General features: G+C 42.7%; 2 protein-coding genes across 11 annotated transcripts in view; both read right to left on the reverse strand.

The window, feature by feature from the left end:
* Positions 1-14,461: 14,461 nt before the first annotated feature.
* On the reverse strand, positions 14,462-52,101 carry ASB11 (ankyrin repeat and SOCS box containing 11). 2 transcript variants are annotated; one of them, XM_077807176.1, is made up of 7 exons: positions 51,924-52,101; positions 48,395-48,474; positions 39,462-39,518; positions 36,301-36,451; positions 35,913-36,047; positions 34,852-35,043; positions 14,462-14,586 (listed from the first exon to the last, which is right to left on the reverse strand). In XM_077807176.1, the coding sequence occupies exons 1-7, from the start codon at positions 52,099-52,101 to the stop codon at positions 14,462-14,464; spliced, it is 918 nt and encodes a 305-aa protein (XP_077663302.1). The 2 variants fall into 2 exon arrangements, with proteins under 2 accessions (XP_077663302.1, XP_077663301.1); XM_077807175.1 differs by having other exon boundaries at positions 39,462-39,569.
* A 9,833-nt stretch (positions 52,102-61,934) lies between these two features.
* Positions 61,935-72,089, reverse strand: part of PIGA (phosphatidylinositol glycan anchor biosynthesis class A) — an 18,314-nt gene continuing 8,159 nt past the window's right edge. For 8 of the 9 annotated variants that reach the window (XM_077816075.1, XM_077816066.1, XM_077816094.1 and 5 more), the window contains 3 exons: positions 67,962-68,094; positions 66,213-66,419; positions 61,935-63,839 (listed from right to left, as the gene is read on the reverse strand). In XM_077816075.1, coding sequence (XP_077672201.1) covers positions 63,576-63,839; positions 66,213-66,419; positions 67,962-68,094 — 604 coding nt within the window. In that variant the 3' untranslated portion in view covers positions 61,935-63,575. Of the gene's footprint in view, positions 63,840-66,212; positions 67,412-67,961; positions 68,095-72,089 lie in introns of those variants that run through there. The other variant, XM_077816111.1, reaches the window with a different exon arrangement.

Consider the following 72,089-nt stretch of genomic DNA (forward strand, 5'->3'; position numbering starts at 1 on the left):
TATAATTTTTACAGTGAAAATATTTGTAATAAAAATAATATAAAGTGAGCACTGTATACTTTGTATTCTGTGTTGTAATTGAAATTGATGTATTTGAAAATGTAGAAAAACACCCAAAAATATGTAATACATTTCAATTGGTATTCTATTGTTTAACAGTGCGATTAATTTTTTTAATCAGTTAATTTTTTTTAGTTAATTGCAATTAACTCATGCGATTAAACAACAGCCCTAATCAAAATATTTTGATGGAAAAATGTTGGCCAGCCCATACTTATGAGACATGCACACAAACACAATGGAGCAAACCTCAACGTACTGCAAGCAAATACACATCCACTGAGGTCAATGGAGCCAGCTTTGCCAAGTGTCACTCACCTCCCCGTGGGTCTTGACCCACATGTATTCCCACAGCTCAACCTGTGAGTCACACCACGCAGCAGAGCTTCCCAAACAGGAAGCTTTGGGCTGTGGTGGATCCTCTACATCACCAGAGACTGCTGTGGTACCTCCTGAGCCAGGCAGCCTCTCTGTCTCCCCTCTGGTTGCTGCTTTCTAGTCCCCCTGCCAGTTAGCAGTCTGCCTGCATGGAGGCCAGTGTGGAGGGAAGGAGGTGGTGGTGATGGTGGTTGCAGCTGTGGAGGGGCTGATGGGCAGAAGGGAGGCCACAGAAGCTAATGAGGTGACAGTGTCTAATAAAGGGGCAGGGTGGGGGGAAAGGACCAAGTTTGACTGGCTGAGTAGGGGAGACTAATGGAAAGCAAACTGGGGGAAGTTCCTGCAACAGAGAGAAGCAATTCAGGCCAGGAACTATCTATATTCTGTGTAAGGAAACAAGAAAAGTACACTGTTGGAAATCAAATAATAATGAGGTATTTGTGGCCCCAGTGCTTGATAAATGGTCTCTTTACCAGTCTACAGTGCAGCCTGGGTTTCAACTTACATTAGACTCCATAATCCATTCTGAAAACAGTTTGTGAATCCTGCCTCCACAACATCCATACTGCTAAAGTACATGTCTTATGGTATATTGAATAGTAACAAAAATAATTCCCACCACATCATACATTTGCTTGGCATTTTCCATACAGTTTGAGACATTTCCTACCCCCAAACGATTATACTCTGAGTGTAATGATGAGTATACAGGCCTTTAATGAGGAGAATCCTCCTGGGGAAGTACCACCCATTCCCAGGTTTGCCTAGAAGAACATCTATATGTCAAGGCAGGAAGATGGCGTGACTGAGGAGAAGGAAGTGGTCTTGGGAAATTGACATAAGGTGATGCAAGACTGCCTGATCTACTGACCTACAGCAGAGGGCCCAAGGCCAAAGCTCCATGAACATGGTCAGCTGGAACTAGAGTGACCAGATGTCCCGATTTTAGAGGGACAATCCTGATATTTGGGGCTTTCTTTTAATATGGGCTCCTATTACCCCACCCCCTGTCCTGATTTTTCACAGTGGCTCTCTGGTCACCCTAGCTGGAACTCACCTCTCACTCAGTGGTGGGAGACAATACTGATTCTTGGTAGCCTTTGGGCTTTGTCTCACTGATACCCAGGAGAGCAGGGCAGAATGGGAACTGTAATCTATGTGACACACAGTTGTAGTCCTAGCTTCTGGCAAGGCATGGTGGGAAGTATTTTTACACACACACACACACACACACTTCTCTCCTAAAAAAAAAAATACCAGGAAAGACCTAAGTTCGACGGACTGTAGTGTATTGTGATACTCTCTCTTTAAAGTTAGTCATGTGCAATCACCAGAGCACTCCCATTGTGAGGGGTCTCTGACACATGAGGTAGACTGTAAACGGTGCACCACCACCCACAGTGCTGCCTACTGGTCAGGAAGGGGGTGGCAGGTCACCTTCCCATTTGAATTCAGGCCAGGCCAACAGTGCCCCCACCCCAGGGGCTTCCTGTCCTCCACAGGGGTAGTAGGGACTGGGACTTCAAATAATCAAGGCCCATTCCAGCAGGCCTCTCTCAAGGCCCCTGGTGTTGTGTTATCTTCTGAGAGGGGATAGAAGAGCCTGGGCTCACCTTCTCCACTAAGCTCCAATCCAGAGCCCAACAGTGGGGAGCTTATTCAGCCCCTTGGGGTGCTAAACCACCACCCTTCCTGGACCACTTCCTACCCCTGTCCCTGTTAGTTGCACCAGAGTAAGTCACTTCTCTCCAGTCTCGGACTGCAGGCTCAGTCACTCATCTCTCCTTCATAGGGTCTTCACTGGTCCATGAAGCGAGGCCTCAGGCAAGGAGTTCCTGTGCAGTACTTTTCCCCCTCAGAGTTCAGGGCAGCTGTCTGTTCCCTTCCACTGCCTGCACCTTCTGAGCTGCTCTGCTCCTCTTTTTAAAACCCCGTTTAGGTACTCTCCAGGTGTGGCTGGATGGGGCCGGCTGGGCCCAGAGCTGTCCCTTAACCCCTTGCTCACCAGTGTGGGATTTATAAACCTCATCACACAGACACACACACACACTGAGTCAGGTTCTGCATGCTCAAAGCCTGTAGGAGTCATCTTGGTACATATTGCATAAAGAGAGTTGTGGTTCAAACTGTACATCCCTGGTCTCATGCTAGGTTTCTGAAGTACTGAGGCTCAGCCCACTCACAGGTAGGGTGACCAGATAGCAAGTGTGAAAAATCAGGACAGGGGGTGTAGAGTAATAGGCACCTATATAAGAAAAGCCCTGGATATCAGGATTGTCCCTATAAAATCAGGGCATCTGGTCACTCTCCTCACAGGGAAGTCAGTCTTGGCTGCCTGACCATGCTACAAAATGCAACATTGTCAGAGAAGTTTCTGGAATAGGTACTGGAAGGAGTAGGCACTGGAAGGAGTAGACAAGTAAACCAAGGGGCCTAAATTTTCAGTGTCCAATTATAGACTTCTTAAAGGGGTTTGTTCTTCAGAAGTGCTAAGCACTAACTCCCTGAAAAGCAAGTCCCTGTAAAGCACCTCTAGCTAGGGGCATAAAAACATCATTACTTGCCTTTGAAAGTGCAGCTACTTTCTGCATTAAACTCTTCATTAATGGCAGCTGAGCAGCCAGTTCCTTAAACACTATGGAGGAAATTAGACATTCCTACCAATGTCTGCCAGCTCTGAGCAGATGGAACAAAGTAGAATCCATTTATATGAAGCAAGAAAGAGAATCTGCATCAGTATCAGAGCGGAATTTCTTGCCCTGTCTACATGGACTCCAATTATTCACCTGCTAGGTATTATTCCGTTGAGAACAAACTGATATATTACTTACTGGGATTTTTTATAGAAAACTTTCCATTGAATGACTTGCCAAACCCTTGATGCAAAAATATGATTAACAAATATCAGGCATTAACCAGGTGCAATTATTTGAGACCCCATGTTAAGTGTATTGTCAGTTCTGAATCTGTAATGATGTTAAGAATGGCAGTAATAAATCAGAATGATCTCACTCACTAATTAGGAGCCAGTCTGGGTATTTGGGGTTGATTATTCTGTGACAGGTATTCACTGATGAAAGGCACAAAGCTTCGGAGACAAACTTAAGACAGTGTATCTTTATACACATCTCAGGCTGCAGACAACAGGAGACTAACCTTTAGAAACTGCTAAAAACAGACATCTCTGCAGAATAATGAGATACAAATAGAAAGCAAAGAAATATGCCTGCTGGGCCAGTGACCTGAAAAATATTCCATCTTACATTGAGTACGACTGAGAGATCATGAAAACGTACCGTAGCTCCTCTGATTTTATAGTGTTTTAGGGTGATCTTCATGCAGTAGCAACTGATTCATGAAGATCAGTCTGAATATTAGGTACATTCTATTACAACTAAATTGGAACACTCGTGCCCCAAACATAGCAACTGATCATTCTTTTTTCATTAAAGTTTTGGATGTTTTCATCACTGCATCTTCTCCGTCTTCTGTTCCAAGGCCTGATCTTAACCAATATTATAATATTAACAATAATTTATATAGTACTCCAGTCCCGGTTGCTGTAACCTGATAGTACCTTCATATATTAATCCTTCGAACATGAGGAAAAATTAACTGCTATCATGATACTCTGGTGCTAATAACTGCTCTAACAGAAAGCTTCTGATTTACACTGAGAGGAGAACAAGGTGCAAGGTTACTGTTTGAGTCAGCTTGCTTAACTGCTCAGTCAGACTAAATTGAAGTGAGCCTTTAGTGTATAATTAATACAGAAACTGTAACTAAGTGCAATTTTCAATACTCCAGCCCATTAGTAAACTAATTTGCAGCAGGTTAAGTGACAGTTAATAAAGAGAGGCCCATGGCTGACACAGCAGCAGCATTGCAGGTCACAACTGAGCAATGTGACTTGGCAGAGCAGCGTACAGAAGCTTGGACACTGACAACCTTTGTTATACTCAGGCCAGAGTTATTAAGTCCTTTGAACACTGAATTCACTCAATTTTTTTTAAATGGCTGTCTCACAGATTTCTCTGGCCTCTGTTTTGTTCATAAGAACACTTCTCTCAGAGGATTGCTTCTCTCTTAGACCTTCTGGTGACCCAAACCTGTAGAACATAATTCCTCAGCCTGGGGTGATAGATGAGAGAATCTACTTTTCTGAGCACCTTTGCATCGTGGATGGCACTCCCCCCAGCTGCAGTGAAGGAAAAATGCAGAGGCTGACTAAAAATGTGATTCTATAGAAATTTCACTGATAAATATTTCATCAATGAAAATCTCCATGTACACCAAACCTTACCGAGTGTTAGCACACGGACATGTTATTCATACTAGTTTAAAATGGTAACAAAAATCCTCTCTGCCTCCCTGAATTTTATTATAATTATTGAATTTCTAAGTAACATTTCCTTCCCCTCCCCAAATCATTCTGGATGTCATTCATTCAAGAAATTTTCAATTGCTAAATTATAATATTAATATAATTTCCTTCCCTCCCACCACCAAGTTTGATTCATGAATTTCTACAAGGGTTGAGAAGGATAAAGGTGTTTTCCAGAAATAAAAATAAAAACCAGACAAACAGTTCTTTGTGGAATAAACTCTATTAGATATTACACATCTATTGCAGAACATTTTAAAAAATTCACAATGAGGAGCAACAGGTTTGTGCAAAGAAAAAAAACCCTATTTTCAGAAGAAAAAACCACAAAGACATCATAAACTGTTAGCCGGATAGATGGGTCAGTTGCCTTTTCAGACGGTCACCTAAAAGTTTGCTTATAAATTAATTTTATTATGAGGCTTTGCAATCTTGGCATGCTGCCACATGGTGATGCAGCATCGCACCATAGATATTGGGAGTCTTTCAACGGCCCTGTCAGATACCGGACTGCCCATTGAAAACTGGGATAACACAGCTTCTGTGGTGGATGGACCAGATTCATCCACCGTGGTGCACATAGGTGAAAATTATTCCTCTCCATGGCAGCTGATCCCTCTGTGCCCCAACAAGATTCTCCCCAGTGGAGGCCAGTAGTGACACTCTCCCTTAGGGTTTGTACTGGTGGGGAACGGCAGTAATTGTGGCAGTGGCTCCATAAAAGCATTTCCAGTGGCCGCTCTGAAGGTGATGCACTGAGTCAGCATGTGCCCTAGATGTCTAGGCCATGCTTGCTTTTGGGCAATCACCATCCATTTTCTGGAGTATGCTAGCAATTTACACAGAGGAAGGATATGGAGAAGGAGGAGAAGACAGAGGGACTTTCCCCTTCCCATACCCTTCCACGGTAGACTTTTTTGCAGCCAGGCCCTGTACTTTGTTTTTTCACAGTGGAAGCCAGTGTAAATCCCAGGTGAATCCAATCCTATATGAACATTCAGAAAGAAAGAACCATATAATGGTGAACAGTTGAATAAACAGATATCAACTTAATTTTACATAAACAGGAAGACTAGTCAACCTGAGAAGGGAATGCTGATCACTGCGTATGAATCCAACATGCAATATATACTGCCATATTTACGCGTGGAATGTCTTCCAAGGAAATACCTGACAGCCTCTCAATTATACCCACACATTTCAGGAGTATACCAGTTTTTCCCTTTTAAACAAACATTCATATAGCGAGTTTTACTTCCTGATCCAGAAAAAGATCATGTTTGCCACTGACAAGCCAATCAGAAAGCAGGAATTTGTATATTTGAATTAAGTAGCTCAGAGGTAAGCAAGTTTTCCTTGTACTCACTCATAGCCAACTGGGGCACACTTATTTGCATATGAGATCTGATTTGTTAACATAGTAGCAGATGTCAATATTGTTCATCTCCGAGAAAACAAATAAACAATAGAAACTGGCTAATTTACCACATAGCTATTTTTAATAGGTGGGCGCAAGATGTGGGAAGTAATATCTTTTATTGGACCAACTTCAACTGAAGACAAGCTCTGTGTATAAACTTAACAGCCTGTCTCTCCCACCAACAGATGTTGGTCCAATAAAAGATATGACCTCATCCACTTTGTCCCTCCCCGCAAAAAATTATCAGATCATTATATGGAAAATGAAGAACTTTCACAATTCCACTTCATGCTACAAACCATAAGGCAAATACTGACTACCTGTGATTAGAAGGAAACTTTCCCTAGGGGCAAGAGATTACATAATTGTCCATTATGGGATTTGTTGCACGTTTCCCTGAAGCAGCTGGTGTTGGCCACTATCGGAAAAAAGGATATCAGACTAGATGGACCACTAGATGTTACGGCACAGCAATTCCTATGTTCCTGTGAAAAAGACGATTCACCCAAAAAGCTGATTTGGGTAGATGATATAAAGGATATTGGAGAGAGAGAAAATGAAAGACCACCTCCTGCCATGTCATAAACAATACTTCTGTAAATTGTCACAAAGCAAAATACAGTCAACAAAAAACACTTGTGGCATTTTTAGGCGAGGCAATGGGCTTAGAGCAAAAAAAAATTGGACAACATATCAAGTGAACTTCTAATACAATTTCAAGACACTGTAACTTTAAATCTTGTTTTCTGATTTTTTTTAAATCAAACTTCTCAAAAGCCTCTACCCAGAAATAAGATGTGCCATGTGAAATTTCTGGAAGAACAGTGTTTTGGAGGAAAGTTGAGATGAGGGTGGAAAACTGAGCTGATGATGGGAAGCTAGGTTCAACTATAATTATGGAGCAGCTACTACAACTCCAGAATACATACCTTCTAGAGTTGCTGCATGGGATTTGCGTTCCTTTAAGGTAGGGATCGGCAACCTCTGGCACGCGGCCTGCCATGGAAATCCACTGGCGGGCCGGGACATGGTTTGTTTACCTGCAGCGTCCGCAGGTTCAGCCATTCGCAGCTCCTGCTCACCACGGTTCACTGTTCCAGGCTAATGGGGACTGCAGGGAGCGGCAGCCAGCACATCCCTCGGCCCATGCTGCTTCCATTGGCCTGGAATGGCGAACCGCAGCCAGTGGGAGCTGCAATTCAGCCAAACCTGAGGACACTGCAGGTAAACAAAGCGTCCCAGCCTGCCAGCAGATTTCCCTGACGGTCCGCATGCCAAAGGTTGCCGATCCCTGCTTTAAAGAATATAAATTCTTCTAAATTTAAAATCCCATGTAAATTACATATTGTATTAATTGTTGCGAGTATAAGGAAAACAATTGTATAATATACACTCTGGAGCAGATCCTCAGCTCAGGTAGATTGTCTTAGTTCACCTGATTTCAATGGACATTTTATATCAGCTGATTGTCTGCCTCTCTGTTTAGATACCAGATGTCACCTAGACACTATGACTGATGCTCTAAAATATGGCAGATTAGATAAAGATAAGGATAATGACGCTGAGTGCCAGAAAATGAACACAATCTTTTCAGGTTTTGGTAGGTTCCTGAGATTTTGAGGATACAAAGTTCCAAATGTTAATCCAACTCTCAGAATGCTCTGGCATACGTCCTGTACCATATGAGGAAATGCTTATATTCAATGAAAACTTTGCTTCCCCTTTAGAATGGTTCTTGCTATTAATGGCAATGGAAAGAACATCCAACCTGTGCAAACACAGGCTATTTTCAGAGGCAGGAAAATGCATTTAACTTCAGTTGTGACATCACTGGTCTGTTCTGCTTGATCCCTGAGGGAAATAGTGATACCTAGCACTTTTCATCTTCCAGATGCTGAACTGTCATAACAATGTGAGGGAGAACAATTTCTCCCATTTTACTGATAGCAAAACTGTAGCTGAAAGGTTAAGTGACTAGCCCAAAGCCAGGGACATTGTTGCTGTCATAGCAAGGGTTAGAGCTCAGAAGTTCCTGGCTTTCAGTCCTACATTCACACTAGACCATGCCTATTTCTCAAGTTCTTTCTTTTTATCTTCCTTCGGGGCTTATATTGAAAACTGTTCATTCACAGATTGAAAATGTATTTGTTCCTCAAACCCTTAAGAGGTCAGGATAATAAAATGAAGCTGGAATCCTTTTCAGCTTTGTTGAATCTAAATGAGCCATCACTACCCCCCTGCTTATGGCAAAACTGTACCAAAAGCCTGGGACTGAAGAAACCACTCCTTCCATTAACCAACCAACCTCTGGAAAAAACAAAACAAACCTTGAAGTATACCATCATACTATTAATCCCAGGATCTCCACTTGCTATATTCTAATAGCTCTGGCTCTTTATGACCTTCTGTTCACTCTACTAGTTCATAGGTTTTTCAACTAATAATGGAAAGGCTAAAGCCATAATAAAGTTTCAGAGTCCTTTCACAAAGCCAAATAGTGTGGGAATGAGAGAAGGAAGGAACCTACCACCCCACCCCCACCCCATGTTTCCACAGACACTGTCAACAAGGGGCTCCATTCCCCTTTGATATTTTCATTTGAGGATTTATTTCATGAAATCTCAAAAGTTCAGGACTCGTGCAGACTTTTTGCTGCACTTGAAAGGAAAGAGAGGAGAAAATGAGTTATTTCTTTTGGCTTAATTTAAACTTCTCTAGCATCAGACTTCTATACAGTAGCTAAAAGAAAAGGAGTCCTTGTGGCACCTTAGAGACTAACCAATTTATTTGAGCATGAGCTTTCGTGAGCTACAGCTCACTTCATCAGATGCATACCGTGGAAACTGCAGCAGACTTTATATATACACAGAGAATATGAAACAATACCTCCTCCCACCCCACTGTCCTGCTGGTAATAGCTTATCTAAAGTGAGCATCAGGTTAGGCCATTTCCAGCACAAATCCAGGTTTTCTCACCCTCCACCCCCCCACACAAATTCACTCTCCTGCTGGTGATAGCCCATCCAAAGTGACAACTCTTTACACAATGTGCATGATAATGAAGTTAGGCCATTTCCTGCACAAATCCAGGTTCTCTCACTCCCTCACCCCCCTCCAAAAACCCACCCCCATACACACACAGACTCACTCTCCTGCTGGTAATAGCTCATCCAAACTGACCACTCTCCAAGTTTAAAACCAAGTTAAACCAGAACATCTGGGGGGGGGGTAGGAAAAAACAAGAGGAAATAGGCTACCTTGCATAATGACTTAGCCACTCCCAGTCTCTATTTAAGCCTAAATTAATAGTATTCAATTTGCAAATGAATTCCAATTCAGCAGTTTCTCGCTGGAGTCTGGATTTGAAGTTTCTTTGTTTTAAGATAGCGACCTTCATGTCTGTGATTGCGTGACCAGAGAGATTGAAGTGTTCTCCGACTGGTTTATGAATGTTATAATTCTTGACATCTGATTTGTGTCCATTTATTCTTTTACGTAGAGACTGTCCAGTTTGACCAATGTACATGGCAGAGGGGCATTGCTGGCACATGATGGCATAAATCACATTGGTGGATGTGCAGGTGAACGAGCCTCTGATAGTGTGGCTGATGTTATTAGGCCCTGTGATGGTGTCCCCTGAATAGATATGTGGGCACAATTGGCAACGGGCTTTGTTGCAAGGATAAGTTCCTGGGTTAGTGGTTCTGTTGTGTGGTATGTGGTTGTTGGTGAGTATTTGCTTCAGGTTGCGGGGCTGTCTGTAGGCAAGGACTGGCCTGTCTCCCAAGATTTGTGAGAGTGTTGGGTCATCCTTTAGGATAGGTTGTAGATCCTTAATAATGCGTTGGAGGGGTTTTAGTTGGGGGCTGAAGGTGACGGCTAGTGGCGTTCTGTTATTTTCTTTGTTAGGCCTGTCCTGTAGTAGGTAACTTCTGGGAACTCTTCTGGCTCTATCAATCTGTTTCTTTACTTCCGCAGGTGGGTATTGTAGTTGTAAGAAAGCTTGACAGAGATCTTGTAGGTGTTTGTCTCTGTCTGAGGGGTTGGAGCAAATGCGGTTGTATCGCAGAGCTTGGCTGTAGACGATGGATCGTGTGGTGTGGTCAGGGTGAAAGCTGGAGGCATGCAGGTAGGAATAGCGGTCAGTAGGTTTCCGGTATAGGGTGGTGTTTATGTGACCATTGTTTATTAGCACTGTAGTGTCCAGGAAGTGGATCTCTTGTGTGGACTGGACCAGGCTGAGGTTGGTGGTGGGTTGGAAATTGTTGAAATCATGGTGGAATTCTTCAAGGGCTTCTTTTCCATGGGTCCAGATGATGAAGATGTCATCAATATAGCGCAAGTAGAGTAGGGGCTTTAGGGGACGAGAGCTGAGGAAGCGTTGTTCTAAATCAGCCATAAAAATGTTGGCATACTGTGGGGCCATGCGGGTACCCATAGCAGTGCCGCTGATCTGAAGGTATACATTGTCCCCAAATGTGAAATAGTTATGGGTAAGGACAAAGTCACAAAGTTCAGCCGCCAGGTTAGCCGTGACATTATCGGGGATAGTGTTCCTGACGGCTTGTAGTCCATCTTTGTGTGGAATGTTGGTGTAGAGGGCTTCTACATCCATAGTGGCCAGGATGGTGTTATCAGGAAGATCACCGATGGATTGAAGTTTCCTCAGGAAGTCAGTGGTGTCTCGAAGGTAGCTGGGAGTGCTGGGAGTGCTGGTAGCATAGGGTCTGAGGAGGGAGTCTACATAGCCAGACAATCCTGCTGTCAGGGTGCCAATGCCTGAGATGATGGGGCGCCCAGGATTTCCAGGTTTATGGATCTTGGGTAGTAGATAGAATATCCCAGGTCGGGGTTCCAGGGGTGTGTCTGTGCGGATTTGATCTTGTGCTTTTTCAGGAAGTTTCTTGAGCAAATGCTGTAGTTGCTTTTGGTAACTCTCAGTGGGATCATAGGGTAATGGCTTGTAGAAACTCGTGTTGGAGAGCTGCCGAGCAGCCTCTTGTTCATATTCCGACCTATTCATGATGACAACAGCACCTCCTTTGTCAGCCTTTTTGATTATGATGTCAGAGTTGTTTCTGAGGCTGTGGATGGCATTGCATTCCGCATGGCTGAGGTTATGGGGCAAGTGATGCTGCTTTTCCACAATTTCAGCTCGTGCACATCGGCGGAAGCACTCTATGTAGAAGTCCAGTCTGCTGTTTCGACCTGTTTCGTAATATATCAGTTTGTTCTCAACGGAATAATACCTAACAGGTCGAAACAGCAGACTGGACTTCTACATAGAGTGCTTCCGCCGATGTGCACGAGCTGAAATTGTGGAAAAGCAGCATCACTTGCCCCATAACCTCAGCCATGCGGAATGCAATGCCATCCACAGCCTCAGAAACAACTCTGACATCATAATCAAAAAGGCTGACAAAGGAGGTGCTGTTGTCATCATGAATAGGTCGGAATATGAACAAGAGGCTGCTCGGCAGCTCTCCAACACGAGTTTCTACAAGCCATTACCCTATGATCCCACTGAGAGTTACCAAAAGCAACTACAGCATTTGCTCAAGAAACTTCCTGAAAAAGCACAAGATCAAATCCACACAGACACACCCCTGGAACCCCGACCTGGGATATTCTATCTACTACCCAAGATCCATAAACCTGGAAATCCTGGGCGCCCCATCATCTCAGGCATTGGCACCCTGACAGCAGGATTGTCTGGCTATGTAGACTCCCTCCTCAGACCCTATGCTACCAGCACTCCCAGCACTCCCAGCTACCTTCGAGACACCACTGACTTCCTGAGGAAACTTCAATCCATCGGTGATCTTCCTGATAACACCATCCTGGCCACTATGGATGTAGAAGCCCTCTACACCAACATTCCACACAAAGATGGACTACAAGCCGTCAGGAACACTATCCCCGATAATGTCACGGCTAACCTGGCGGCTGAACTTTGTGACTTTGTCCTTACCCATAACTATTTCACATTTGGGGACAATGTATACCTTCAGATCAGCGGCACTGCTATGGGTACCCGCATGGCCCCACAGTATGCCAACATTTTTATGGCTGATTTAGAACAACGCTTCCTCAGCTCTCGTCCCCTAAAGCCCCTACTCTACTTGCGCTATATTGATGACATCTTCATCATCTGGACCCATGGAAAAGAAGCCCTTGAAGAATTCCACCATGATTTCAACAATTTCCAACCCACCACCAACCTCAGCCTGGTCCAGTCCACACAAGAGATCCACTTCCTGGACACTACAGTGCTAATAAACAATGGTCACATAAACACCACCCTATACCGGAAACCTACTGACCGCTATTCCTACCTGCATGCCTCCAGCTTTCACCCTGACCACACCACACGATCCATCGTCTACAGCCAAGCTCTGCGATACAACCGCATTTGCTCCAACCCCTCAGACAGAGACAAACACCTACAAGATCTCTGTCAAGCTTTCTTACAACTACAATACCCACCTGCGGAAGTAAAGAAACAGATTGATAGAGCCAGAAGAGTTCCCAGAAGTTACCTACTACAGGACAGGCCTAACAAAGAAAATAACAGAACGCCACTAGCCGTCACCTTCAGCCCCCAACTAAAACCCCTCCAACGCATTATTAAGGATCTACAACCTATCCTAAAGGATGACCCAACACTCTCACAAATCTTGGGAGACAGGCCAGTCCTTGCCTACAGACAGCCCCGCAACCTGAAGCAAATACTCACCAACAACCACATACCACACAACAGAACCACTAACCCAGGAACTTATCCTTGCAACAAAGCCCGTTGCCAATTGTGCCCACATATCTATTCAGGGGACACCATCACAGGGCCTAATAACATCAGCCACACTATCAGAGGCTCGTTCACCTGCACATCCACCAATGTGATTTATGCCATCATGTGCCAGCAATGCCCCTCTGCCATGTACATTGGTCAAACTGGACAGTCTCTACGTAAAAGAATAAATGGACACAAATCAGATGTCAAGAATTATAACATTCATAAACCAGTCGGAGAACACTTCAATCTCTCTGGTCACGCAATCACAGACATGAAGGTCGCTATCTTAAAACAAAGAAACTTCAAATCCAGACTCCAGCGAGAAACTGCTGAATTGGAATTCATTTGCAAATTGAATACTATTAATTTAGGCTTAAATAGAGACTGGGAGTGGCTAAGTCATTATGCAAGGTAGCCTATTTCCTCTTGTTTTTTCCTACCCCCCCCCCCAGATGTTCTGGTTTAACTTGGTTTTAAACTTGGAGAGTGGTCAGTTTGGATGAGCTATTACCAGCAGGAGAGTGAGTCTGTGTGTGTATGGGGGTGGGTTTTTGGAGGGGGGTGAGGGAGTGAGAGAACCTGGATTTGTGCAGGAAATGGCCTAACTTCATTATCATGCACATTGTGTAAAGAGTTGTCACTTTGGATGGGCTATCACCAGCAGGAGAGTGAATTTGTGTGGGGGGGTGGAGGGTGAGAAAACCTGGATTTGTGCTGGAAATGGCCTAACCTGATGCTCACTTTAGATAAGCTATTACCAGCAGGACAGTGGGGTGGGAGGAGGTATTGTTTCATATTCTCTGTGTATATATAAAGTCTGCTGCAGTTTCCACGGTATGCATCTGATGAAGTGAGCTGTAGCTCACGAAAGCTCATGCTCAAATAAATTGGTTAGTCTCTAAGGTGCCACAAGGACTCCTTTTCTGTTTGCGAATACAGACTAACACGGCTGTTACTCTGAAACCTATACAGTAGCTGACTTCATTAAATCATACTTAAGGTGGCTTGTATACCACACGTACATATACCTGCACAATCAGTTGTTTGTGCATAACTCCCACCACCCCCCCATCCACCCACCACACATGCCCCTGCACAATCGGCTGTTTGGGTGTATACCCACACACAGCGATACAATCTGCTGTTTGCATATTTCAGCCTCTTATCTAACATCAGTGGATTCAACACTAAAGTGTGAGGATATAATTTCCATGGTAACATGCACTGTGCTACAAAGCAGTTTCCAGTGGCTTCAACATATAGAGTATTGTGTCAGGGAGTATTGTTATGTCAGCAGCTAAGTAGTTTGGTACCTATAATAAGCAGTAAATGGTGTCTTTGTCTTTCACCTTGGTTTAATATCTTTGTAGTAAACAGCCATTTTGTTCCTCTCTTGGCAATCATCTTATAGACAATCATAGAGCTATCGATATAAGAGGAACTTCTCAAGTGGCTCAGGAAGATTCAGCTTGTGGACTACATAAAGACATGAGCGACCCAGACACTTCCTGATGCACAGCCGACACAGCTGGGACAGGCTGGCAGGACCTGGAAAAGAGGGGAAAACAAACAAACAAAACCCGTAAACATGAATTTAAAAACTAAGAATAGAATACAAGCGAAGCTTTAAAACAGTTCAAACCCATTGGCCTGCTAAACCCAGGGTTGTGAGTTCAATCCTTGAAGGAGCCATTTAGGAATCTGGGCCAAAAATTGGGGATTGGTCCTGCTTTGAGCAGGGGGTTGGACTAGATGATCTCCTGAGGTCCTTTCCAACCCTGATATTCTATGATTTAAGAATTTTGGGGAAATCCTTCACTATGATGTCTCTGCAAATTTACATTTTCCCTTCTATTGTTTTTTTGTTTGTTTGTTTGCTATACATTTCAAGGGTCCTTCTCAAAGTTGAAATACTAATAGTATGGTGCCTGCTAGGTAGGTACATAAGAACATAAGAATGGCCATACTCGGTCAGAACAAAGGTCCATCCAGCCCAGTATCCTGTCTGCCGACAGTGGCCAATGCCAGGTGCCCCAGAGGGAGTGAACCTAACAGGTGATGATCAAGTGGTCTCTCTCCTGCCATCCATCTCCACCCTCTGACAAACAGAGGCTAGGGACACCATTCCTTACCCATCCTGGCTAATAGCCGTTAATGGACTTAACCTCCATGAATTTATCCAGTTCTCCAGTAGGTTAGCAGTTTGAATACATGACTAAAAATTAGAGCACATAATACATTTTAGCCCTGTGGGGAGTTGGGGAACATATGGGTCCCATTCACATAGGATGAAGAAAAGGTAAGCCAAGTACACTTCTGACTTTGGAAATAAAAAGCAAAAGAGCAGCATTTATAGTGACACAGTCAGCCTGTTAAGGATCCAGAATGTGCCTGACATGAAGAAATGTTAATCCCATGCAGCATTCATCTAAGGTGATCTTCAAGAGACATACTTAAAAATATAATAGTAGAAATGATAGCAACCTGTATAGTTAAGGAGCCAGATGCTCAGTTGTTGTAAATCAGCATAGGTTTATTGATTGCAATGGTACTATGTCAATGTATACCAGCTGAGGATCTGATCCAAGGCTGGAATGCAACGCTTCGTATAAACTCTTTTGAAGTTGCTCATAACTTTCTCAAATAAATTCCCTGTAGGAGGAAGTTTTCTAAGCTGTGTGATCATCCAGGGACTTCAATTTGAGTGACATATGCTGGAGGTCTCATGCTGCCAGTACTAAAACATCCTTGGGATTCATAAATAGTATAAATGACGGTTTCCTAACTCAAAAAGTGTTGCATCCAACATAGGGAAATTCTATTTTAGATCTCATTTTGACAGATACAGATCACAGAACTAAAAATTAATGGTAACTTAGTTATAGGTGACCATGACTTGATCGCATTTATAATTTGCAAACAATAAAGTCCACACCAGTGATATTTATAACTGGTGCTTTGAAAAGGCCAATTTCTCAAAGCTGAAAACAATTAGAAGCCAAATCAACTGGGAGGAAGAATTTAATAAAAAAATGTGAATCATAACTGGGAATTGTTTAAGAATACTTTACGAGCTGTTCAGGAAGCCACACATGAGGAAGAAGGCCATATCAGTTAAAAATAATGACCTAGTTTAGTGGTGAAGTAAAGGAAGCTAAAAAATAAAATAAATAATAAATAATAATAATATATAACAAATGGAAGAAAAGGGAAGCTGATAGTAATTACTATAAATCAAAAGTTGGGAATTGTAGAAAATACATAAGGGAAGCAAAGGGTCACAGAAGAAATCTATGACCACCAGAGTTAAGGACAATACAAAGGAGTTTTTAAAGTAGATTAGGAACAAAAAGAATCCTAACAATGGTAATGGTCCATTACTAGATGGTAGAATTATCACAGTTAGATTGCAGAAAAGGCATATATGCTTGATAAATATTTCTGTTCTGTATTTGGGGAAAAACAGATAATATAGTCAGAGCATGTGATATCATTCTTTCCATTCCACTAGTATCTCAGGAGGATGTTAAACAGTAGCTAATAAACACAGACATTTTTAAATCAGCAGGTCCAGATAACTTGCATCCAAGATTTTTAAAAGAGCTGGCTAAGGAGCTTGTTGGACAATTAATACTGATTTTCAGTAAATCTTGGAACATCATAGAGTTCCAGAAGACTGGAAGAAAGCTATTGTTGTGCCAATATTTAAAAACTGTAAACTGGATGACCCAGATAGTTATAGGACTGTCAGTCTGACATTACTCCTGGGCAAGATAATGGAATTAAAGAATTAAAGGAGGGTAGTATAGTTAATGCCAATCAATATGGGATTATGGAAAATATATCCTGTCAAACTAACTTTTGATATCTTTTTATGAGTTTACAAGTAATAGTCTTAATATACTAGATTTCTGTAAGGCATTTGACTTCGTATCATATGACATTTTGATTAAAAAACTAGAAAGATACAAAATTAACATGGCACACATTAAATGGATTAAAAAGCTGACTAATGGAGAGGTCTCAAAATGTAATTGTAAATGGAGAATCATCATCCAATGGGTGTATTTCTAGTGGAGTCCCACAGGGATCGGTTCTTGGCCCTATGCAATTTACATTTTTATTAATGACTTGGAAAAAAAACATAAAATCATCTCTGATAACATTTTCAGATGACACAAAAACTGGGGGAGTGGTTAATAATGCAGAGGATAAGTCACTGATACAGAGCAATCTGGATTTCTTGGTAGGCTGGGCACAAGCAAACAATGTGTATTTTAATAGATATACATCTATGAACAAATAATGTAGCCATACTTTACATGCTGGGAGACTCTATCCCGGGAAGCAGTGACTGAAAAAGATTTGAGAACTGTGGTAGATAATCAGCTGAACAAGAACTCCCAGTGTGATGCTGTGGCCAAAATGGCCAATGTGATCCTTGAATGCAGAGGAATCTATTTGGCACTGGTGTGACCGCTGCTGGAACACTGTGTTCAGTTCTGGGGTCCATAATTCAAGAAAGATGCTGATAAATTGGAGAGGGTTCAGAGAAAAGCCACAAGAATGATTAAAGGATTAGAAAACATGCTTTATAATGATAATATCAAGGAGTTCAATATAGTAAGCCTAACAAAGGGAAGGTTAAGGGGTGATTTCATCACAGTCTATAAGTACGTACATGGGGAACAAATATTTAATAACGGGCTCTTCAATTTAGCAGAGAAAGGTAAAACACACTTCAGTGGATGGAAGTTGAAGCTAGACAAATTCAGACTGGAAATAAGGCATACATTTTTAACCGTGAGTGTAATTAACCCTTGGAACAACTTACCAAGGGCCATGGTGGTTTCTCCATCAATGGCAATATTTAAATCAAGATTAGATGTTTTTCCAAAAGATCTGCTCTAGGAATTATTTTGGGGAAGTTCAATGGCCCACAGGAGATCAGACTAAATGATCACAACGGTCCCTGCTGGTCTAGGAATCTACTAAATGTTTGTGCAAACTTCATTCAGATATTTTTGAGCTGTGGTCATAACAAAACAAAAAACTTGCATTATCATATTAGAAATGTTGCCCATGGCTAATTCATAGAATCATAGAATATCAGGGTTGGAAGGGACCTCAGGAGGTCATCTAGTCCAACCCTCTGCTCAAAGCAGGACCAATCCCCAACTAAATCATCCCAGCCAGGGCTTTGTCAAGCCGGACCTTAAAAACTTCTAAGGAAGGAGATTCCACCACCTCCCTAGGTAACGCATTCCAGTGTTTCACCACCCTCCGAGGGAAAAAGTTTTTCCTAATATCCAACCTAAACCTCCCCCACTGCAACTTGAGACCATTACTCCTTGTTCTGTCATCAGCTACCACAGAGAACAGTCTAGATCCATCCTCTTTGGAACCCCCTTTTAGGTAGTTGAAAGCAGCTATCAAATCCCCCCTCATTCTTCTCTTCCGCAGACTAAACAATCCCAGTTCTCTCAGCCTCCCCTCATAAGTCATGTGTTCTAGTCCCCTAATCATTTTTGTTGCCCTCCGCTGGACTCTTTCCAATTTTTCCACATCCTTCTTGTAGTATGGGGCCCAAAACTGGACACAGTACTCCAGATGAGGCCTCACCAATGTCCAATAGAGGGGAACAATCACGTCCCCCGATCTGCTGGCAATGCCCCTACCTATACATCCCAAAATGCCATTGGCCTTCTTGGCAACAAGGGCACACTGTTGACTCATATCCAGCTTCTCGTCCACTGTAACCCCTAGGTCCTTTTCTGCAGAACTGCTGCCAAGCCATTGGGTCCCTAGTCGGTAGAGGTGCACAGGATTCTTCCGTCCTAAGTGCAGGACTCTGCACTTGTCCTTGTTGAATCTCATCAGATTTCTTTTGGCCCAATCCTCTAATTTGTCTAGGTCCCTCTGGATCCTATCCCTTCCCTCCAGCGTATCTACCACTCCTCCCAGTTTAGTGTTATCTGCAAACTTGCTGAGGGTGCAATCCACACCATCCTCCAGATCATCTATGGAGATATTGAACAAAACTGGCCCCAGGACCAACCCTTGGGGCACTCCACTTGATACCAGCTGCCAACTAGACATGGAGCCATTGATCACTACCCGTTGAGCCAGACAATCTAGCCAGCGTTCTATCCACCTTATAGTCCATTCATCCAGCCCATACTTCTTTAACTTGCTGGCAAGAATACTGTGGGAGACCATGTCAAAAGCTTTCCTAAAGTCAAGGAATAACACGTCTACTGCTTTCCCCTCATCCACAGAGGCAGTTATCTCGTCATAGAAGGCAATTAGATTAGTCAGGCATGACTTGCCCTTGGTGAATCCATGCTGACTGTTCCTTATCACTTTCCTCTCCTCTAAGTGCTTCAGAATTGATTCCTTGAGGACCTACTCCATGATTTTTCCAGGGACTGAGGTGAGGCTGACTGGCCTGTAGTTCCCCGGATCCTCCTCCTTCCCTTTTTTAAAGATGGGCACTACATTAGCCTTTTTCCAGTCGTCCGGGACCTCCCCCGATCTCCATGAGTTTTCAAAGATAACGGCCAATGGCTCTGCAATCACATCCGCCAACTCTTTTAGCACTCTCAGATGGAGTGCATCCCACCCCATGGACTTGTGCTCATCCAGCTTTTCTAAATAGTCCTGAACCACTTCTTTCTCCACAGAGGGCTAATGTATTCTAAATGAATATATTATAGGAATGTAACTCTATTGACCAGAGGCATTGTTCACATTTCCCTGGCAAACAATTAGGATTTTTCCCCAGAATTCTTGAATATAATATACCCAATAAAACAAAATGGACTTGGAACCATTTTGATTTACAGGTAAATAATAGCTGCTTTTAAAAAAGTTTAAATAAGAATCAAACCTAAATATTGGAAGAAGGGCTGGACTCTGCAGGACATAATATAGGACCTTAATAAACACATACCATATATACTTATTGTACCACCTCTTGGGATGTATTTTACAACCTTTTTCAAAAAAGCTAACAGAGAAATTAATTTTCAGACACATTTTGCTACTTCTTAAGGTTTTGACCCACAAATATAAAGCAAAATCCGGCCCCATGGACTTGTGCTCGTCCAGCTTTTCTAAATAGTCCCGAACCACTTCTTTCTCCACAGAGGGCTGGTCACCTCCTCCCCATGCTGTGCTGTCCAGTGCAGTAGTCTGGGAGCTGACCTTGTTCGTGAAGACAGAGGCAAAAAAAGCTTTGAGTACATTAGCTTTTTCCACATCCTCTGTCACTAGGTTGCCTCCCTCATTCAGTAAGGGGCCCACACTTTCCTTGACTTTCTTCTTTTTGAAGAAACCCTTCCTGTTACTCTTACCTTACCTGAAGAAACCCTGAAGAAATACCTGAAGAAACCCTTCTTGTTACTCTTAACATCTCTTGCTAGCTGCAACTCCAGGTGTGATTTGGCCTTCCTGATTTCACTCCTGCATACCTGAGCAATCTTTTTATACTCTTCCCTGGTCATTTGTCCAATCTTCCACTTCTTGTAAGCTTCTTTTTTGTGTTTAAGATCAGCAAGGATTTCACAGTTAAGCCAAGCTGGTCGCCTGCCATATTTACTATTCTTTCTACACATCGGGATGGTTTGTCCCTGTAACCTCAATAAGGATTCTTTAAAATACAGCCAGCTCTCCTGGACTCCTTTCCTCCTTATGTTATTCTCCCAGGGGATCCTGCCCATCAGTTCCCTCAGGGAGTCAAAGTCTGCTTTTCTGAAGTCCAGTGTCCGTTTTCTGCTGCTCTCTTTTCTTCCCTGTGTCAGGATCCTGAACTCAACCATCTCATGGTCACTGCCTCCCAGGTTCCCATCCACTTTATCTTCCCCTACTAATTCTTCCCGGTTTGTGAGCAGCAGGTCAAGAAGAGCTCTGCCTCTAGTTGGTTCCTCCAGCACTTGCACCAGGAATTGTCCCCTACACTTTCCAAAAACTTCCTGGATTGTCTGTCCACCACTGTATTGCTCTCCCAGCAGATATCAGGGTGATTGAAGTCTCCCATGAGAACCAGGGCCTGTGATCTAGTAACTTCTATTAGTTGCCGGAAGAAAGCCTCATCCACCTCATCCCCCTGGTCCACCTCATCCCCATTCAATAATGCTTGAATGGATTTTGTTCAAACTTGACTTGTTTTATGGAAACTGGTTCAGAAATTCTGAAGCTATGAGTGCTAAAAGCATTTTCATGTGTGCACAATAAGGCTTTTTCTGATTCTTTGTTTGACCTAAATCTTAGAACCATGAAGGTGTGCATGAGTATTAGATTTTTAGCTAATATGGTCATAGAATCATAGAATCATAGAATATCAGAGTTGGAAGGGACCTCTGGAGGTCATCTAGTCCAACCCCCTGCCCACAGCAGGACCAATCCCCAACTAAATCATCCCAGCCAGGGCTTTGTCAAGCTGGACATTAAAAACTTCTAAGGAAGGGGATTCCACCACCTCCCTAGGTAATGCATTCCAGTGTTTCACCACCCTCCTAGTGAAAAAGTTTTTCGTAATATCCAACCTAAATCTCCTCCACTGCAACTTGAGACCATTACTCCTTGTCCTGTCATCTGCTATCACTGAGAATAATCTAGATCCATCCTCTTTTTATCCACCTTTCAGGTAGTTAAAAGCAGCTATCAAATCCCCCCTCATTCTTCTCTTCTGTAGACTAAATGATCCCAGTTCCCTCAGCCTCTCCTCATAAGTCACGTGTTCCAGACCCCTAATCATTTTTGTTGCCCTTCGCTGGACTCTCTCCAATTTTTCCACATCCTTCTTCTAGTGTGGGGCCCAAAACTGGACACAGTACTCCAGATGAGGCCTCACCAATGTCGAATAGAGGGGAACGATCACGTCCCTCAATCTGCTGGCAATGCCCCTACTTATACATCCCAAAATGCCATTGGCCTTCTTGGCAACAAGGGCACACTGTTGACTCATATCCAGCTTCTCGTCCAGTGTCACCCCTAGGTCCTTCTCTGCAGAACTGCTGCCGAGCCATTCGGTCCCTAGTCTGTAGCGGTGCATGGGATTCTTCCGTCCTAAGTGCAGGACTCTGCACTTGTCCTTGTTGAACCTCATCAGATTTCTTTTGGCCCAATCCTCCAATTTGTCTAGGTCTCTCTGTATCCTATCCCTACCCTGGTCATGTGCTTTGCTTAGCTAATAGCAGAACGCAAAGCAGTATGGTGAGAATAGATGTAATAAGGAGTGCTTGGAGCTCAGATGTCATAGTAATGTGGGCTGTACTTAGTCAGGTGTTTGCATGTACAACACATGTACACAATTGCATGTTCAAATATATATGTGTGTGCCCAAACACCCATATGCACACAATACCTGTTTTTGTGGGTATGCAAATGTAACCTTCTATTGAGTGTGTGTTATAGGTCCTGCTCTCTGCCTGATCGCAGAGTATATGAGTGTTACAGCCCCAGCTAGATAGCGTTGCCTCTTTAGGTCAAAGTGTAGTAGCTTACGCTTTTAGCTCTGGAGATCCCTGGAGCGTTAACCAAGGTGGTGGCTGTCACATAAATGTTTTGCAAGCACAACTTAGACACCCCTGTTTAATAATATGGCTCCAAATCTCCAAAGGTGCTTCATGGAATGAAATAATTCTAAAGGTAAATTTGTGGTCCTAAACAAGCTGACAGTTTTCCATTAAAAAAATTAACACGGAGAAAAGCAGGGAACAAACATGTAGGAAAAAACAGCTCATATAAATGGCACTTGAGATGAAGCGGGAAACAGCTCTGTAGGCAAACAAGAAAGCAAGAAAGAAAATCTCTCACATTAAAAATAGTCATTACATAATGGCAAGGAAGGAAAAAAGGGTAAAGGAAAATATCTACATATACACAGCAGAAAACTTAGGAAGTAGAAATAAGGTTGCTCAAAAGAAGTATTTTTGGTGCCTGCATTTGAAAAGAGGATTATAGGGAAAATGTTTGGGTGGAGAAGTAAAGATGCAATGAAGTGTTTGAAAGCAAAAGAGATAGGACATTTGGATTTTTTCCAGGTCTGGAATTTATTCATCTTTCAAAAGTGGAGAGCCAAGACTAAATTAATTAAAATGTTCTATAGACCACACAATTGTAAGGAAGAACAGAATGAATAGCTGATAGTGGAACTCAAAAGGATTTGTGGGAAAACTAATAGCAATGAGAGACCTTTCTACCCAGACATAAACTGTGATAGATTTAATGGAAAAGACAAATTGAGCAGTAGATTTATGAACATTGTACTTGTTCATGCAGCCTATAAATCAAGCCACATAGATAACTCTTGAGTTAGCTCAGAGAAACTCAGATGTTATGACAAAAGATATAAATATGGCAAACCATATATGTAAAAGTGCTGTGACCAGATTTATAGTCAGATTTAAACCGCGATGGTTTTGAATGACTAATAGAAGCTCTGGGTGAAAACCAATCCAATAATGGAATGGGAGGGAAGGATATTAAGAGGGAAATTACATTTCATGAGTGGGTTAAAGTCACTTCTGTGCAGAGAGCCAGCACAAAGCCCAAGCACTTAAGTGGTCAAAATTGGACTTCAGTGGGACTTAAGCAATGGATAAGCCTTTTGCTGGCCCTCTGAATACAGTGAATTTCATCCAGTCTGAGTAAGGTGGATGTATTTGTTTATTGATAATAAATGCATTAAGGGCTGGAATCACTTGTGGAGTTACACTGGCATGAGCCAGAATAGACCCTGACATGGGTCCCATCGTTGGAAAGCCTGCCAAGGAAGAGACCGAAGCAGTGCAAAAGAGCCACAGCCTGAGTTTCACTGTGTTGGAAGAGGTTGGAAGGGGCCAGCAGGGTCCCAAAAGTAGACAGTGCTAGCTAAGCAAAATGCATAAAAAGCTCTTGTAAACACCACTTCCCTTCCCTTGAGGTGAATCTCCCACGTGATACTGTAGGCCTAGCTAGTGAAGGGAGGTGTATTTTACACTTCCCTGCATGAGCACTAGTGAGAGTAGAGAGAGAAAACAATGTGGATACAGAGAAGAGTGCAAAAATCAATCTAAGAGAATAAAAGGGGCTTTGAGTGGCTTGTAACATGAGCTACTAGGGAGAATGGGAAAATGTGCTGGATGGACCTACAGAGGCATAAAAAATAAATGGCAGGAAAGATGAGTGAGGTAAAGACATGGCTTACAACAACACTGCATACCAATGACAAGAAAGGCAGAGCAGAGCATGAAGAGTGCACAGGAATGAAAGAAAACTGCTTTTCAATTGCATAAAGAAAAGGAGTACTTGTGGCACCTTAGAGACTAACCAATTTATTTCAGCATAAGCTTTCGTGAGCTGCAGCTCACTTCATCGGATGCATACTGTGGAAAATACAGAAGATGTTTGTTTTTATACACACAAATCATGAAAAAATGGGTGTTTATCACTACAAAAGGTTTTCTCTCCCCCAACCCCACTCTCCTGCTGGTAATAGCTTATCTAAAGTGATCACTCTCCTTACAATGTGTATGATAATCAAGGTGGGCCATTTCCAGCACAAATCCAGGGTTTAACAAGAATGTCTGAGGATGGGGGAGGAAGGGGGGTAAGAAAAACAAGGGGAAATAGGTTACCCTGCATAATGACTTAGGCACTCCCAGTCTCTATTCAAGCCTAAGTTAATTATATCCAATTTGCAAATGAATTCCAATTCAGCAGTCTCTCGCTGGAGTCTGGATTTGAAGTTTTTCTGTTGTAATATTGCAACTTTCATGCCTGTAATCGCGTGACCAGAGAGATTGAAGTGTTCTCCGACTGGTTTATGAATGTTATAATTCTTGACATCTGATTTGTGTCCATTTATTCTTTTACGTAGAGACTGTCCAGTTTGACCAATGTACATGGCAGAGGGGCATTGCTGGCACATGATGGCATATATCACATTGGTAGATGTGCAGGTGAACGAGCCTCTGATAGTGTGACTGATGTTATTAGGCCCTGTGATGGTGTCCTCTGAATAGATATGTGGGCACAGTTGGCAACGGGCTTTGTTGCAAGGATAGGTTCCTGGGTTAGTGGTTCTGTTGTGTGGTGTGTGGTTGCTGGTGAGTATTCACTTCAGGTTGGGGGGCTGTCTGTAGGCAAGGACTGGCCTGTCTCCCAAGATTTGTGAGAGTGTTGGGTCATCCTTCAGGATAAGTTGTAGATCCTTGATAATGCGTTGGAGGGGTTTTAGTTGGAGGCTGAAGGTGACGGCTAGTGGCGTTCTGTTATTTTCTTTGTTAGGCCTGTCCTGTAGTAGGTGACATCTGGGAACTTTTCTGGCTCTGTCAATCTGTTTCTTCACTTCAGCAGGTGGGTACTGTAGTTGTGAGAATACTTGATAGAGATCTTGTAGGTGTTTGTCATGTCTGAGGGGTTGGAGCAAATGCGGTTGTATCGCAGAGCTTGGCTGTAGACAATGGATCGTGTGGTGTGGTCAGGGTGAAAGCTGGAGGCATGTAGGTAGGCATAGCGGTCAGTAGGTTTCCGGTATAGGGTGGTGTTTATGTGACTATCGTTTATTAGCACCGTAGTGTCCAGGAAGTGGATCTCTTGTGTGGACTGGACCAGGCTGAGGTTGATGGTGGGATGGAAATTGTTGAAATCCTGGTGGAATTCCTCAAGGGCTTCTTTTCCATGGGTCCAGATGATGAAGATGTCATCAATATAGCGCAAGTAGAGTAGGGGCGATAGGGGACGAGAACTGAGGAAGCGTTGTTCTAAGTCAGCCATAAAAATGTTGGCATACTGTGGGGCCATGCGGGTACCCATAGCAGTGCCGCTGATTTGAAGGTATACATTGTCCCCAAATGTAAAATAGTTATGGGTAAGGACAAAGTCACAAAGTTCAGCCACCAGGTTAGCCGTGACATTATCGGGGATAGTGTTCTTGATGGCTTGTAGTCCATCTTTGTGTGGAATGTTGGTGTAGAGGGCTTCTACATCCATAGTGGCCAGGATGGTGTTATCAGGAAGATCACCAATGGATTGTAGTTTCCTCAGAAAGTCAGTGGTGTCTCGAAGGTAGCTGGGAGTGCTGGTAGCGTAGGGCCTGAGGAGGGAGTCTACATAGCCAGACATCCTGTTGTCAGGGTGCCAATGCCTGAGATGATGGGGCGCCCAGGATTTCCAGGTTTATGGATCTTGGGTAGTAGATAGAATATCCCAGGAGGAGGTGCTGTTGTCATCATGAATAGGTTGGAATATGAACAAGAGGCTGCTCGGCAGCTCTCCAACACCACTTTCTACAAGCCATTACCCTCTGATCCCACTGAGAGTTACCAAAAGAAACTACAGCATTTGCTCAAGAAACTCCCTGAAAAAGCACAAGATCAAATCCGCACAGACACACCCCTGGAACCCCGACCTGGGATATTCTATCTACTACCCCCCCCTTCCTCAGACATTCTTGTTAAACCCTGGATTTGTGCTGGAAATGGCCCACCTTGATGATCATACACATTGTAAGGAGAGTGATCACTTTACATAAGCTATTACCAGCAGGAGAGTGGGGTGGGGGGAGAGAAAACCTTTTGTAGTGATAAACACCCATTTTTTCATGATTTGTGTGTATAAAAACAAATATCTTCTGTATTTTCCACAGTATGCATCCGATGAAGTGAGCTGTAGCTCATGAAAGCTTATGCTCAAATAAATTGGTTAGTCTCTAAGGTGCCACAAGTACTCCTTTTCTTTTTGTGAATACAGACTAACACGGCTGTTACTCTGAAACCTGTCAATTGCATAAGGAGCCCAAGGTTGTTAAATCCTCTAAGATACTTAATATAGTGACAGGAGTGATACTATTGGGATAAGCACATCTCTGAACTTTCACATTAGTTTCTAAATGATGTGATCTTTACCCATTGAAATCAATAGAAATTAGGTTCCTCATTCACAAAAAAGTCACTTTGTTACAGGATGAAATGCCGTAGAGATACAGAAGGATGACAATGCTCTACTCTTATTGATTCTTAAAGGACCGAATTCTCATTGACACTAAGCCTTTTATACCAGTGGTTCTCAACCAGGCATATGTGTTCCCCTGGGGGCATGCAGAGGTCTTCGCGGGGGTACATCAACTCATCTAGATATTTGCCTAGTTTTCCAACAGGCCACACAAAAAGCACTAGTGAAGTCAGTACAAACTAAAATTTCATACTAGCAATGACTTGTTTATACTGCTCTATATACACAGTAACATAACTTGTGTATATGAACTGTATTAGACGTGCATTTTATGTCATTTACTGAAGCGTGCAAGCATGTTAATGAGGTTGAAGTTGTCATGGTGTGTATGCAGTTGCCATGTAAAAATGAGGAGCTGGAAGTAGCACTAGTGGCAAAATGGTAAGAAATTGAAAATAACTGAATAAAAATCATCCGTTCTGCAAGGAATATATTGCTTTTGGATTCACATCTACAAATAGCGATCCACCTCAAGCTTTCTGTTTCCTTTGAGGAGAAACTCTATCAAAGAACAGTATGAAGCTGGCACATTTGCAACAACATGTGAAGACAAAACAAGGGGAAGCCAGTAGGATGCTTTCAAAGAAAGCTCTGAGTTCCAGACTTGCCAGCTTAAAACGAAAAAAGCTTCAACTATTTCTACAAGAGCACTCAGAGCTTCATATGCGGTCTCCTTTCTCGTAGCAAAATCAAGGGCGCTGTACAGAATTGCAGGAGACCTGATTCTGCCTGCAGCTGTGGCACTTGCAGAAAACATACTTCATAAAAAGCGGCAGCCGATATGCTCAAGAAAGTACCCTTATCAAATGGCCCAGCGTTGCAGAATTGAAGAAATGGCTGAGGATATTGTGTCTCAACTTGCAGAGAAACTTAAAAGAGCAAAAACATTCGCCCTTCAGCTTGATGAGTCTATGGATATTAGCGGAGAAGCTCAGCTGATTGCGTATGTTTGATACCCTGAAACGACTGATATCAATGAGCACATACCGTTTTTCAGAAGTATAAAGGCAAACTCAACCGCAGAGGACATTTTACACTAACTGATTTTTTTTTCTGAACACAATTTGAGTTGGAATTTATGCAAATTCGTCTGCACTGACGGGGCCGGTGCAACAACTGGGAGCGTGAACGGACCTGTAGCTAGGATCAGCAAAGAAAGTCTTTCCTTGCAGTGGGTGCACTGTATCATACACAGAGAGGCACTTGCTTCAAAAAAAGGTGAGTTCTGAACTTCAAGAAGTTTTAAATGAGTCTGTCACAATTGTCAACTTAATCAAGTCCAGGCCACTCAGTGCTCACCTGTTTTGCATTCTTTGTGAAGAGATGGGGTCAGAACATCAGCAACTGTTGCTTCACACAGGTTCACTGGCTTTCAAGAGGGGAAAGTACTTGACAGATTGTTTGAATTACACACAGAAGTTCACACATTTCTTTCTGATTATTCATCTCTTCTTAACCCCTGTGTTTGACAATACTGTGTAGTTAGCTCAACTTGCCTACCTTGCAGATATATTTAGCAAGCTGAATGATCTAACTTTGTCCATGCAAGGCCATGACACCAATGTTCTGAATCTCTATGATAAAGTGAATACTTTTATCAAGAAAACTGAATTTTGGAAGTCCAAATGTGGAGACAAAGACTTCACCTGTTTTCCACTGCTTTTTCACATGTATGTCACTGATATCTGTACTAGGGAAGTTGTGCAGAGCAAACTTAAAGAAATAATGGATCATTTAGCCCATGTGATGGGGTACCTGCCTCACACTGGGCTCTAAGGAGTTAATAAATCCCTAGGGAGACTGCGCAGGAGGCAGCCAATCAGAGAAGGGCTGAAGGGAACAACCAAGCAGGGCCAAGTAGGCCCATATAAAAAGGGAGTTGATGGGCAAAGGAAGGCAGTTCTCTGCTGGGAGCCCAGGGAGGAAGGACTGTGTCTCTGGAGGGCTGAAAGAACTGCCAGCACCCTGGACAGAGCAGTGCTGCTAGCAGGGACCGTGGGAGTGAGAGAAAGCTCCTGGCTGGCTGCTGGGGTTTGCAGGCTGAGGCTCTGAGGCAAGGGCAAAGAGGATGCTGGGGCCATACGGACTTGGTAGTAGTCACTAAGGGAAGTGGCTGAACAACAGATTGCAGGTCCCCCAGAAGAGGGGGGCACAGTGTGAGGTCTGGCCGGAGGACTGTGTTGCTGAAGAGGATGCTGCAGTCCTTGGAGAGACACGGGTGCTATAGCAGGAGTAATGGCGGCGAGGCACCACCCAAAGAAGGCACACTACCATGCAGAGCTAATTTCCAAGACAACCAGCAGGAAGCACCACAGTGGTGAGTGACCCCATTACAGCCCACTTGACATCTGAATTCAAGTCATATTTCCCCAACATTCAACACAACTCAGCTCAGTAAGAAACCCATTCATTTTGTCAGATGTTAGCAGCAGTAACCTCTCTGCCAGTGAGCAAGAAAATCTTCTTTAGCTGTCATCAGAGTGTGGCCTACAAATGAAATGTAATGTCTCCACAATAACCCAATTTTGGTGTTTAGTACAGAAATTACACTGACCTTGGGAACCAGGCTTTGGATGATCTGAGACCTTTTGGGTCAAAATATCTTTGTGAAGTCTCATTTTCTGCTATGACTGCCATCAAGACAAAGGGTAGGAATAGACTCAATGTGGAGAAAAACTTAATTGTTGCTGTCTCTTCCCTGCCTCCCAGAATGACAAGGCTCACAAGTGAAAAATAGGCTTAAGTCAAATATTTATATTCCAATCAATTTATGTGATAATTATATGGTAAAAATGAGAAAGTTGGCAGTTCTCAGTAATAGCATGCTTTGACACTTGTATTTTTATGTCTGATTTTATAAGCAAGTAGTTTTTAAGGGAGGTAAAACTTGGGAGTATGCAAGACAAATCAGACTCCTGAAAGGGGTACAGTAGTCTGGAAAGTTTAAAAAGTATGGATCGGATGAATGGACCATAAGGTGGATAGAAAGCTGGCTAGATTGTCAGAATCAACGGGTAGGGATCAACAGCTTCATGTCTAGTTGGCAGCTAGTATCAAGCGGAGTGCCCCAGGGGTCGGTCCTAGGGCTGGTTTTGTTCAACATCTTTATTAATGATCTGGATGATGAGATTAATTGCACTCTTAGCAAGTTCGCAGATGACACTAAGCTGTGGGGAGAGGTAGATATGCTGGAGGGTAGAGATAGGGTCCAGAGTGACCTAGACAAATTGGAGGATTGGGCCAAAAGAAATCTGGTGAGGTTCAACAAGGAGAAGTGCAGAGCCTTGCACTTAGGAAGGAAGAATCCCATGCACCACTACAGGCTGGGGACCGACTGTCTAAGCAGCAGTTTTGCAGAAAGGGACCAGGGGGTTACAGTGGACGAGAAGCTGGATATGAGTCAGCAGTGTGCCTTTATTGCCAAGAAGGCCAACAGCATATTGGGCTGCATTAGTAGGAGCACTGCCAGCAGATCGAGGGAAGTGATTATTCCCCTCTGTCCGGCACTGGTGAGGCCACACCTGGAGTGTTGCGTCCAGTTTTGGTCCCCCCACTATGGAAGGGATGTGGACAAATTGGAGAGAGTCCAGTGGAGGGCAATGAAAGTGATGAGGGGGCTGGGGCACATGACTTACGAGGAGAGGCTGAGGGAACTGGGACTATTTAGTCTGCAGCAGAGAAGAGTGATGGGGGATTTGATAGCAGCCGTCAACTACCTGAAGGGGGGTTCCAAAGAGGATGGAGCTAGGATGTTCTCAGTGGTAGCAGATGACAGAACAAGGAGCAATGGTCTCAAGTTGCAGTGGGGGAGGTCTAGGTTGGATATTAGGCAGAGGTGAAAGTAAGCCGGTACGCCCCAGTGCACCGTACCAGGGCGGCCCGGCTTCCCCGCTGCTGGAGCCCTGGGTTAGTGGTAGTAGGGCTCCAGGGGCTATTTAAAGGGCCGGGGCTCCCTCTGCTTCTACTGCCCTAGGTCCTTTAAATAGCACCTGGAGCCCTACTACCAGGCAGCAGCGGCAACCAGGGGCTCTGGCAACAGTTTAAAGGGCCTGGGGTGGTAGCTGCACCCGAGCCCTGGGCCCTTTCATAGAATCACAGGGTTGGAAGGGACCTCAGGAGGTCATCTAGTCCAACTCCCTGCTCAAAGCAGGACCAATCCCCAATTTTTGCCCCAGATTCCTAAATGGCCCCCCTCAAGGATTGAACTCACAACCCTCGGTTTAGCAGGCCAATGCTCAAACCACTGAGCTATCCCTCAGCTGCCACTGCTACCCTGGCCAGGAAGGGGAAGGGGAAGGGGGAGGGCACTTACTTGTACAGGGCTGGCCAGGGCTGGTTCTGATCCCCCTCCATCCCAGCCCCTTCCGCACGAGGCCCTGCCCCTTCCAGGGGCCAGAGCAGACCCCAACCCAGCCCCGTACCAGTAAGTCCCAATTTCTACTTTCACCCCTGATATGAGGAAACACTATTTCACTAGTTTCAGAGTAGCAGCCGTGTTAGTCTGTATTCGCAAAAAGAAAAGGCGTACTAGTGGCACCTTAGAGACTAACCAATTTATTTGAGCATAAGCTTTTGTGAGCTACAGCTCATTTCATCGGATGCATTCAGTGGAAAATACAGTGAGGAGATTTATATACACACAGAACATGAAAAAATGGGTGTTATCATACACACTGTAAGGAGAGTGATCACTTAAGATAAGCTATTACCAGCAGGAGAGTGGAGGGGAGGGGGGGGAAGAAAAGCTTTTGTAGTGATAATCAAGGTGGGCCATTTCCAGCAGTTAACAAGAATGTCTGAGGAACAGTGGGGCGGGGGGGGGGGGGAATAAACATGGGGAAATAGTTTTTAAGGCCCGGCTTGACAAAGCCCTGGCTGGGATGATTTAGTTGGTGTTGGTCCTGCTTTGAGCAGGGGGTTGGACTAGATGATCTCCGGAAGTCCCTTCCAACCCTGATATTCTATGATTCTATGAAAGGTTGAGAACCTTTATATGCTTCACAAATGGTGTGTAATGGAATGGAATGCTAACTGTATTATACTGTCCAGCCACTAGGTGGTGGAATACTGTTAGATAAATGAAGAACTAAAGCAAAACCTTGTTTGAGAAAAGCCATGTGGGGCAGAAATGTTGGGGATTTGGCTGTATGTGTCCCAGTCAACAGTCTTAAGTAAAGGACTTGTTCCTTTAGCTGTTGATGTAGCTATTCGTGAATGCAATCTGTCCTCCTGTAAGCTTCAGGCATTTTGTATTCCAATTGTTTTGATTCCTGTACCTCTTTCTTTTGTCCTTTTTTCGGGCAAGCTGGAGGTGCAAAAATTGTTGTTGGACTTTTGTTACACTAAACACCCCTCTGCTCATAACCTATATGCGACTGCAATGATCTGTGTACAAAATATGCCGAGGTACCATTTGAAAACGAACCATTAACTGATCATTAATATTCATGCACGATATATGTATGCAGAGGCTATTAAAAGTTATGGCTATATGCTGGAATTATGACTAACGTGTGCTTAAACTAGGGAAATCAGGGGGTGTTGGTAAATAGGTTGCTTTAGACAAAGGCATGTGTATCTGATTCGCTGACCAGTGGAATCTTCCCACAAAGACAATGAAGGTCCATTTTTACATATTGGACAAGCTATTAAGCTAACAAGTGGGGGAAGAAAAAGCATGGAGCTTCCTTCACCACAAGACTGCTGGAATGAACTTTACATTGAGAGGGAACCCTCAGAAGAATCAATTTCAAATGTTTACTGGTCTATAAAGACAGGGGAGCTGAACCTCAAGTGATAAGCAATTGAATCAACTGTATATGATGTTACTGTATTCTGAGAGTGAGATTTTTTTCTGAAAGCTAATACACAATGGTGATTAATATCACTGTGAAATGTACTTATTAACACTACATGAGGAAATCTGGATACTTAATGGTATTATCTTTTAAAGTCTCCGGAAAAACAGGTTCCACCCTGGACAGGAGAAAAAGCAGCTATTACCTGTCTGCTATGTAAATTAAGCCTGGTGGAATCAAAACAATGGAAGCTATGTATCCTTTACACACAAGGGGATAACAGGACCACAGATCATCCTGTCTCTTGAAACAAGTTCACTGAACTTTGGAAGCTATAAGCAAGGACAGAAGCCATCTTTGGCATCCATCACTAGGCAGACATAAGGGAATAGAGCTCTTGAAAGCTGAGAAAGATGGGTCCTTCACCAAAGGAGGGGCTAAAGTCTCTGGAAAATGAATATAGGTGAGAAACCTGCTTAGGCAAAGATTGTACCTTGCTAGAGTTTGCTTTAGACTTTTAAATGGGTGTTCTCACTTGTGTTTTACTTGTAACCCTCTCTAACTGTATTCCTTTTACTTGGCATTACTTAAGCTGTGTCCTATTGTTAATAAATTTGTTTTATTTTCTTAGTTGGTTTATAGTGCGTGCTGTGTTTAAATGGGAGAGGGTATTCACCCCAGTTAAGTTAATAAGTTGTGATGTGCTTTTGTCTCTTTAGAGGAACAAACAACCCCTGTTAGTTCTCTGAACTGTCCAGGAGAGGGCTGGACATTGCAGATTACACAGTTTTGGAAAAATTTGGGACTGGGAGTGTGTTGGGGTCACATTTCTGGTTGTAACCAAGGCTGGTGGAAGCCAGTGTGGGTCTACAGGGCTATGTACAGGCTGCTGGGGCCACAGCAGCTGAACCACAGATGTCTAGCACGCAGACACTCAGGGTGTAACCTGCACGTTATACAGAGCCTTAGCTGGGCATTTCACTTTACAAAACAAATCGAGGTGGAGTTTCTACCCTCCAGAGTTAGATGTACATATGAAGGTAAACAGCATGGCAAAAATTCTACATGAGAAGAAGGTGCAAGATGAGATGGCTAAAATGTTGGCACATCTCTAGTACAAAGTTTCTTCCAAACAGATTTTTAAATGGTACTAGAAATACTCTCAGAAAGGCTAAGGGTAAATTACGAAGGTTCGTTGATCTAGCAGAATGCTTCCTGAAGCTTCATGTAATGGTAGTAATATGAGACGCTAAGTAGCCAACTGGGCTTAAGTTCCACTTTCTCACTGTAACCAAGTTAAACACATTCATGGAGCTGTTTATGCAGGGATTTGCACAATGAGACTCTGTAACATCCAAGTTGATGTATACCAGGGTTCTCAAACTGGGGGTCGGGACCCCTCAAGGGGTCACAAGATTATTACAGGGGGGGTCACGAGCTGTCAGCTCCATCCCAAACCCCGCTTTGCCGCCAGCTTTTATAATGGTGTTAAATATATAAAAAAGTGTTTTTAATTTATTAGGGGAGATCGCACTCAGAGGCTTGCTATGTGAAAGGGGTCACCAGTACAAAGGTTTGAGAACCACTGATGTATACATTTCATTGGGGATTACTGGTTTGTATGCAAAATAGTTGTTAGCGTGCTGTCTCAAATATGGTTGATACTAACAGTAATAAATACAAATACTTAGCACTTATATATAGCACTTCTCATTCATAGCTTTCCAAGCACTTTACAAAGGCAGATAAGCGCTATCCTTATTCAACAGATGGGACACTGAGGCACATAAAAATTGCACGACTTGCCTGCCATCACATGGGCAGTCAGGGGCAAAGCTAGGAACAGAACTGAGATCTCTTGACTCTCATTCTTGTGCCCTGTCTTGAAACATCCTGGGGAATCTCAGAGAATTAACAGAGGGAGCAGTAGTATGTGGAAAAGCAAGATGAACATGAAAAAATACTTATGAAAAGGAAATAAAAATGGTCCAAATTTAAAAAAAGAAAGAGCCATTACCTTCCCGAAGCAAGAGGGCCTGTCCCACTTTGCTGTTGGGGGCTGCCAGATCAAGGGCACATTTGAATTCAGCATTTCTGCATGTCAAGCTAGCGCCATAGTCCATTAACAAGTTGACTGCTTCTGTGCTGGATTTCCTAACTGCAGCATGGAGTGGGGTGTCTAATCGTTTACCCAAGTCAACACTGGCTCCTTAAAAGAACACACACAGAGATAAGAATAGACCAGGGTTAGCATAAGGAGGAAGCAGGGAAATACCTGACTGGCTGAGTCTAAGATTTATATCACACATCATTAGCATCAATAAATTAAGTGCACCTGATGGCACACAGGACTTGCCATCTTCTCTTGACTATACCAACGCTTTATATCCAGAAGTCACATGGCTACTATATTAGCATCAAGAGTAGCAGTAAGATGAGGAGGATGGAGAATCAACAGGAATTGAGCCAATGCTGAACTTTTTGACGACCAAATGAGTGGGTGTTTAAAATCTATAGTTGCTTCCAATCTGATTAATTCAAATGACCAGAAAAGCATGTTTTTAACATTTAATTAAAATAACTTTGGAAGGTCCAGGAGTAAAATGCTTATCCTGGGCTGAGAGTAGTACCCAAATTGGGCCAGAGCCTTAGCTGGTGTCAATCTGCATTGGCTAAAACAAGCCACACCACCTGAGGTGCTGCCCTGCTGTGCGTGGGATCTTCATGATCACTAAAGGGATTATTCTTTTGAGTGGTTGGTTAGCTGATCTGCTCCCTCTGCACGTGGGGAGCAGTGGATGAGTGAATGCTTAGCGTGCTTGGCTATTTATTTTATAATAATCAAAAGGAGTTGATGCGGGTCACAGAGCAAACAATATACCAAGACAGTTTTTTGTTGCTCCTCTCATCATCTTCGAATGACAGAATCCCTTTTTTTATCCCAATCTCAAAATTCTTGGTCCTCCAAGGAGTCATGAGGAATTAAATGCTAATATCAGGGGTGGGGAGGGATTAAGGAGAAACAATAGGGGGTGGCTTCAAATATGTTCAGCTTCCCCTCCTCTGCCCCCAGAGCACCTAGTTCGAGAAGCTTCTTGACACAGTCTGTCCTCTGATACATGCAGGCCACATAAAGGGGTGTCCCGTGCTGCGAATCTTCTTGGTCAATGTCAACGTCATTGGCCACAAGAATTTCCATACATTCCCTGTGACCTGGATAACACAGAAGAGAGGTCATCTCGCTTCAGTGCCTCTCGGCAGGATGCCCAACAAACACACCCTAGTCACATAGCATTAGAACCCAATACACAGAACTCTATATAGAAGAGTATGGAATAAACCAAACACACATTTATCCCTCTGGCCCAGATACTTCAGGTGCAGATTAATTTCCCACAATTATTTAGGGAGGGAAAACAAAGCCAGATCTTTTTATCGTTAGCTGTACTCAGAGCCTTCTCATTACCTCTCTTTACTGTTTCATGAACAGGTGAAGCAAGGTGATTCTCTAGCTGGGGGGTGGCTCCGGATTCAAGCAGCGTGTTCACACAAGCTACACTGCCACTACAGCAGGCATTAAAGAGAGGAGTGATGCCATCGGTGCTGACTGCATTGACCTGAAACAGCAGGACAAACGGACAGTGCCCTGTTTCAAAAGGGCTGCGCTTCCGCAGGAAGCCACGCGCATCTCAACGCTAACTACAGCGTAAGAAGAAGACGACACTGATCTTACGTAACGTCAGAGCCCAGAGGAGCCACCAAATTCAGAGTGACATGCCGTAGAAGAGCCCGATACCCAGCAAGGGCCGCGCCCTGTTTCTCAGGGCAGCCTCAGCAACAGGACTCTGACGCGGAAAATTGTACAAGCTCCTACGTAGAGCGGGCTGGAAAACAGGGATTTTTCCCACGGAAAATTGAGACTTTTCATGTAATCCCCCCAAATCGTTTTCAGACACCCCACCGCAACACAGCTGCAGTTTTCTGACCAAATCAAAACCTTGGAAGGAAAGCAAATACTTTGTGAACAGTTTTATTTAGTCAAACAGACCACCTAGCCCCGTCTGTTTCCTGCTCTCTCCAGTCTGGAAGCCACGCAGATGATCAGATTTCACTATCAGCGCTGTTGCATGATTCCCAGTTTCTCACGGAGATAAGGGCAGCTCTGCTGAAGAAACTGCCTGGGAGGGACTTGTTGCATAATGTGGATCTAGTCACTAGTGTGCTGTACATGGGGGCCTTCACTACAGCTTGCTACAGAATGGGAACTGGAGACCCCAGCTGGCCTTATGGAATAGGATGAACAGTTTTATTGCCCTCCCCTTATAATAGAGCAGCCAGATTCACAATGACCCCTGTTTCCAACTCGGTCTCCTTTCAAGCTGTAGTTCTACAGTGGAATTAGGGCTGCCTAAAATTTTTCTTTGGAAGGTTTTCTTTTACTAATGGAAAATTGCATTTTTTTGACAAAAAAAAAAACTTAATAGGAGTCTTCTAGGAGAAGCTGTGTCCTACTTTATTGCCTTTTTGCAGTGCTGTGATCTTTTTAATTTCCTTCCCTACTGAGCCATGAATTCTGGAACAACCTTCCCAACATCCTTTCTTCTGTTACCAGACAAGTGAGTACCCACTGGAGAGGAGAAGCAGAGGGGCTGCTTCTTTGCTAGTGTTTTTGCTGGCATTTTGATGCCTGATTGGCTGAGTTGGCAGTCCCGTATGAAACGCTACCAATCAATTCCCAGTTGCTGGAGCAGCTTCAACAATGTCTACATGAGGAGATTATGCAGCTGTACGACTGGGCGCACAGTTTAGCTTTTTTCCAAGATGCTGAATATAGTTGTTTGAACTGCATATATTTTAATAATAAAAAGGCCATTTTCCAACTCTCTTCCAGACTGCCCACCTCCTATTTTGGAAACAGTACAGAATGGCGCTTTGTTTGGCTTCTGGGGAAAGGAAGGGCCTGGCGAAAGATGAGGGCCAAAAGGAACACAAGCACAGTCTTGAAGGGAACAGTATATCTGAAGGAAGAGACGACCATCATCTTGAATTCCTAAGCCCCAACAAACTGGTTCCCTATATGTGGTGCAGGGATATTTGCCCAGAGTGGTAAAATGAAGTCTAATGTGTTTTGAATGGCACTTCACCCAGCTGCAGAGCTCTACACCCAGGGAATAGGCTCAATGGCAGGGCCACGTCTACAATGGGGAAAAATCATCGTGTTAGAAAACGTTGTTAACTACCATGATGTTAAACATGACTTAGCACTTAATGTAAATCAGGACAAGTCATGTTTAAACACCTGTTAAAATCATAGACCAGCTAATATGTGTTCAGCATAACTGTCCATGTCCACACTAAGGGCAAAGTCGTACTGCAAGTTAAAAAGAGTTAGTGACTGCATTTCTAACATGATGCTTTCCCCCAGCCTAGACAAAGCCTTGCTGTGCAGCTCCTAAATGTTGATGGGCAGCCAATTTGTCTTGCAAAAACGCTAGCAAAACCTCTCCACTGGGTACTGACTTATCTGGTAATAGAGGAAGGAATTCTGGGAAGGTTGTTCCAGAGTAAATGGCTTTCTAGTGAAGAAAATGAAAAAGATCACAGTGCTGAAGAAAGGAAAGAGAAAGGGACACAGCTTCTTGTGTCCGTGACTATTAATTTATGTAAAGGAAAAGCCACTGACTAACTGAGACTGTATATAGCAATGAAGAATGGGAAAAGTTGAACAATAAGGATTACTTACTGACAGTGACAATTGATAGTTCAGATTTATGACTTTCTAGGAGCTAAAAAGATGTGTGATCAATACACTTCAATTTTTTTTAAACTGGGTAATTTCGAAAACAACCTGAAACTGAGTAATATGAAGATCAAGGTTTGTTTTTCCTGTCTAGGGGCTTAAAAGTTATTAAAAGTATAGTTATTCTATAATCATATTCTTCTCTGCTAATGAATACATCAACTGTTGGACTGCTCTTGTTTGATGTCTTGCCACTCCACATGTAAATTGTTCAGCATAGTAATCAGGGGAACCTGTAAGCAGACCCAATGTAATAAATTCCCATAGATTTCATTATATTCCCATATTTCATTTTTAAATATATTTTATATTAGGTCCAATGTGGAGAAAAGTTGCTCTTTTATTAGACAAAATGTTTCATTTCTTAAGGCCCTGTATGTGTAAATCCCAAACTATCTCAGAAAACTTGGAGCAATTCCAGCGACCATTCTGGAACGCAAAGCATAACTCAGCATCATAACAGTTAGCTTGGTCTAATTTTCCCGCACTGATCACAGTGAAGTTTCAGAGAAGAAAAACAAAGGAATATGTCTGCGATCAAAACAGCCACCAAGCTGTAAAAAGGTGGGGCCCTTAAGGAGAAAAGCTACCACTACAGAAATGTAAGTAATTTATTATTAGTGAAAGCAAAATATTGTTCCCTTTTGTGTCCAGAATTTCTCTCTCTCTCTCTCTCTCTCTCTCTCTCACACACACACACACACACAGAGTGAGAAGCATTCAATACATGTATATCTCTTGGGAATCCCTGCTAATGCCAGTTGTGTCACCACAGTACCGATCACGTCACAGGGAAGTGTTGGCCTCGTTTATATGCGCGTACTCACTTGAGCACCGTTCTCCAGTAAGACTTTTGCACAAGCGACATGGCCACCCAGGCAGGCCTCGTGGAGAGCAGAAACCCGATCTATGGTTACAATGTTCACATTGAAACCCTAGAATTCAAAGCAAAGATGTGAAAAACAAACAAAAACCAAGCAATGCAAACATCATTCCTGGAGTTCATTCCAGGCAGGAGTTACATAGCTGTCAAATCTACAGTCCTTGCTCTGGCTAAATTCCTACCGAAGTCCATGAGAGTTGCCCTGGAACACACCTGGCTCAGACAATAACTCTGATACTGCAGCTCTTGCATCCATCACCACTGGAAGGGATTTAAAGCAAAAGGTAAAGAAACTGAGTGATGCTTATCTGTGTTGCTTCATAATTCATGGTAGATTGCAGGAGAGACACTGTACGTCTTTGGCCTCCGGTCACTGAGATTAATTTCCCTATTCCCAGATATGAAAAGGTGCCTGTGATCATAAGCTACATTTTTATCCACAAAATGAGCACTCTGACCAGGAGTGTGATTTGTTTCCTGAGTCACGTGGTGCTGTTTCTTCTCCCTGGTTGTTTATCAACCTGATTAAAGAGGAGTAAAGAATACTGAATAGCAAACACGCTTTATAAGTGTTCCATTAACAGCTGCATGAACTGAAACCAGCCATGCAAACACTCACAGGGGGAAAAGCAGCGCAAATATGGCTGGCTCCAAACATGACTGGGACTTTGTTGTATGTCTTCCAGACTATAGTTCCATCAAATGACAAGTAAGAATTCATGCACATGTACATTGGAAATCAGTTCTCTGGAACATAATCCAAACTCTGACGTTCCAAATGCAGTAAGTATATCATGCTCGGGTCTAGATGCTTCCCCCCCTCCTCCCCCAGGCAGTTCACAAGATGATGGCGGTGTTTTTTTCCTTTGTAGCAGCAAATATTATACATGGGAATAAATATTTCTGGACAGTTCAGTGCTGTGAAAGTAGCCAGTCACAACCCACTGACACGACAAGCATTAAAAACAGTCACAATACCCTCTAGCTCAACAATTGAAACTAGAAGAAGTGAATATTTTTAAATAAACAATTATCTTAAAATTAAATGCTTTGCTGGCTCATGTCCATATGAGGGAAACATTTAAGAGAATTAACATGAAGCTCAATATTCCTTTTGCACCTGACGTGACCTTCCTAAAATTACTCTATTTTATACCTTTACAGTAGGAGTGCATTCACTGCACAATATACCCCCCCGCCATAGGAAGGAAAGGTGCTGTACAAATCCTTTGTGTGAAGAAAAGAAATGGAGGTAGTGATACAGCATTAAAGCAATACACCGGAGTTAGATATATACACCTAACACATGAAAACAGTAATCCAGTGAAAGGAAACATACCCCATCTATTGAAAACTCAAGTAATCAATTTCATCAGTAAAAAAATGCTTAAACTAAGAACTAGTAGCCCTGACTTTAGATAATGGTGTCCAGCCCTTCCCATCAGAAGAAACAGTTGATCATAACTTTGCCAAACTTCTTTGAAAATCCAGCCACTTATTTAGGTGCTTCAACAAGAACTGGGTGGGTGCTGAACTCTTGAAAATCTGGCCCTTAGCTTCCCGGCCTTGACAGGTAGGAGTTTTTAAAGCACCTAAGTGATTTAAGTGAACAAGTTCCACTGACTTTCCATGGCACTTGTGGTCTTAGGTCAGTAAGTGACTTCATCTTTGAAACCACATCTTAAAAAAAAGTGTTTGGATTTCTTTTAAAGTAAAGATACCTGTTTAATTTGAACGTCAAGGCAAACTGCATAGGCAGCTTGACAACAGTGAGCAATGCCTATGCTATAGCATGCGCAGCTTTACCCCATAATTCATCTTGCTGCTGTGGATCAACCCCATTCCGCTCCCTTCAGTGATTACTCCCTTGACTAGCTTTACCAACTGGAAGTCCAGTCCTGCATTGCTGAAATCAATGGCTTCCAGCAGTGATGAGCTGCCAAAATCTTAACAACCGGTTCCCTCCTCACCCCACGAGGGGGTTGTGGCCCACCCCCGCCCCCTGGGACTTCTGCCCCATCCAACCCCCCGTGTTCCTTGATGCCCCCCCCCAGGACCCTTGCCCCATTCACCCCTTCCCCTGTCCCCTGACTGCCCCCAGAACCAGGCAGGAGGGTCTCGTGGGCCACCATAGTGGGTGCCCACCCCGCCCCTAAGAGCCAGAGGGACCTGCCGGGGGGCATGATGGGGAGTCCTGGCAGTGCTTACTTGGGGCAGCTCCCAGGAAGCATCCAGCAGGTGCCTCTGGCTCCTAGAGGGGGGGTAGCATAGTTGGGGGGGAGCAGGGGGAGCGACCGCTCTCCCCACTGATCACATCAAAAGTGGCACCTTAGGCGCCCACTCCGTGGGTGCTTCGGGGCTGGAGCACCCACAGGGAAAATTTGGTGGGTGCAGAGCACCCACCAGCAGCTCCCCGCCCTGCGCCCGACCCCAGCTCGCCTCCGCCTCTGCCCCTGAACACACCGCCCTGCTCTGCTTCTCCATCCCCCTCTCCCCCACCACTTCCCGTGAATCAGCTGTTTGCACGGGAAGCCTGGAAGGGCTGAGAAGCAGGAGGCAGCTTCGCACTCAGGCCCAGCGAGGCAGAGGCGAGCTGGGGCCAGGAGCGGTTCCCCTGCGCGCCCCCCCTCGGGTTACCTGCTGCAGTGCGGGCGGCCCTCCTCGCGCCCCTTGCTCCAGCTCACCTCCGCTCTGCCTCCGCCTCCCTGGGCCTGAGCGGGAAGCCGCTGCCTGCTCCTCAGCCCTCCCCGGCTTCCCACGCGAACAGCTGATTCGTGGGAAGCTGGCGGAGGGGGCAGAGAAGCAGAGCGGGGCGGCGCATTCAGGGGAGGAGGCGGAGGCAGAGCCGAGGTAAGCTGGGGCTGGGCGGGGAGCTGCCGGTGGGTGCTCTGCACCCACCAAATTTTCCCCATGGGTGCTCCAGCCCTGGAGCACCCACGGAGTCGGCACCTAACGCACCACTTTTGGCCAGTTGTTAAATTTAGAAGCCCTTTTAGAACCGGTTGTCCCAACCAGATCTAAAAGGGCTTCTAAATTTAACAACCAGTTCCAGCGAACCGGCTCCAGCTCACCACTGGCTTCAAGGCATGCAGAATCAGACTAGAGATGCAACCATAGATTAAAAAAAAGTAATCCCATGATTTTAGTTATAACTCTTGTTCTCCTTTTCTTCCATCATCCCTATTCCTACAAACTTAGGTTGTAAAGTTCTGCAAATCGGGTACTGTGATTTTTCTATATTCTGCAAAGTACCAAGAACACTTCAAGTACTACAAGTATAATGATGCACCAGGGACTAGGCATGCGGATTCTGTTCTATTCACGTTCTGGCACTTCACCTATTTCTGTAGTATTTGAGTAGCTTCCAATGACGCATCAAGTCATGTGCTTAGCATCAGTCATGGGTTGTTCTTTCTTCATTCCTCCCCGCAGGGAGAAAATTGTGTTTGTTTTAAACTATGTGCTATGTGCTTTTATTTGTGAAATTGCTGCATGTTTTAAAGAAGTGCCATTAAGTAAATCCATATTTCGGCATATCTAAGGGAAAAAAAATCATGTTCACAGCTGCAGTCCAACAGCACTTCTTCAATATAGTACCATATGATCATCATGGCAACCTGAAAAACTAGAGCCAGAAAGAGAGAGCTGAACAAGTGAGCCATATTCCTTATCACTTGCACCCTTCATTTCCCCCTCCACAATGTACTTTTCCCTCCTACCTTAAAAATTACTTGAAGTTGGAGGGTTGGTAAAGAATGATCGAGAACTAAGAGCAATGTAGAGGTTCCCATTTGGGCTGGAGCCTGGACTCTGGGACCTTATCCCCTTGCAGGGGTTCAGAGCTTTTGGAATTGGAAAAGGTTCAGAAAAGGGCAACAAAAATTATTAGGGGTATGGAACAACTTCCATCTGAGGAGAGATTAATAAGACTGGGACTTTTCACCTTAGAAAAGAGACGACTAAGGGGGGATGTGATAGAGGTCTATCAAATCATGCCCGGTGTGGAGAAAGTCAATAAGAGTGTTATTTACTCCTTCTTATAACACAAGAACTAGGGGCCACCAAATGAAATTGATAGGCAGCAGGTTTAAACCAAACAAAAGGAAGTATAGGGAGGTTGTGGACTCTCCTTCCTTAGAGGTTTTTAAGGTTAAGCTTGACAAAGCCCTGGTTGGGATGCTTTAGTTGCGGATTGGTCCTGCTTTGAGCAGGGGGTTGGACTAGATGACCTCCTGAGGGCCCTTCCAACCCTGATATTCTATTATTCTATTTCTTCACACAATCTACAGTCAACCTGTGGAACTCTTTGATGGAGGATGTTGTTAAGGCCAAGACTATAACAGGGTTCAAAAAAGAACTCAATAAGTTCCTGGAGGATAGATCCATCAGTGGCTATTAGCAAAGATGGGCAGGGACGGCGTCCCGAGCCTCTGTTTGCCAAAAGCTGGGAGTGGGCGACAGGGGACGGATCACTTGATGATTACGTGTTCTGTTCATTTCCTTTGGGGTACCTGGTATTAGCCACTGTTGGAACATAGGTTACTGGGCTAGATGGACCTTTGGTCTGACCCAGTATCGCCACTCTTATGGGCTGTTCCATGGAGTACTCTGTAATAAATTAAGGCCACCTTTTGTCCTTGACAGTTGGTACAGTGGCCCCGGAGCATCTCCTATTTTCTACTTTCTGTAGAGACCACTGAGAGAGAGATGTCTTGTAACATATCAGAGGCATAAAATACATTAGCTCACAGGCAGGATCTGGCTTCCTAAAAGTATTTATATGACTCATATGACAAATTCCAATTCCTCAGAATTCAACCATTCATTGAGAGAAAAGTTTTGAGACTTTATGGCAGTGAAAAAATCCTTCCAAATGTGAATTGAATGTAACTGATGCAGAGTAGCAGCCATGTTAGTCTGTATTCGCAAAAAGAAAAGGAGTACTTGTGGCACCTCAGAGACTAATAAATTTATTAGAGCATAAGCTTTTGTGGGCTACAGGTCACTTCATCAGATGCATTCAGTGGAAAATACAGTGAGGAAATGTATATACACACAGAACAAGAAACAATGGATGTTACCATACACACTGTAATGAGACTGATCACTTAAGGTGAGCTATTACCAGCAGGAGAGCGGGGGGGCAGGGGCGGGGAAACCTTTTGTAGTGATAATCAAGGTGGGCCATTTCCAGCAGTTGACAAGAACGTCTGAGGAACAGTGTGTGTGTGGGGGGGGGGGGAATGAACAAGGGGAAATAGTTTTACTTTGTTTAATGACCCATTCACTCCCAGTCTCTATTCAAGCCTAAGTTAATTGTATCCAGTTTGCAAATTAATTCCAATTCAGCAGTCTCTCGTTAGAGTCTGGTTTTGAAGTCTTTTTGTTGAAGAATTGCAACTTTTAGGTCTGTAATCGAGTGACCAAAGAGATTGAAGTGTTCTCCAACTGGTTTTTGAATGTTATAATTCTTGATGTCTGATTTGTGTCCATTTATTCTTTTTACGTAGAGACTGTCCAGTTTGACCAATGTACATGGCAGAGGGGCATTGCTGGCATATATCACATTGGTAGATGTGCAGGTGAACGAGCATCTGATAGTGTGGCTGATGTGATTAGGCCCTATGATGGTGTCCCCTGAATAGATATGTGGACACAGTTGGCAACGGGCTTTGTTGCAAGGATAGGTTCCTGGGTTAGTGGTTCTGTTGTGTGGTGTGTGGTTGCTGGTGAGTATTTGTTTCAGGTTGGGGGGCTGTCTGTAAGCAAGGACTGGCCTGTCTCCCAAGATCTGTGAGAGTGATGGGTCGTCCTTCAGGATAGGTTGTAGATCCTTGATGATGCGTTGGAGAGGTTTTAGTTGGGGGCTGAAGGTGATGGCTAGTGGCGTTGTGTTATTTTCTTTGTTGGGCCTGTCCTGTAGTAGGTGACTTCTGGGTACTCTTCTGGCTCTGTCAATCTGTTTCTTCACTTCAGCAGGTGGGTACTGTAGTTATGAGAATGCTTGATAGAGATCTTGTAGGTGTTTGTCTCTGTCTGAGGGGTTGGAGCAAATGCGGTTGTATCGCAGAGCTTGGCTGTAGACAATGGATCGTGTGGTGTGGTCTGGATGAAAGCTGGAGGCATGTAGGTAGGAATAGCGGTCAGTAGGTTTCCGGTATAGGGTTGTGTTTATGTGACCATCGCTTATTAGCACTGTAGTATCCAGGAAGTGGATCTCTTGTGTGGACTGGTCCAGGCTGAGGTTGATGGTGGGATGGAAATTGTTGAAATCATGGTGGAATTCCTCAAGGGCTTCTTTTCCATGGGTCCAAATGATGAAGATGTCATCAGTGTAGCGCAAGTAGAGTAGGGGCGTTAGGGGACGAGAGCTGAGGAAGCGTTGTTCTAAGTCAGCCATAAAAATGTTGGCATACTGTGGGGCCATGCGGGTACCCATAGCACTGCTGCTGATTTGAAAGTATACATTGTCCCCAAATGTGAAATAGTTATGGGTAAGGACAAAGTCACAAAGGTCAGCCACCAGGTTAGCCGTGACATTATCGGGGATACTGTTCCTGACGGCTTGTAGTCCATCTTTGTGTGGAATGTTGTTGTAGAGGGCTTCTACATACATAGTGGCCAGGATGGTGTTTTCAGGAAGATCACCGATGGATTATAGTTTCCTCAGGAAGTCAGTGGTGTCTCAAAGATAGCTGGTAGTGCTGGTAGCGTAGGGCCTGAGGAGGGAGTCTACATAGCCAGACAATCCTGCTGTCAGGATGCCAATGCCTGCGATGATGAGGCATCCAGGATTTCCAGGTTTTTGGATCTTGGGTAGTAGATAGAATATCCCGGGTCGGGGTTCCAGGGGTGTGTCTGTGCAGATTTGTTCTTGTGCTTTTTCAGGGAGTTTCTTGAGCAAATGATGTAGTTTCTTTTGGTAACCCTCAGTGGGATCAGAGGGTAATGGCTTGTAGAAAGTGATGTTGGAGAGCTGCCTAGCAGCCTCTTGTTCATATTTCGACCTATTCATGATGACGACAGCACCTCCTTTGTCAGCCTTTTTGATTATGATCTCAGAGCTGTTTCTGAAGCTGTGGATGGCATTGTGTTCTGCACGGCTGTGGTTATGGGGCAAGTGATGCTGCTTTTCCACAATTTCAGCCCGTGGAAGCACTTTATGTAGAAGTCCAGTCTGTTGTCTTCCTAAATCTATGGACATCCTGAAAGAACAGCTCTAAGCAAAGTGAACTCCCCCCATTCAGCAAAACCGAGAGCTAACTCTTAAGCCTTATGGTGTGAATTTAAAAAAATAGTTTTTCAAATAACTTAAGCTTGCAATTCACACAGTCACCACAAGACAGTGTATGTGCACGTATGCATACAAATTGAATAAATGCACGTAAATGACCAAACAAAAGACAGACAAAGCAATGAGGCATCGTGCATCATTTTTCCCAGTGCGTGATCTGAATGAAATTACTTCAGTTAAGGTACTAAGAGTTTAGTTACTGCATCATGGTCATGTTTTACCCTTCATCATTGTAAATACCACTGTTGTTTTGTTGTGGATCAGTGGTGGGATATGGCCCTAACTTTGTTGGTCTGGCCCGTAAACCATAATTCAAAATGTCGTATGGCCCTCGTCACAGAAAGAGTTGGACAGCCCCGTGAGAAATAAGGAATGAAGAGATTAATCTTGAGCACCAGTGACTGATGTCACACTTTGGCAATGTCTACACTTTGAGCAAGGGGTGATTCCCAGCTTGTGTAGACTTTCTCACGCTAGCTTGAGGGAGATAGTGCAAGCATCAACAGTGTAGTCGCAGCAGCACAGATGGAGTACATATCCATGAGTTCAAGCTGGTTTGTACGTGGCTCAGCTAAGCCAGGCCACAGCTCCCACTTCCCATGCTACACTGCTATTCATACGAAGACCAGTTCTCTTCAAGCTGCCATGAGTAGGTGGTAGTGGGCAGGGAATCACAACGCCTGGAGTGTAGACATTGCCTTTGACTCTGATAGATCAGAATATAAATAATTTTTGAAACCTACTGCTGTGCAGAAAAAGGAAAATTTTCTTTTCTTCCACTACAGCATCCACTAAGTCCCAAAGACCAGCACAATTAATCCAAGTCGTGACCAAACAGTGAACACTGGCTGCCTTTGCTAAAAGATTTTAAATGTTTCCCACTGCTTGGAATCCTACATTTGTATTATGACAAAATAGACTGCACTTGGACTCAATGGACCATCTCCTGGTAGCAGATCATTTTCAGGAAGGGAGAACCAATGTGTTATCCTTCCAGGTTGCATTTTGGTTAATTGTTCTCCTAGAGTTTCTAACTATAATCTGCTCCTCGGACCTATCCACTATCCCCTTTCTCCTCTTGTTCTCCTCGATCCTTTTTTCCTCCCCACTTTTGCCCATCTGGATCTGTGGCTTCAGTGGGTGTGGAGGCCGTACAGCACCTCACAGGACTGGGAGCTTGTAAGCTGCTCTGTGGCAGGGAACATGTCTGGCTCTGTTTTATAAGGCAACATACACATTTGCAGCCTTACAGAAGTGTAATACCTGATCATTAATACAGGATAAATAATTTTGGTATCTTTATATTCAAGTCCTTTGAAGCCTGTTTGTATTGTTTGCCTTTGAAAACAAACCCAAAGATCATGTTTGCTTATTATAACTCAGTGTGATCTGTGGCCTTTGTTTTGAGCTTACCCCCAACATTTAATATGACAAAATGTGTCCAGTATATCTTTTTATTTAGAACCCTAACTCTATGTCTTAGAGTGCCCACTATAATCTATCACATCATTCATGGCTAAGATCTAACCAAAAAAATCCTGAGGCCTACCTAACCTTTTATTTATTTATTTTTGGTTTCTTACCTGTGCAATCAACGTTTTCAAAGATAGCAGGCGCCCTTGGAAAGCAGCTTCATGAAGAGGAGATCGATCTGCCCATGAACCTAAAACAGCCCAAGAGTTCATTCAAAGGCATTGCAAAGGCACAGAGACATCAAGATACCAACAGTTCCAAAAAAATCACAAGACAAATTATTACACACATCCCCCCCTTATCTATTTGGGACGATTGTTCAAGCTGTGTCAGTGTTGGCCTGAAACCAACAAAGTGAGATTGCCTACAAAAATTGATTTCAGTGGGAACTGCTGCACACCCAGCGTTTCTGAAAATCAGGTCACTTATTTAGAAACCTAAGTAAAGCCTTATGGCAGGGATTTTTAAAAGTACCGATGTGAGTTAGGAGTACAATGTCATTGAGACTCTCTGGGACAATCTTCAAAATCCTGCACCTTTTTTTTTTTTAAAGATATCTTGGCCACAGGCTTTATTGGGTAACTTAAATTTTGTCACAAATTTGCTCTATGGGTTTGTTTTCACTTTGTTATGAGATGTATTGCATGCAAACACTAGCTGAGCTTTGGGGGTGACATGTCCATCAAGCCAATTCTAATTTGTCCCCCGCAATTTTTTCTCTGAAACTAAATACATACTATAAATGTGTCTACCTTTCCCACTTATACACATTAGCAGATAATAGTATTTTTTTTCTCTTCCTCACTTGAAGATTTCAGAGGAACACGAAAAAATACACTCTGCCAGGTGCTTGATTCCTGCTTTTCTACATCATTTTGAACAACAAACTTCTCAATGCTGGCTACTTTGTCTCAGTTTGTCTTCCCCCCGCCCATTTTTGGTCCCACTTCAATAGAGCTGCTACCAACAGATTTATACATGTTCAGCCAAGCAGATCATTACAAAAGTTATTTTAGCTAGAGTGATTCAGGCAGAGAGAATTTACTGGCCACAGTTTAGCATCTAAAACCAAACTGCCTCACAATTAGAGCTGGCAGAAATCTCAGATTTGTGGGAAATTTTGACATTTTGAAATTTGGTTTCAGTCCAGTTCTCATCAGAACCACATTTTTTCCGTATTTCCCAATCTATTCTCTGCCTCCCCACCCAGAGCTGTCTCTCATCTCATCCGCTCTGCATTTCAATCAGGCAGCTTCCCCCTCCATGTTGCCTGAGCCCAGCAGAAGGCCACTAAGGGTATGTCTACACTGCAGTTAGACACCTGTTGCTGGCCTGTGCCAGCTGACTCAGGCTTGCAGAGCTTGAGCTAAGGGGCTGTTATATTGCAGTGTAGACATTGGGCTTGGGCTGCAGCCTGAGCTCTAGGACCCTCCCGCCTCACAGGTCAAGCTCCAGCCTGAGCCCAAATGTCTACACTGCCGTTAAACAGCCCCTAAGCCTGAGCCCTGTGAGCTCAAGTCAGCTGCCACAAGCCAGCCATAGATTTTTAATTGCAGAGTAGACATACCCATTGAGCACAGAAGAGACAAGCTCCCAGCCCTCAGTTTCAGTCACCAGTCCCAACCGAGTCTGCAGTGGCAAGGTTACAACGCCAGATTTGGGCAGACTTTCACAGGAATGGCAAAAGGATACAAGGGACCATCCTGCCAGATTGCGAGTCCTTGTTCCAAAGTGTGGGAGCACTAGTTCTTCTCAAATAAAAGGCCGCCCGAATTTGTGAACGCAGGCAGAACAACGGATTTTTTCCCTAGCCTTGCTCTCAGAAAATGCTGAAACGTTTTGGCCGCAAGTTATGTATGTATATGAACACATACTCTATTCACCCTGAGGCAGACACCTGACATGAAAACATTTCAGTCTGAACAGTTAAAACTTTGGCAAAGTTATATAATGGGAAGCAGCCAGCAACCTTAATAATAGACGGTGCTTCCACCCCCAGCTCTAATTAACCTAACACCCACACGCACACACTGTGCTGCATATACAAACACTTCACACACGTCTCTACTGTGTGTATATATTTACACACACACCATGTTACATAAAGCAGGCACTCTTCTCACACATATTTCCAGGTCAGCTACAGCGACATACCTCCCTGAAACGTGTGGCAAATGTAGTTCCCATAAAGGGCGTCTCTTAACTCGCCGGTTACCAAAGGCATGTCTGAAATTTTATGTCCTTTCTAAGTTTCTACAGATAATTTAAGCAGCTCGGCTGCTGCTTCTCTCAACATTGCTTTTACTTTAGGCTGTGACACTGTATCTGTAATCCAATCTAGTGCCCAGGCAACAACATCACATGGCCTTTTGTTTTGAAAGATTATCCTTGATGGCTATTTGCAAATGGCAACCTGCAGATAAACATATGATGGAGTCCTGGTAACTTTGTAGGCACTTAGATAAAGAATCTGTATACAGGTGGGAAAAGCCAATTATCAAATATTTCACGAAATTTAAATGAAGGCATATGTAATAAGTACTTAGTCAATACATTAACAGCACTCTTTTCTAATAAACCATACGATAGATTCTAACACATTGCAGAGATGGGGATAAATAACTATTTAGTCTGCTTTATATGAGCTTGGTAATAAGTTGCTGAATCTTCACTTTGGCCCAGATTCTGATACTCTTACAATGAGTTGTCATCTTACACTGCAAATAGTTCCACTCGCTTCCATAGGACCGTTCACAGAGTAAGACTGAAGTTTTCCATGTCAGGTGTCTGCCTCAGGCTGAATAGAATATGTGTATATATACACATCCTGAGTAAGAGTCTCAGAGTCTAGCCCCTAATAAGAATGATGTCACTAAATACTGTCTCTTTATGATTTAATTAGGAAATCAATTACTGGTTAGCAGTTATTTTTAAAGCCATAACACGTTTTAATTAAAAGTGACAGGTTTCAGAGTGCTAGCCATGTTAGTCTGGGTCAACAAAAAACCAATCAGGAGTCCTTGTAGCACGTTAGAGACTAACAAATTCATTTGGGCTACAAGGACTCCTCGTTGTTGTTTTTTAATTAGAAGCGTTACTTTTGTGTTAATTCCTATCAATGCACTATTGTGACAAATTCGTTTAAGTCTGTAGAAACAGTACTTGGAAAGAAACAAATGGGAAAATGATTCTTTGGAGGCCCATTACGTATAGTCATTTCCATACTTTTGGTCTCACAGGAATTTTAGCTATGCTCTTTTTTATGGTCTGGTTCAAAAGAACATGGACACTAGACTTAGATCCAGTCAGGCATTAATTACACCCTTCCTGGTATCTTTCTTCAGAAAACCCACAGTCTAAACCTCTTCCCTAAATGCTCTCTGGTTGTAAACTAGGATACATAGTAAAACCCTTGTCACTCACACAGTTGACTCTGACAAGTTCTTTGCTTCCCAAAGCAAACTTCTTTATTTACTTTACTATTATTCTATATTTACTATACTTAAACAAGTGTTGTTCACAGTCAAGCTGGCTAACTGATAGAGAGTCATATTTTGCACAGTGGTTAAAATCTAATTTCTCAAGGCATAAAACTTAGAACACAGCTCAATTCGTTAGTGCCCATAATTAACATTTTACCTGGCGCTATTCCATAGATCTCTTCTGCTATCCTGGCAGCCTCTTTTCTGTTGCCTTTAACAATATAGAAGTGGGTCAGCAGAGCCAAAGAAATCTTAATTAAAAGCTTGAAGCAAAATAAAGCAAAGATTGCAAAATAGATGTTGTTAAAAGCATGGAGTATAGAATTGCCCTCCATTTTGGCTTGCTCTTTGAAGTTTCCCAGGTCTGCTAAGTTTCACCAGGCTATAACTGGTATCATATGACATCTATTTTCAACCCTCCAGCACTTGCTGTTCCTCAGTTACCAAAAATACATTCCATTTTTATTCTGGGACAGCCACTGATGTTGAATAACAATGCTGGGTATTAAATCATTTCATGGTTTTATTGGGCTGTAATTATGTCAAGTACTGACATTTTCCCATCTCTGGATGACAGAAAACACTATGTGGATATTCACTACAAATACCATGATGCACACTGAAGAAACTGAAACAATGGTTTTCATAATGTATAGGTGTAATTTTTGAAAATTAGAGATGTTACCTCTCTGGTATTAGGTTGACTTTTCTTTTCCTGAGAGGCACATGGCTCCTATACAGAGCAAAGCACTTTGGCAGTATGTATTTAGGTGAATGCACAATCCTCCCATTATTTAAGTTCCTCTTAAAAACCACTTCTCCCATAAGTCTCAGAGGTGAGTTTATGATGTAAAAACCCCAAGTCATTAAGCCAACCAACCCTCCCACTCATGTCCCAGTGCTTCCCAATTTGTGTGTCTGTGGTAGGGTCCAATCCTGCAAAGGGATCTGCATGGGCAGGCAGGACTTTATGCTAGCTCAGCATCCCAGTCAATCTGCTTGAGGGTAGGGGAATATGTGTGTGTGTACTCAATATCCCCACACACTTCATCAGCACTAATCAAATAAATAATATCTGGGGAGGGGAATAGTCTAGAAATGAGGAATGAACCATCTCACTCCTTCCTGCAAGTTCACCTGTAGCCCAAGCGCGGAGAAAGACTGTAGCCTTCAGTGAACTTGGACCTCAAAGGTCATACCAGCTGTGGAGAAAGACCTCCCTTCTTAAAGATACCTCATAGTTGGACATGTGGAACAAAATATTACAGTGAATTATTTCCCTGACAACTTCAAGTGCAGTTATTTGGTTTCCCCCTTCTCCTCCCAACTCTCCAGCATTCCAACTATCCCCATGTCATGCTTCAGCACCTCAGTCTCTCAGCTACCACTAGAATAAAAAATACAGGTACTTGCTCGCTGGTGTTGGGATCCCAGTGACTAGCACCCCTTACAGTGACTGCTTAGACAGACTGATAAAAGGGGAGGAGAAAAGAAAAACTGTTTGGTGGGAAAAAAAAGCACAATTCAAGTGAATCAGTCTGTCACCTTTGAAGCTAACTGTGATACTGTAAAGAAGTTTAATATGCGCCACATGTTAATAAGAAAGGAAGTGTTTATGCACACCACCTGCTTTCCCTCTCACAAGTGCATAACTACTGCAATGGTTCACCTAGATAAGTAAAATAATGTATTATCAGCTAACTTAATGCAGTTTAGCAAATGAAAATAAGGGGAAGAGCCAGTATCATGTGACCAGCCAGCTCTCCACAGACCAGTGTCTGAGAACTGCTGCAACAGAGAATATAAATGGTTACTTACTGTAACTGTGGTTCTTCGAGATGTGATGCAGATGTTTATTCCGCTTAGGTATATGCACACCTAGCGCACTGGAGCCAGAGAATTTTGCCTAGCAGTACCTGTAGAGGGGCGGCACCCATGCCTCATGGCCCTAGCCCCTCCCCGGGCTATATGAGATGGCACTGCCTCAATGCCCCCGAGTTCCTTCACACCAAACATCCCGACAGAGACCAAATTCTGATTCAGAAGGGACAAAGAGTGGGTTAGTGTGCCACTGCACCCCATATTCTTCATAATAGTATGATTGTGATATGATTATAACATAATTATGATGCATCTGCTATAAGTTATGTCATCTAAGGTGCCATGGAAAAGTTATGATTTGCTGAATATGATTATCCTACTTGTTTGCATGTATCATTTTTGAATCTGAAGTTATGAATATTAACTATGTATCTGTATTTCAAATGTGTTTATTCTGGGTGACATCCACAACTAGCCTTTCAGGTACAACAATGAAGAAGCCAGACAGTGCTGACGGCCCATCAGCAAAGACAATGGACTATGGGAGAGCTTAGCCTTCTTGTGAAAGTTTCAGTCAGCTTGTAAGTAATGGCTACTATGACTCTGCAAGGGCATGTGACCAGACCACATGATCCTGAGCTCCATTTGGGTACCTGTATTTTTCCACAAGCTGGACTGGGAACTGTGTTTTGAAACAAATCGTTCCTGCCCTATGGTAAAGCTATATAAGGTGGGGTGTGACATCATCTAGTGGCAGAGGTGAAAGTAAGCCGGTGCGCCGTACGAGGACCAGCTTTCCCAGACAGCAATTTAAAGCCCTGGGGTAGTGGTGGCAGGCCTGTGGTGGGGATTTAAAGGGCCCCGGAGCTCCAGCTGCCATTACTGCCCTGGCCCTTTAAATCCCCGCCTGAGCCCTGCTGCCCGAGCCCCAGGGTAGCAGTGGTAGTCGGGAGCCCCCAGGGCTCTTCAGTGATTTAAAGGGCCCTGGGCTCCGCTGCAGTAGCAGCAGCTGGAGCCCTGGACCCTTTAAATCGCCCCCGAGCCCTGGGACTCCCAGCTGCCTCTGCAGCTGGTAGCTCGGGGGTGATTTAAAGGGCCCCGGGCTCCCAGCAACCACTACTGCAGTTGGAGCCCTGGGCCCTTTAAATCAAGATTTAAAGGGCCCAGGAATTTAAGGCCTTGCCTCTTCTGGTTAAGGCCACGCCTCTTCCAGTTGAGGCCACTCCCCTGCTCAGGTCTCCGGCGTACCGGTAAGTCCTCTAACTTACTTTCACCCCTGTCTAGGGGCCGCATTCTCAACACAAGAGAACTCCTGAAAACACCTTAGGAACAAAGGCTGAACTAGGGGAAGTACTGGTCCCAGACTAAAAGGATTTCTAGCCTGTGTATGGAAACCTGGTGGACTGCTTGTATCATCAGCCAGGATGAGAAATTGATAATTTATATCCAATCTACCTAATATTTTAGGTTTAGTTTGTGTTTTGTTTACTTTCCTGGTAATCTACTTTGGTCTGTTTGCTATCACTTATAATCAATTAAAATCTACTTTTTTATTTAATAAACTTGTTTTTTGCTTTATCTAAATCAGTATGCCTTTGAAGTGTATGGGGAAAATCTCAGCTTGGTTAACACATGCTTGTTGCATATTCTTCTCCACATCGAAGGAGGGGCGAACTATTTATGAGTTTACATTGTACAAATCCCTGTGCAGTGGAAGATGGTATAATTTTGGGTTTATACTCCAGAGTGGGGGTGCGTGTCTGGGGAGCTGGGGTTATCTTGGCTGTAGCCTCTCTATTGTTGTTTCATGCAGTAGCTGGCTAGAGCTTTCATGCAACTGCAGCTGGGTGTGTCCCTGCCTGTGTGAATGCTAGGGGGAGTGTAAGACCTGGAGCAGTATACAGCTTGTCACAGCAGCACAGTGTGAGAGGGAGCCCAGGCTGGTAAGTCACAGGGCTCAGTAGTACCCCAGTTCCAGGTGGCACTCTGTGGGAAACCCATCACAGTCAGGAATACATGTCTGCATCACATCTCAAAGAACCAGTTATAGTAAGTAACTGTTTCTTCTTCATGTAGATGCAGCTGTGTATTCCACTGGGGTGACTCACAAGCAGTACCCATAGGGGGTGGGGCTCAGAATCGATTTAAACAAGGATTGCAGGTCTGCCTTCCCAAAGTTTGCATCTACTCTGGATGCTGCAGTAATGGCATAAAGGTTGATAAAAAAATGTAATCAACAAACACGTGCATCCCTGCACATGTCCAATGCTGAGACATCACTTAAGAATGTCATTGACGTAGCTTGCGCTCTCATAGAATGAGCTTGCATCTGTTGAGGGGGCATAGTCAAAGGTATTTCGTGTGCAGCCTTGATACAGGAAGTTATCCATTTAGAGACCATCTGTGAAGAGACCACCTATCCCTTCATATGATCTGCATATGACACAAACAGATGAGGTGAAACATGAAAGGGTTTAGTCCTGTCCAGATAGAAGGCTAGCCATCATCTGACATCTAATGTGTGAAGGCGCTGCTCCTCCAGAAATGAATGTGATTTAGGAAAGAACACAAGCAAATATAGCTCCTGGTTCAAATGAAACTGAGAGACTGCTTTAGCCACAAATTTCAGGTGTGACCGCAACTTCACTGTGTCTTTGGAGAGTTGCATGGAAGGAGGCTCTGCCATCAAAGCCTGCAATTCACAGACTCTCCTTGCTGATGTTATCATCACCAGGAATGCAGTTTTTTGACAGAATAGGGGAAAGAGACAAGATGCCAAAGGCTTGAACAGAGGTCCCATCAGAGCCACTAAGACTGTATTAAGGTCCTGCACCAGTGGATGGAGACGAAGAAGCTCTTTTAAGAATCTTGCTACCATAGCACTGGAAAATACTGGTCTTCTATAAATGGAAGGATGAAACGCTGAAATTGCTGCCCGATGCACCATCAATGAGCTAAGCGTAAGGTACAGCAAATACTCTGCAAATACTCAGCAAATACTCCAAGATATCCTGGACACAAGCCAGCATTGGCTGAACTTCATGGGCCAACAACCACATTGAAAACTACTTCCATTCTGCTGAAGAGGCCATTCTGGTAGAGGGCTTTCTGCTGTTGAGGAGCACTTGTCAAACAACTGCCAAACACCCTTCTCATTCACCCACAGAGCAGCCACACATCGAAATGCAGGGAGCTGAGCACAGGATGCAAAATGTGATCATGATCCTGTGTGAGCAGGTCGGGCTAGAGAAAAAGAGGTACAGGAGGCTGAACTGACAACATGAGAAGTCAGAAAACCAGCACTATCTCGACCATGCCAGAGCAATGAGGATGAGCTTGGCCTGATTTGCTTTCATCTCAGAAATGAGCCGTGGAATAATTGGGCTTGGAGGAAAAGTGCATAGGAGAGCCAATTGTCAGCTGAGGTGGAAGGCATTGGACAATGAGCCTGAACTGAGGCTCTCTCAGTTGCAGAACAGATGGCATTTCCTGTTGTCCTTTGTAGCAAACAGGTGAATCATCAGGATGACCCAAGCTGCGAATATGACTCGCAAAGCACTGGGCTTCAGAGACCACTCATGACTCAGGTCAAAATTGCTGCTGAGATGTTCTGTGAGATTATTTTGGACCCCAGGCAAGTGATTGGCTATCAGAGTGATACTCTCCTCAATGAAGAACTGCCACAGCTTGATTGCCTCTTGGAAGAGCATCCTGGAGTGTTCACATAATACATCACGATGGTATTGTCAGTAAATATGTGAACCACTCAGCCCCTGATGCAGTCTCAAATTGTGAAATGAAGCTTCCTGGTCCAACCAAAGACCCTGAACTTTCAGCAACCCCAGGTGTGCTCCCCAACCCATCAGGGAGGCATCAGAGACAACCGTCCTGGTTGGTAAAGGCCAGATGAAGGGAACGCCCTGACCTACATTCCTCTGAACCATCCGCCGCTGCAAGGAGTCCAGCAGGGAGGCAGAGCAAACTGTCTCGGGGTGAAGAGTTGGAAGGTAAACTATCCTGAGCCACATTTGAAAAGCACAGACACATCCTTGTGAGCCAAACCACTTATGTGTACCTGGATATGTGGCCTAAGAGCCTTAGGCACATTTGAACTGTCATGGAAGGCTGAGACTACAGACCAAGACAAAGTCAGTGAATCATCTGAAAACAGTCCACTGGTAAAAACACTTCCGAACTTGTAGAGTCTGTTAAGGCCCCAGAGAACTCAATTTTCTGAGTGGGGACAAGTGTTGATCTCCCAGTGTTTAGGATGAGTTCCAGACGTCAAGTAAGTGCAGTGTAACATGTACGTGAAAGAGAACTTCTTTTCTGGACCTGTCCCTTAGGAACCAGTAGTCCAGATACAGGAAGTTGTGGATTCCCTTCTTCCCGAGGTACGCCTTCACCATGACGGTACATTTGGTAAAAATTCAGAGGGCAGAAGAGAGAGCAAAAGGAAGGACACAATGTGTACTGCAAATGGTGATTCTGCATGACAAACCCACAGTGCCAAAACAGGCCTTGGGGCCGGCTTGAGAAGGTGCTGCTTTAGGCGATGGTCTCTAGCCACCCATTTCATGAACATTCACAGATTGAATGCCACTCTTTGATGTGAGCCTCACCTAAGCAGAGCACCTTGGGAGAGGGTCATTGTTGGGGTCACCCACACACACGACAATGTTTTAACCCTGGCGAGGGCAATACCAGGGAAAACAATGAAGCTAACTACTAATACTGTTACTAAGGGTACTAACTATATACAACTAAGTCAAAGGGGAATTGTGAGGTGAAGAACCACACAGAGCTCCGACTCCAGCCATGAGTGGTAAGAAGGAACTGAAAGAGGCTTGAGGCAGTGCCACCTCACGAAGCCAGGGAAGAAGCTATGGCCATGAGACACGAGTGTTGCCTCTTACGGGCATTGCTAGAAAAAATTCTCCAGCACCAGTGAGCTGGGCATGCATACACCTAAATGGAATACACAGCTGCATCTACTCAAAAGGAGGATTTGAAATGATTTCTTCTCCCCTCCTCTGCCCTGGCCAAATAGGAAGTCCATTCCTGTGCAATGCTGGACAATGTGAACATAAGAGGATGCAAACATTGCTAACTTCCAACAAAGGAAGGTTATTAGACAATAGCATTGCTCGTTGGTGGAAAAAAATAGCATTTACAGCTTAAAAAAAAAGAAGTCTATTCTCTAAGGGGAAAAATTATCCCTAGGCACAGATCCTAGCCACCTGGCTTGAGGATTTAACCCCAAACTGAACCAGAAATGTTCTTAAAACTTGGTAGAAAACTCACCGCTTGTCCAGAATTTCAGCTAAAGGACTCATCAACTACTGCCTGCATAGTCACAGATAAGGCAGACAGCTAAACAGTTGTGTTGTAAACTATCATTGCACATGTTGAAAGGTGTTAACTGAAGAGCAGAGGTTTTTTAAATCAAACCTCAAACACTAGTTTCTTAACCTCTCAAAGATGTGGGGACTGGAGGCAGGTGAGAATGACTAAGCCTCAACAGCAACTCATTTTCAATAAAAGTAACGAGAAGTCCTTGTGGCACCTTAGAGACTAACAAATTTATTTGGGCATAAGCTTTCATGGGCTAGAACCCACTTCATCAGATGCATGGAGTGGAAATATAGGAGCAGGTCTAAATACATGAAAGGATGGGGGTTACCTTACCACCTGTGAGGTCAGTCTAACGAGATAAATCAAACAACAACAGGATACCAAAGGAGGAAAAGTAACTTTTGAAGTGGTAATGAGAGTGGCCCATTACAGACAGTTGACAAGAAGGTGTGAGTAACAGTAGGGAGAAATTAGTATTGGGAAAATTAGGTTTAGGTTTTGTAATTGTACAAGTCAGTCTTTATTCAGGCCTAATCTGATGGTAGCCAGTTTGCAAATTAATTCCAGTTCTGCAGCTTCACGTTGGAGTCTGGTTTTGAAGTTTTTTTGTTGAAGAATTGCCACTTTTAGGTCTGTTACTGAGTGACCAGAGAGACTGAAGAGTTCTCCTACTGGTTTTTGAATGTTATGATTCCTGATGTGTTCTATGGTTAGTATATAGCATTTTCCCCCCTTTGAAATTCTGCTGTTCTATTTAAGGGAGGGGGGATATTTAGTAAAGCTGATAAGTCTGTATTTTTGGGGGACAAACTTAAATCCTTAGAAGTCCAGGCATGGATGAAAGGTGAAACAGTAACCACACAGATCAATAAATACCAAAAGGAAAATAAATTTATATTAAAATTATACAGAAAGCCTTGACCACAAAAATGATTAAACATTACAATTTGATATACCTTTATAGATCTATCCAGACCCTTAAAAAAGGATTTGAATATCATACAATAAGGAGGCTTTCATACTTCACTTGATACTTGTTCTGATTTTAACAGGAGGTTATTTTACATTATCAACATGCTGTTATGTATGTTCACAGTGTCTGTACAGAGTGTCTAGGCACAAGAGGCAAGGTCTCACATGCTATGGAATGCAAATCAGTTTAAGATTTCCATCATCTCTGAAATAAGGAAGTAGGTCAAACCACTCAAGTTTTCAAGATGACCCACTCCATCAAGATGAGGGAAATGTCTTCTGTAATCCTTAATTCAAAAGGTCTGTTTCAGACTTTGCTCCATTTAAGACATTATTTCTTCAGTTGGTTTGATTCACTGTTTGGTAACACTTAATGGACATTATTTGTAAAAGTGGAAAACACATTTCACAATTGTATCTTCAGCTATATTTTTTTAAAAAGTATTATTTGTTTACTATTATACTAGCATTTACCCATGAACTCTGCATGGCTTTCTGTACTTTGTTCCTCAAGTATTCCATGCCTCTGTCAGTCCCACAAATATGCTATTCAATAGCTCTCTTCCTCCTCTCCTTTTCCCACTGCTGTCTTCTGAATCACTCGCTGACTGTGAAAGGAGTGACACTAACCTGACCACTTTACTCATCTAACTTGTATACTTGTCCAGTGCAGGTACTCCATAGGGAAGGTACCGTGACCAGATAAATGACTTGGTAAAGGACTTAAAAAGGAGGCTTTGGTTAAAGGAGTGGAAACGGTGTGTGTGTGTGTGTGTGTGTGTGTGTCTGAATGGGGCTCCTATGACTGGTATGGCAGGGAGCCAACCCCCATTTCTTATAGCTCACCTTAACCCTCATTTGAGCAGGAGGAAGAGATGGTAAAGTCCCATCAATGGGTTGACTGGGGGTCCTGGATGGAAGAAAACAAAAGTGGAGCTAGAGGAAGTCCCCGGGTAGATACTGAATGAATATTGGGTTATCTTCACTGTACACTTTTATCTGCTGGGTAGTCACAGACATCTAATAATAAAGTTGCAGCCTAATTAAAACCATATCAAGTGTCTCTTGTCCTTCTTTTGGTATAGCTCGACAATGACTTCATCCTGCCCACTTTTACTCATCTTATTTGCACACTGCAATTTTAGGCCCCAGATCTACAAACATTTAAGTATATGAGTAACTTTACGTAGGAAAGTAAGCCTACTGAGTTCAGTGGGACTATTCATGGATACGTTGATGGGGTCAAGGTGTCAAGTGTTTGAAAAGAGGAAATGAGCAGAGGGATCTATGGATATAGAACTATAGAGCAAACTAAGGATATTATAAACTACACTGTTTGAGATACAGTACATTTGTAGTTAAGCCAGTCAGATTAAACTTCATTTGCAACACACCAAAATCCTTTTCTTTTATATGTCATTTACCATAGAAAGTTCTATTTACAATGCTAGAATAGTAAGCAGCAGCATCAGTGCAGTAAGTTTCCATATATGTTGCTAGTGTCTGGGTATGCATGTTATAACTAAAGATGCTTTATTGCAAGGTACAGAAGACTTAGGTAACCTGTAAAATTATACAAGACTATAAGAAGGCCTTACTGTATTAGTCAGAAGAGTGTAATACTCTGGCACAAGAATACTCCACATTTGAGTTTTGTATGATTTATGAGTTCAGTACGCTTTACATGAGTTCCATTATGCTTTCAACAATCAAAACAAAAAAGTTCCAAAAGAAAACTGAAATCATCATAACATTTCAAAAATACTTATTGTAAAATTAAGCTGAAATCGTATCAGTGATTTTTTTAGAAATTCTTTTACAAAAAATAAATAATGCACCAGATTTTAAAAATTATGAAATTCTCAGTGAAGTGTTACCTACAACTCTACTCACTTTATCAATCTCTATAGTACTACTATATTTAATCACTACTTTTTTCTTAACATTTAAAAAAATGTTCAAATGTATACTATGTTTACTATATGTTAAATATCTAGAGCTGAGCATTTTTTCTAACAGAAGAAACTAAATCTTAGACTTTGTAAACAGTATGTCTCATAATCCCATCAGTGCTTCATTAAAATACTGTTAAACAGATTTAGTAAAACAATAAAATAAAAATAAAATAATAATAATGTTATCACCTTTGCACCCCAACACAGCAAAATAAACTTAAATTTTACAAGATGTTTGTACAAAACATTGACTGGTTGCATGTTTTAAGTTATCCTGCAAAGTTCTGAAAACATAACCTTGCATATTGCACATCCAGAATACAATTACATCATTGGGCGTTTCATTATGCACAGGTTGGTTAAACCCTTTCAGTTTAAAACAATGGAAGAGCAAGACATTAATCCAGTGCATACAACAGATAACACCTTGTGAGAGTTGCTTTACAGGAATGTGAAATATCATCTCTTCTCTTCTTATAGTGTTCAAAGTTGTTTTCTGATTGATATAGGTGTAGACTACTTAGATTAGGGCTAGAGAACCAATAACTGCAAGGGACCACATTTCTCACTTCACAGGGAGTATGCAAATCTATTGACCAAATCCATTAACTTTTTCCAGAAAAAAAGATTTAACTTGCTGGATTCATTTAAGAATATCTTTGGTGCAGGCTAGGTGGCATGACAACTGTTTAACATTTTCTCTTCTGAAGATGAAGTCAAATACAACTGATGTCATAAATGAAAAACATTGGTAGTCTTTGTCTAGCCCTTAGTGGATGTTTATCTACATCTCTCACAAAAACAGAAGTTACCATATATTTTGGCACGGTCTACTGGAGAAGTTGGCAGGCCTGAGCTATTCTTGGAAGCTTGTGCCTTTTCATTATGCTGGTTTCTAAAAATAATATAATTCCCTCAATTCCAAGAGTACTTTAAAACAAACAAAACAAAATGTTACGTTTACATGTAAGAGTGAAATAGGCAGTATTTAGCATTTCCTAAAATATCAAAAAAAATTCTATAATGGAGTTTTGACAGATCAGAGAGATACTGATCACATTTAGGCGGAACATTGAAGAACCCTTTCAAAATGAGTTTTGTGCAGTCAGAAGTGTCTGTCTAGGCGACACAGTTGGTAGGACAAGAGCTGGCTAGCAGTACATCAAATGTTGAAAGTCTACATAGTAATGTGCTTGTCTTTATAGAAGTGATTTCACATATCACTTTTTGATGGACTGGGTAGGTATTTTTATTTTGCCAATTCTTCACAGGTCTCCAATAAATCAATACAAATATCTGGAGTTGGCAAAAGCCATCTAAAGCTAGGTAATTTTGTGTTTTGGCACCCTGAGTGCCATGAAAAATCCATGCTTATTCTCTGTGTAATACACTAGTAGCAGATGAAATCTAGTATTCTTGTCTCTCTGAAGGTAGTTTTACACCTGAGCTGTGCATATTACCACTTTCCTCCCTACTTTAAGTAAGTGCAAAAGAACTATGTCCATAAACTGCATATGTTTAAGTCTTTCCCCAAAACTAATTGGCACAATCCTAACTTGAGGTAGCACATTTTACCAAGTTTCTTTCCAACAATTTAGGAAAGCTTTTAAGAGTTTAAAAACAATGTCTCTTTGTGGAATTAATTCTATCAGCAAATACTGAAACCTTTCAGAGAGCAATGCCCTTCCTCCCCACTTAAAACATTTTTAACAGTCTGGAATCTCTTCTTTCTCGCTTCCTTTTTTACTAGGAAAATACTGTTGAGTCCATGCTCCACTAGGACCTGTGGCATCTACTGCAACATCAATAATAGAATCTGGAGTCATCCATCTCAGAAATACCAGGAAAAGGAAGCTTAATACAGCAAAAAGAGCAAAAATACACCCAGTCACTGAGCCACAGTGAGATATTAGTCTGTCAAGCCGCTTGTCCATTGGTAATACCACTTCATCTGCAACTCTGTCATACACCTGAAAGGAGGGGAATGAGGAAAGAGTTAAATTTTGCAGAGTCACCTTTATGATGTATTATCTCTGAAGATTAGGCAAAACTGTGTTTTACTACATACTGCACATAATAATGACCCTCTTCCGAACTTTAATGGGAATGTCCAATAAAAAAATAGTTTCTGACATATAAAAGACTGTCTAGTTTTTTTTTTTTTAAAAAAAAAGATCAATGAGAATAACCAAAGAGGTAGAAAAACTTCCACGGGAAGACAGATTTTAAAGACTGGAACATTATTGTGTGTAACTTGATAATAAATGGCACAGAGGAGAGAAAGGCTAAATAGTAATGCATGATCTCTCTTAATACAAAAACAAGGGGATAGTCAAACAGAAAGGCAGCAATTTTAAAACTGATGAAAAGGAAATACTTTTTCCAACTTAACTAAACTAGCTTGCAGAACTCATCACCACAAGAGATCACTAAGGGCAAGAGCTTAGTGGAATTCAAAAAGGATCAGACACTTCGCTATTTAACAAGGATTTCCAGTTAGAAAAAACTAACTTTCCCTGAAAGTCTACCAATCCAGACTCAAACTCTATTCACTCACCCTTCAACATGATGATAAATAATGAAAAGATTATTACTTTCCCTGTCCACAAAAATATGTGGGAATGCTGAACACTGCGAGTCTGTTTTATCAGAAATTCTATTTTTCTTTATGAGAGGAAGTCTGAAGCTCTTTTGCTATACTTACATTAAAGGTAAAGGGGGTGTGCGTGTGTGTGTAGATGTAAAATTAGAAGCCTATACACACACACTCTCACCACAGGAACAAACCATAGTGATTTAACTACCTGATTTGCAGCAGAAAGACTCTTTGTTCATCCATGCAAATCAGGTAGAGCTGTCTAAATTCTATTCCTTGTACCTGCAGCTAGTGAGCTAGTAGGAATGGGGGGCACTCTACAGCTTTCTAGATAAAAAATAACTTTGTAAGAGTTACTAATACAATAATAGAATAGGCTTGAAAATATATAAGTGACTTAACTTTCTTTGTAATGAGTACTATTATTCAAAACGCTGTTTAAAGAATGGTGCTATACTAAAAGGGCAGCACTATAAATACTTACACCATACAGATAATGGAAGTTTTCAAATAGCCCAAAAGCCATATCTTTGAAAACCTGATGCAACTATCATGTGCCAGTTATTTCAGAGATAAAGTGAAGTTAGTTCTGCAAATAACCAGTATTGTTTCATGGTTGAAAAATGGGACTCTTCTACTCATCCCAACATTTTCCTAGTTTGTTTAGGATCGAGTCTCTTTTAGCTCGTCCCTAAAAACTAAACCAAACTAACCTCTGTAATTTTTTTTTTTTAAGGTTACATACAACCCATTTACTCTCCTATTCCATTATTCATTGTTGATTAAATGACTACATTCTTACAGGAGCTGCAACCTGAGTGTTCCTTATGCAACAACAGTGAACCAACATAACACACGTGAAGAGTAATGCTGACATCAACAGCAATACTGGAGCAACGTGCAATAAGAACGTTTCCGCACGACAAGGTATTCTTAAAGCGCAAGTTAAAACAGTCAAAATAATAAAGTTAAAAAGAAATAGATAGAGAAATACAATTCACAATCTTATCGTTGTGTTTGTTTTTTGAAATATCCTTATTCTATAGGACACTGATAAAACCAAGCTGACAAAAAGTTGCATGTTATTTTATTTCTTGCTAAACCCTTAGAGGCCAAAATCAATTTTTCTAGAAGTGTCAGCTGGAGGTGTTCGCTGCAACAAGTTATAACTGTCATCTGTAACAGGTAAAGTTTGTCACTAATGTAAAAAAAGTACTAACATGTAAAGTACAGTTCTAAGTGGCTGTGAAAACATGGCAACTTCTTACTCAACATATCCTTAACTTGTGTGTGTTCAATTGTATCTGAAGAAGTTAAGATCTTATTTTAGTCACGAAGTTTTACTTCTGTTAGTCTGGCAGAGCCAACAGAGACAGACAGATTCTATTCCTTCTTGTGCATCAGACTTGTTCAGTACCTTTTCCAATTCTAAGGTCAAGCAGTTACATGTGCACAAACCAACTGAAAACAATGGGGTTGCACAGATGTAACTGAGGACATTATCGGCACTTCTGGATCTTTATTGATGGTAACGGTGCATGACAAGGAAAGAATCCAGTTTGGTTTTCTAGAGGTACTTTGAATTTACAGGGCTAGTAATTGGAGAAAATATTCACATTTTACTTGTTAAACCATGCACATTTGATATGGATATCACTGAAATAACACACAGACTCTCACAACGTTACCTGTGGAGAGTCACTTTTCAGAGTAAAAAAATCACACTTTAAGACAGAGGTCTACCTACTTTTGCAGTTCTCTCTGCGACGTTTCTCCATGTATAGAATGTCTTTACTTTGTTATGGATAGTTTCTGGGGTTGGTAGTGTTCCTGACCTGATCTGGGCAACAGCTTTTTCCAGACCATCACACAGAGATTTCACTGAGGGCTCACATAAGATGATAAGATTTTCTGGTAGCACCTCAGGGATTCCACCAACTCTTGTACTCACAACCTTTGGAGGCAACAAAACAATTCAGCAGTATGCATGCTGTATAACACAACTCACTAAAATACAGTTATACTGGTAATAAGGCAAAATTGCTCAACAGGAGTACTTTAGATCAAAACAAAGGATCCAACCTTGCAGGTGCCTTCCAGGCACATCAAATGACTGCAAAAAGAGTTTCATCTGCATGACAACTGTAGGTCTGGGCCCTAGAAGTGGTTTTAGTGCAGTAGCTTAGCTGTGGGATGTTCAGAATCAATATTTGGATATCAAAGGGACCTCACATACAGAAGCAGAAAGGACTATGTACAACAGAATTTTTCAAAGAAGGGAATTATGTTTCCTAAAGGTGCTTGTCACAATACTCAAATGATTATGTATAATCAGGCTTGGATTTCCTACCCACTGCCTCTTTCGTGGCCCCCTCACCCCGACCATCCCCAAGGGAAAAAGGCCAGTAGGCTAATTTGGGGTGGAGGTGGGGAGTGTTTTATCTCCCACACAGTTTCGAGCTTCTGCGTGACTAACATTTACAAGAACATAACATATTTGAAAGTTTTGGAATACTAATTTTAATCTAAAATCAAAAACAAATTTTTTTTTTTAAAGGAAGTAAGTAGAACACAGACTCTTGTCAGGTCTATTATTATTAAGCAATAATAAAAAAGTTTAGAACTCATGCCAAGCAGCAAGTGGAAAAGGGAATGGGTACTGGGACTAGTGACTGGAGAGAGGGGTGAGGCTAGCAGGCAGAATCTACTATCATGGGTCTCTGGAAAGGGTTCCAGTACCCATCATTTAAATTTCTCTATGCCCAAGACAGCCTCTATATTTAAAAAATTACTGGGAATGGAATCTCTGACAGTATTGACTCTGCTCAGTTGCTATTTTGACCCTTACAGCAGTAACATGGATTCATAAAACTCACAAAAGTATAGAAGCCAGGAAGGGATTCCACCAAGAATGTCCCAGTCTTTGATCTCTTTTCCTCTTTCCTCCTTATGTGAAATCTCTACATAGAGTAAATACTTCCTCAGCTGACTTAAGAAATGGATATCAGTTCTTGAGTCAGCCAAAGAACAGTGATAAGAACAATGGCTCACTCAAAGCTATGTGAATTAACCAAAGGTCAGTCATATTCACCAAACATTTTTCTTCAAATACCTATTGCTGATGGAAGGTAGAGGCAAAAGGTCTAGCAGATATAGTTGTCCATGGACAGAGAGTTAACTGGTCAAAACACTTTCAAAAATACATACAGAACAGCATTTTGAAGAGGCAGCTTGGTTAGTTCAGAGAACAGGGAATTAGGAGACCTGTATGCTATTCCCAACTCTGTATGAACTTCCTCTGGGAGAGAACCAAATCAGTTAACCTCTCTGTCTCAGTTTCCAGAGGAAGTATAAATGTGGATTAATATTTGCCCACCTTGATAGACTGCTTATAGATCCTCCAGTGAAATGCACTGTAATAAGCATATATTATGAAAATAAGCATTGTAAAAATATGTATGCATGCATGCATTCTATACGGCAAAGATTCTTTTACCTGTAAACCACAACTGGCTGCTTCCACAATTGCCATACAAAAGGCTTCAGTGAGAGAAGTATTGAGAAAAATGTGTCCCTGGACCAAGACATTTCTAACATCCTGGTGTTCCAAAGCCCCTAAAAGACGCACTCTGCACATTGTTAAAGAAAAAGATAAACAATGGTTTCACATACTGTAATAATGCTACAAAACATTACACAAATATTTTGGAACATACAGTTTACAACGTATACATAGTACTGTATTAAAGCAGTGTGGACACTATCTTATTCCAATTTCTTTAAACTTTGATTAAAAAATTAAGCCTCCGTATTTAGCTTGAAAAGAAAAACCAAACTGTTTGAAAAACTGAGTTTTTATGGCAATTGCCTTTAAAATATTTCTACCACGTTTTCTAGGTTAAGAAGCGAAGATTGTGTTATTTGGTTAATATTCCAAATTTACCAGTATTCCATGTTCAAACAAGTGCAGCAAACAGGGAAGTTCTGCAGGGAGAGAGTGAGGCTTTCTTTCTAGGTATGTTTCTACATTCAATACCATGCAATGGTAAAGTGAAACGGTAAAAATGGTAAATGGACCAGCAATGGAAAAGTGGCTGTGACCTGCAACAGATGTGCCATGTTTTCTTTCCTGCCTGAAGCAAGAAAGACTTTGTCTGAGGTGGAAGTTAGTGGTTGTGCTGGAAGATAAGATACATGGTTTGAAAGAATAGGTATTGACACTGCATATCTGAGAGGCTGCATGCCTGGACAACCAGACTCTGAAAGCATCACCATCCCAGGTTCAAGAAGGATTTGGTGACCAAGGAACCAGAAAGAGCAGAAACCAGACAGTATTGGCAGCTCGTAACCACAAGAGGGCAAGAGAACAAAGTGGCATTCTACACAGCTGGAGGAAAAAGATGATGGACAGACTGCGATCAATCAAGCAAGGACCACAAGGAATTCCATACAGCTAGAAATAGCCAATCATAACCAGATTCTTCGCATGGACATGGTAAAAAGTGTGTCTGAAGATCCAGCAAGCAAAATGGAATGGAGAGCATACAGGACATACCTGAGAATGGCTGCTCACCCCAACCCATAAGAAAATCCCCCATGCTCACAAAGATCTCCATATGTGCAAAGAAGACAGATGATCTTTGTCAGGGATTCTGTGCTACAGAATGGAAAGAACATTCCGCAAGAGACAGGCAGACATCAGGATGGTGTGCAGTCTTCCCAGAGCCAAGACACAAGATGTGACAGCAAGATTAGATAGGTTTCAGAGTAACAGCCGTGTTAGTCTGTATTCGCAAAAAGAAAAGGAGGACTTGTGGCACCTTAGAGACTAACCAATTTATTTGAGCATGAGCTTTCGTGAGCTACAGCTCACTTCATCAGATGCATACCGTGGAAACTGCAGCAGACTTTATATATACACAGAGAATATGAAACAATACCTCCTCCCACCCCACTGTCCTGCTGGTAATAGCTTATCTAAAGTAATCTTCAGGTTAGGCCATTTCCAGCACAATGGAAATGGAAATGGAAACAGAAAACCTGGATTTGTGCTGGAAATGGCCTAACCTGAAGATTACTTTAGATAAGCTATTACCAGCAGGACAGTGGGGTGGGAGGAGGTATTGTTTCATATTCTCTGTGTATATATAAAGTCTGCTGCAGTTTCCACGGTATGCATCTGATGAAGTGAGCTGTAGCTCACGAAAGCTCATGCTCAAATAAATTGGTTAGTCTCTAAGGTGCCACAAGTCCTCCTTTTCTTTTTGCAAGATTAGATAGGTTTCTGCAGTTGATAGGCAAGACTCCACTAGCGATGGTGCATATCTATGCTAATTATACTGCTTCATGTGACAACTCAGATTGTAAATGACTTTAGAGAACTTAGAAAGGTGTCGAAGGTGAGGAAGGAAGTCCTCTGAGTGAAGGAAGATAGCAAACGAAAGATTCTGGAAGCAAACCACTGGCTAGGTAAGCAGCATAAAGTACAGGTTTTTGGTTTTGTGGAAGCTGGATCACCTTCTATGGGGAGAGGGGGCCATGCAATTTGGATGGTCGCCATCTTCTAGGGGACTGGCTGGCTAGACTAGTCAGGAAGGTGTTAAACTAATAACAAAAAGGCAGGGTGAAAAGGGAGAACAAATGACAACTCATTTAACACAAAATCAAGATGTCAAGATTAAAACTGATCAAAGTAAATGCGGAGAAGAAATACAATCATTACCTATACATGAATGCTAGGAACTTAGGTAATAAGCAAGAGGAATTGGAAGTTATCATTTATGAGCATAAAGTTGACCTAGTTGGTATTATTGAAACCTGGTAGGAAGAGCTACATAACTGAAATGTTAAAATCCCTAGTTATAATGTATTCAGGAAAGATCATGTGGACAAGAGAGGAGGGAGGATTTTTCTTCCTAAAAGATATGCTCTACACAGCTACCGGACCTGACGCAGGAATTAATTCAGGGAAAGTTCAATGGCCTGTGTTACGCAGAAGGCCAGAATACATGAGTCACAATAGACCTTTCTAGGCTTTATAAAAGAAAAATCTATGAGACTATAAAAATTGTGTCCCACATTAAATGCGAAACAGGAAACATTTTGAAAATATTTCTCTGAAAGTTATAAAATCACACTAAAGAAATCAAAATGGCTTCTTCTGGGTAATTATCAGACAGATATTTGAAGTCTGTCATACATAACAGGGATATACACATCTCTAGTAAGAGTACTTAGGAAAGCATGTCCTGCACATGTACAGTAGATTTAAAAAGAGAAACAAAATACTTATCGCTTTTTCATATCCGTTGGCCAAACAGTAACTTTTGAACACAACATCTAATTAATTCCAAAATTTCAGGGAATGTTCTAGGCATCAATGGGAGGAACCCTTTAGATTTGAGGGGGCGGGGGTAGGAAAACCAGAAGGGAGACATGTTGACACCCTGAATTATTTCTCCCTCAGAGAGAAAAGGAATAATAAAGGGGGGAGGGAGGGCAATCACAGAACCCCTGGCATGGGAATGGTGGACCCAGGCAGGACAGAGGGTGCACAGAGTCCCAGCCATGACGGAAGCTGTGCCAGGTTGTAAGGAGTCCCCTGCCATGAGGAAGGGCATGGTGGGGAGGGGAGAGAAAAAGTTGAAGGGAGGCCCTGAAAGAGGTGGATGGATGGTGGCACACAGGGAGCTGTGGGTAGAGGGTTGGAGGAATGAAAGGAGCCTTTGTGGGTTCAGCTCACTGCACACCCAGAAACAATGAACTGTGCAACCCTCTAGTGTAGTTTTCATATAGAGAGAGAGGCTTTTTTTTAAACACACTAAATTTTTGGCTGGAAAACGAAAAGATACTTTTAGTTTTTCGAGTGTGTAAATTTGAATATACCAAAACATCAGCTGTGAGTGCAGTGTAAATAATTAAGTAGAAAACAGTATCTTAATTCAGTGAGGATTTCATTTCTGTTTGTTTTATAAAAGGACACAGATAGAAAAACAATTTCAGGGATTTTTGCACTATTGCTTGGTATTATATGCAGAAACAATGAACCAGAAACCCATACTGTTGTCTAATAGAAAAACAAGCTCCGCTCGCGCCCCCCCCCCCCCCAAAAAAAAGGGCCAACTCACACCAATATTTGCTATGGAAACAGATCCTACTTCTATTAATTTATCATTTTATTACAATAGCGCCAATCAGGTACCCACTGTGTTTGTGTGTACAATGCCAAGCAGATAGTCACTGCTCCATAGAGCCTACAATCAAAGTATAAAATGAGAGAATAGGTGGATACACAGATGGGGGAAGCACAATAAAACAGTACTGGTCAGCTTGATAAGCAGCAGTCACAGCAAACCAGCTGCCTAATCACTGACAACTTACTGCACTGTATGATATTGCTTGTCATGGCTAGGACTCTAACATGCTGATCATGCAACTGGATTTGTGTGGACAGATCTTTATGCCTGTGCAGAGTCCCACTGAACTCACTGGGGCTTGGCACAGATCTGCCTGCACAAACCAACTTGCAGAATCAGGGCGTAAGTTTGCAAAAGCCTGCTTATTCCCTTGTTTTATCTGTCTCAACCCACTTCCTGCCACCCCCTCATTGTTTCACCATATTCCT

The sequence above is a fragment of the Eretmochelys imbricata genome, chromosome 1, assembly GCF_965152235.1.
Source record: "Eretmochelys imbricata isolate rEreImb1 chromosome 1, rEreImb1.hap1, whole genome shotgun sequence".
NCBI lineage: Eukaryota > Metazoa > Chordata > Testudines > Cheloniidae > Eretmochelys > Eretmochelys imbricata.

Coding starts and splice junctions, on each gene's coding strand:
- ASB11 (XM_077807175.1), bottom strand. CDS start 52,101: ATGGAGGGCAATTCTATACTCCATGCTTTTAACAACATCTATTTTGCA. Junction 48,475..51,923: donor GATCTATGGAATAGCGCCAG/GTAAAATGTTAA, acceptor GGGCTGTTTTAG/GTTCATGGGCAGATCGATCT. Junction 39,570..48,394: donor TGAAAACGTTGATTGCACAG/GTAAGAAACCAA, acceptor TTTGAATTCTAG/GGTTTCAATGTGAACATTGT.